Source organism: Corylus avellana, chromosome 7 (assembly GCF_965113065.1).
Source record: "Corylus avellana chromosome 7, dhCorAvel1.hap1.2, whole genome shotgun sequence".
Classification (NCBI taxonomy): Eukaryota; Viridiplantae; Streptophyta; class Magnoliopsida; order Fagales; family Betulaceae; genus Corylus; species Corylus avellana.
Window position 1 is genome coordinate 18229339 of NC_142496.1, and position 72089 is coordinate 18301427.

General features: G+C 36.9%; 1 protein-coding gene, 1 long non-coding RNA gene and 1 pseudogene across 3 annotated transcripts; all 3 read left to right on the plus strand.

The window, feature by feature from the left end:
* The first annotated feature begins 8041 nt into the window (after nt 1-8041).
* Nucleotides 8042-45773, plus strand: LOC132185170 (glutamate receptor 2.8-like; annotated as a pseudogene).
* LOC148584609 (uncharacterized) lies at nt 20878-30487 on the plus strand. Of its 2 annotated transcripts, none has more exons than XR_015912906.1 (2): nt 20878-21035; nt 30184-30487. It is a non-coding gene; the product is annotated as an uncharacterized LOC148584609 (long non-coding RNA). The 2 variants fall into 2 exon arrangements; XR_015912907.1 differs by lacking the exon at nt 20878-21035 and adding an exon at nt 29888-29983.
* Nucleotides 45774-54668: 8895 nt separating the features above from the next.
* Nucleotides 54669-64675, plus strand: LOC132185169 (glutamate receptor 2.8-like). Its single transcript, XM_088518351.1, has 5 exons — nt 54669-54936; nt 58297-59633; nt 59774-60086; nt 63516-63922; nt 64040-64675. Exons 1-5 carry the CDS (start codon nt 54669-54671, stop codon nt 64673-64675), a joined length of 2961 nt encoding a protein of 986 aa, XP_088374477.1.
* Nucleotides 64676-72089: the final 7414 nt, after the last annotated feature.

A 72089-nucleotide genomic window follows, 5' to 3' on the forward strand; every position in this document is an offset into this window, starting at 1 on the left:
TCTTGAGACACATCAAGACCCCAAAGGTTCATCGCCTGAATGTCTCAAAGAGCCATCTTATGTCAAGATACTCAAAGATTTGTGCACACAAGCACACAAATCTAGGAAGTATGTTGTTATGATTCGGTGAGTGTGAATTCCCAAACCTTTGTACCTTTATCTCTATATTTAGTTTATGTTTTCTTTTCAATTTCAAAAACCTCAAAATCAAACTCTTTTTGGAACTAGGTTAGGGTAAAATTAGTTTAGATTTAAATTTGCTTTTCAAAAACACAATTCCTTGTGGGTTCAACCTTGCACTTGCAATCCATTAAACTACAAACGATTTGTGCACTTGCGAGTTAAATAAATTTGCACAACAACAGACACACCACACAAGTATGAGTTGAATGGAACATTTTTCTTTGCTTGGGTTAAGCAATATGAGTTTCTAATCTCATGTATATTTTGCATATTTGGAGCATGTTTTAGATATTCATTGTGAAATACATGAGTCGTTGATGTGTGTATTATGTGTGTTCATTTGACATTTTGAGGGGGAGAAACATGTGTGTTCTTTTCCAGTTTCTTGTTGATAAATGAGTCACACATTGGGGGGAAGTTTTTGGTTGTGTCTTCATGATCTTGCCGCATACTTCATGTATTTTCGTTTATTCCTGTTCCACATATGCCTTGATGTTTTCTTGTGAGTGTTTCAGGAACCATGTAGACCTTTTGTCATTCCGTGAGAAAAAAAGGGGAGTAAATATGGGGAGATGATGAGATGGCTCGACATATTGTTTTTGTCACTGAATTGCCAAATGGAGAGTTTGTTAGTTCTTGTTGTTTGGCGAATTCGGTGATAAAAGGAAGTCTGAAAGCATCAAGTTCGAGCCCCTGCCTAGGCTATTCGGACAGGTTCTCTCTCTGTTGGGACAGCATTTCCAGAATGCTATTTTTTTCCTTTGCAGTCCCTGTTCGGACAGCCTCTCACCCTGTCGAGACAGCATTTCTCGAAAGTGCCGAAATGCGTCTTAAAAGCTTGTTGTCCGGACATGCACTAACCTTTTCCGGACACCCCGTAGAAATTATGCCCAAAACGTCTGTTTTATGTGGGCCCAAGTTTAAGGTTTTGTAGATGTTATAAATACAACTTGACAGAGGAGATAGGCACGGATTTTAGAACCCTAGAGTTCGTGAGAGGTTGTGCTTGAGTGATCAATTGTTGTGAGCCTTATTATTCCTCGCAGAGGATTTTGTGTTAGATTCATTGTGTTTAATTGAAGTCTATCGAAAGGGTCTGGTAAAGGAGGATCACGTTGAAAAAGTTTGTGAGTGAGGAGACGAGTTGGAGGCTTGTCGATTTTACAGAGTCAAGGTCTTGCATTGGTTTGTAAGTGTTCCTAATGTTTGTAATCTCTAAACATCTTTTGATAGTGATTTTCTGGGTTGGACTGCATTGAAGATGTTTTACTTTTAGATTGTTTTCTAGAAGGTTTCCTCTTCGTCACCAAAAATCCTTGTGTGTGATTTTTCATATTTTGGTGATTGTATGCGTATATTTAAATATCTGTTAATCCCGCATAAACTGTGATATTTATATGTCAAGAGTTTTTCAATTTTAATAATGGTAGTGCATCAAATACAATATCCTTCAAAATGCACTAAATGGAAGAAATGAAGAGTATTTAAAATAGAGAGAATTCTTTTCCCGTCTTTTGATAAAAACCCTCTCTCATTTCAGTGAAAACCTTGGACATCAATGCTGTTTTGTGAAAGTTTGGATAAAATTTTTTCTTTTTACACATTTTATGATTTTCATAAATATAAGAGAAACACAATAAAATTAATTCTATTGAAGCAACCACCAATGCGGCCGTTTTCCTTGGTCCTAGGGAGTAGAGAGATACTTTGCTTATATATATAATTAGTCTTCCTATTTTCATGCATAAAACATAATATTATAGTAGATAACAATATTAATAATTAAATAATAAGAACATTCTTAAGTCTAAAAGATGCTTTGACTTCTCAAACCATGCATGCGGAAAGTGTGGGGAAATTTTCACATGACTATTGATAGCTGTTGTCATGTGAGAATCGGTTAGACGCTTTGACTTCTTAAAACATGCATGGGGAAAGTGTGGGGAAATTTTCACATGACTGTTGATAGCTGTTGTCATGTGAGAATCGGTCACTCACTTATGATCGTTTATTTTACATAATTTTTAATAATAGTTTTTTTTTTTTAAAAAAAAAAAAATTTAACAAAAGGTTATCTTAATTGATATAAAATCAATTTAGAGCAAAATGCTCTATCATACAATGCTAAAGATACAAGTTGAAAACTTTATGACCTTAACACTATCTATGACATATATTCCCAATAGCCTCTAGGACTATTACTGTTGCAAAACAATACCTTAGAAATATCACCATTACAATCGGTATATAGATTTGCAGCATAAACCGACAAATCATGTCTCTGATCATTGTCTCTCTCATCAGTGACAATTTTTCTATAAACTTGATAACTCTTCCGTCATCAATCAATATATAGTTTGCTCCTAGAAAATAACCAGAAGAAAATTAAAAACCTGCCAGAAATCATTTTGTTATTCTTAAACAAAACCTAAGAAAAAAATAAATTCAAGACCTGCTGTAGCCAGAGCAACAGTAGACTTGGTCTTAAGAAATTCCTGATCATCTCGATTCTATGTTAGTGAAGCACATATGGTCATTGTATACAAAATTTTCCATAATGGTAAATAAGGTTGTCTTTATTGCACCGTTACTCTAATTTTAAGGGGTAAAGATCGATATTTGAAACCTTGCATAATGCAATCTCAGCAGCTGATTTTGGAGCATTAAGATATTTCCCACCGCCCCCAGAATGCTTAGGCTTTTGAACCTTTCAACTCAGTCTTCTCTTCTATATAACACAGGCGAAAGTATTTTTATTTTTTCTTAGGTTGCTTGCCTATTGAAGATATTTCAGGACTGTCACCATCGAGCATTGATAATGATCCCCAATATCGAAAAAAAAGAAAAAAATCATTAGACTTCAAATTTTGTTGAGACTTGTTATTTTTTTAAAGTCTTGTTCATTTTTATCCAAATTCTTTTTTAAATTTACCATTAGATGTTTAAGACCTGAAGTGAGTTTTACAAATTTAATAAAAATTTGAAAAAAATATAGATGAAGTTGGACGAGAGTTGGACAGGAGAAGAAAATGTTAAAATATTGATTATGGATTAAATTTTCCTCTTAGGAACAACTAGTAATTTAACATAGTATCAGAACCAAATGTTTGACTTTATCAATTTACCTCATTTAAATTAAATATTTCACGTATTAGACCTCATCTATTAAGGCTCCGTTTACTTCGACGTAAAATGGTTTCCAGAAAATGATTTATGTATTTTATGGTATTTACTTCGACGTAAAATAGTGGTCAACGAAAAATATTTTCCTTTTGACCGAAAATTCTTCTTTAATTTTCGGAAAATAGTTTACAGTTTTCAAAACCGTAAATCATTTTCCGACTATAAGCATCTCATTCTTAAATTGATGGACCTTGCTAAGACCCGCTCAGAACTTTGCCGGGACCCGGCCGGGACCTAACCGGGACTTGCCCAGGACCTGCCCGGGACTTGACCGGGACCTGCCTGAGACCTGCCCGAGACTTGACTGGGACCTGACTGGGACCCGCCCGGGACCCCGGCAGGACCTGCTTGAGACCCACCCGGGACTTGACCGGGACCTGGCCGGGACTTGACCGAGACCCGCCCGAGACTTGCCCGGGACCTCGGCGAGACTTGTCCGGGACTTGACCGGGACCCGTCCGGGACCTGCCTAGGACTTGACCGGGACCCGCCCGGGACCTGTCCGAGACTTGACTGGGACCCGCCTGGGACTTGCCCGGGACCCGCCCAGGACTTGACTGGGACCTAGGCGAGTCTCGGTCGGGTCTCAGTCAAGTCCCGGGCAGGTCCCGGGCGGGTCGCGGGCAAGTCCCAGTTAGATCTCGAGCAGGTCCCAGGCAAGTGCCGGTCAAGTCCTGGTCAAGTCCCGGGTAGGTCCCGTCAGGGTCCCGGGCGGGTCTCGGGCAAGTCTCGGTCAAGTCTTGGGCGGGTCTCAGACAAGTCTTGGGCGGGTCCCTGCGGGGTCTCGAACAAGTCCCGTGCAGGTCCCGACGAGGACCTTATTGGAAAAAAATATATATAAAAAAAGATATTAAAAAAAAAAAAAAATTTCCGTGTGCAAAGTAAACGCCGTAAAATGTTTTCGACGGAAAATATTTTTGGCGAAAATGACTTTCCCTAAAATATTTTATGAAGGAAACCATTTTACGTCGAAGTAAACGGAGCCTAAATGATTAAATTTATCTCTTCCTGTTAGCTTAAGCTTTCAAGATAAGTGATAATTTAATAAAGAAAAAAATAACATTTGTTTGTAATTATATCACTTGGTTGACCCAAATAACTGTGGGCCATTGAAATAATGACGAAATTGTGGGCTAAGAAGGAAGACCCTCGCGGTTTCTATTGGGCTTCAAAAGGCCCAATAAACTTTCTAGAAGTTGGGAAAGGAAGACTTTCCCGGTTGATCACTCTTTCTCGAGATTGGTATCTCCTAAAGATACCGAATTCCTTCCCGACAATTAGAATCGCCCGGGCGTCCCCTTACTCCCTGTCAAAACCATATTACAAGCCAACCCCTAATTTACAATGGTTGACTCCCGCACAATCCAGGTATCTCTCTCATCAAACTCTGATATGACAGGGAAAAAGTCAGAGTCCGTATACAACTACGAATCCCAATCCAAATTAAGCTCTAAGACTTGAACTGCATAACAAGATAGAAGATCGAGTCCACATTGGAGATCAAGACCAATCATCCTATAAATAGGTCAAGCACCTAGTATAATACTAGACTGAAATATTTAGAGAATACACACACTTCTCTTAGAAGAACTAACTTGAACTTCAGACGGGCATTTTCTCTTCCTGTTGTTTGTTTGTTCTTTCAAGTTCAATCTAAAATACCGAAAACTGTAGAAACAACATTATCAATTTTATTGCAAGTAAGTTTGTCAAATAAAAAAAAACCACTGATTTTGATGCAAGTCACTTTAGTGAAAATTTTAAATGCGAGGATGGATGAGTTTCACCCTTTTTTTTTTTTTTTTTTTTTTTTTGACTTGGTATTTAGTTACTTCATCCCCAGTTGCAACTTCACCAACAGTATTATGGTGTGAGTGTATTACGTACAGTAGAAGTAATTTGATGGTTAATTCCCCAACAAGGTAGTTGTCATAATTAACGACTTTTAAGTAGTTTGATTTGGTCAAGGTAAACGAATTAAGGTGCAGACAAATGGCATATCTTTTTGGATTGTGTTAGGTTCGTCCTTGATACGAGGAAGGATTAGAATTAATTAAGTTGCGTTAACAGGTCACCTACGTTATCAAAAGTTCCATGCTACCGCTATTTGGGTACTTTCCTGGATACTCACTATTTATTGTTTCTTAAAGAATAAAAAAAATAACACTATACAAATATACACCCGATTGTCATGCATGTAACTTGTAAGACATTCACCTTCGCTAACTCTACCACAAGCGGGTACATAAGTTTACATTTTGAATTCTTTTAAGAGTAAGGGTGCAAACTTGGTTCTGGTTAATGGTTATTGGCTAAAATCGTTAACCGAAATCTAGGTAGCCGATTGATCAATTTTAAAAACCGAAACCGGTAACTGGCTACTGATTATATGTTTATGTAATAATCACCAGTTATCGGTTGGTAGCTAGTTAGCCGAACCGGTAACCGAATCTTTAAAAAATTGGGTATTTTGGGCTTATTTTGGGTATTTGACCTACTTTTTGGACTTAATTTAGCCATTTTTTTAAAAAAAATTAGAACTTTTTTGGCTTAATAAGCTAGGTTGTTTACAAGAAAAAAATAAAAAAACTAAAGTAAACAAAGTCATTTTACAATCTAAAAAAATAAATATATTAGTTTATATACACCCGGTTACCGGTTATAACCGAGTGTATATAATTGTAAAAACTGGTAACCGGATTGGTAAGGCCAGTTATGAGGAGAAGGATCCTCTCCATTTCAAATGAAATGGATGTGATCCATTTAGTTAAAACAAGAGGGCATTTTTGTCCAAAATTTGTCTAAAATATTTGTTTTGGACAAAAATACCATCTTGTTTCTAACCGCTTTTAAAAGGGGTTGGCTAGTTAGCCAATTACTGATTGTTAGCTGGTAAACCGGTTGGTGGTCAGTTATAAGCGGCTGGATTTACACCCCTACTCAAAAGGAGAAAGACTTTTAAGATGGTGGAAGAGATTCGCCAATATTAGGCAATTGGAGGGCACCACAAAAAAAACGAGGATTTAGTGACATTTCTACAATGATTTTTTTTTTTTTTTTTTTTTTTTTTTTTTTTTTCACGACGTGTTAGATATTAACACGTTACCAATTTAAAAATAATTTAGAAAGAGAAATGTTAGAATCTAATAAAACTTCCATATTTTGCCCATCAAAATTTTAGGTGCAGTTTATGGCGAATGACACTTTGCCACGTACCTAGGATTTTGATGAGCAAAATGTGGGGGTTTTATTAAATTTTAAGATATCTCATGAAAAAAATTTCGAAAAAGGAAAAAATAAAACAAAACAATTGAAATGAATATAAATTGGTGAGGTGCCACACTGGCACGTCACCAGACTAGTCACATGCCAATATTACACACGTCACCAAAGTTAGTGATGTGGTAAGCTGACACGTCACCAAAGTTGGTGCGGGTCAACAATGGCATGTCACCAAAGTTAGTGACGTGCCAAACTTGCACACGTCACCTTTTGGAGAGTGACATGTGCAATTCCACAAGTCACCAATTGGTGAGGTGTGCCAACTCGACACGTCACCAAATCTAATTCTTGATCGGTGGACTAGTGACCCGCAACCCACGTCACCATCCAATTGGTGACATGTTTGGCCATTGACCAGTCACCAAACCATAGTCACTAAAAACCTTTTTGTTTGTTTGTTTGTTTATTTGTAGTGGGGCATGGGCAACAATAAAGGAATACCTTCCAAAATGAAGTGAGATAAGCCAAAAAAGCCCGCTAGCTTGGGGACCAATAGTGCAGCCAAAGCTTCCCTAGGGAGGGAAATGGATTCCCTAAATTTCAAATGAAATGGAATTGAGCCATTTAGGTAAAAAGTTATAAAAATTGGGACAAAATTGTCCTCAACTTTTAAAATTGAGAAACTTTTATCCCATCCGTTTCCATAGGGAGGACTAATGTGAGTCATTCATTTAAGATAAATGATAAAATTCATTCTTTTAACCATCTTTAAATTATCTCTATACAGTGAATGGATTAATTCATTACTGAATTTGTATGAGACTCACTTGGGTTTACAAATTTAATATTTGATTCCTTAAATTTACAAAAAAAAAAAATAATAATAATAATTAAAAGATGATTTTATAGCATATCTTTTATTTTATAACATATCTTTGATTAACGTGTCTAAATTAATGTTGCGAGAGGGGCAGCAGGAAGCTGCCTCTATTAATTATTTATAAAACCATTTGTATCAACTGAAATTCTTAGAATTGAATCTTCTGACGCCATTTTGATTATTTCTTCTATTTTGAACAAATTTGTGAACCCCAAACTCATGATGTCAGAATCAACCTACGACACCAGAGCCCATGTCGTTATTAAAGAGAGCGTGTCAACTAGCATATATTGTTGTTTATTGCACTCTGATATTCTTGGTAATCGCATAAAGTTTCTCTACAACCATTCTCATTGTACCAATCTTCTTCTAGTGTTGAAAATGGCACTGGTTTAGTTGTTTTCTTTTTTTAAAAATTTTTTTATTTGCTTGCTTTCATTACAGTTCATCCTTTCCAAGTCCTAGCTATCTCGAAGAAATTCCCCTATCCTCTCTTCATCGTACCATATATGTCCTATAAATAGGAGTAGTTGTGCGTTAAGCCCATTCAAGCTTCCAAGATATTCAAACATAATGAATAGTACCAGATTTGGTTTTTCTCTTTTCATCTTCATTATTGTTTCTGCAAGCATGTTTTTGGGCAATGCACAAAACACGACAGCCCCAGTTGATGTGGGTGTGGTTCTTGACATGGATACATGGAATGGGAAGATGGGGTGGAGTTGCATAAATATGGCTCTTTCTGACTTCTATGCTTCTCATACTTACTACAAAACTAGGCTGAAGCTTAACACCAGGGACTCCAAACGTGATGTTGTTGGAGCAGCAGCCGCAGGTTCTCTCTCTCTCTCACAATTTTTTATTTTTTAATCCTCCACCAACATGTTCTTCTTAAGGGATTAAAACTCTTAGATGTATGAGAATATTAATAAAATGATTAAATTTATTATTTTCTTATTAACTTAAACTTTCGGTTCAAGTACAATACTGATGATTTAAACATGACATTAAAATTAAAGGTTATGAGTTTGAACCGCAACTCTATAATTCATCAAGCATCTATTTAGTTTAATATCTCACTTCTTAGGTCTCTCTTATTAAGGGGGAGTTTGGTCCCAAACATAAGGTTATAATATTTAATTAAATGATTAAATTTACTATTTCTTATCAGCTGAAACTTTTGGGATAACTGATGATTTAACACGGCATGAAAGTAAAAGTTTTGAGCTTGAACATTGTCGTTGTCGTCATTCACTTCCCAATTTTATTAAATATTTTTTGAGTTGGGTTTCACTTAGTTTGGACCTACATGTGGTTCCAGTGAGTGTTAGAATATTAATTAAATGATTAAATTAATTATTTTTTATTAGCTTAAGCTTTTGAGATAAACGATAATTCAACATAGCTTTAAAGTAAAGGTCGAAAATTTGAACTTCGTTTCTATTAATTTACTAGTTATTTCAGTTAAATATTTTACGTGTTAGATTTCACTTATTAAAGAGAAGTTTGAGTTCACACATAATGTAAGAGGAGGAAGTATTAGAATATAAATCAAATTAGTAAATTAACTATTTCCTATTTTCTATTAGCTTAAGCTTTTGAGATAAGTGATAAAAGTTTAATTTAGTGCAATTCATTAGATATTCCTTTTGAAATGGACCTAGCTAGTTAGAATTTTTATTATGTACGTAGACGCAATAGGGAACATCTGGTTTGGTTTTTGCTAATATTGAAAGAAAGACCGAAGTATGATTAATCACCGGCCGGGGATGGTTCATTCGAGTGCACCCAGTAGTTAATCCAGTCATGGTTTATTCTACGAAAAAATTTATTAAATAATTCTTTTTGACAAAATGCAAAAGAAAAGGTTTTTAAAAACATTTTTAGTTGTTTGATTGTATTTGCTCATTCAGTTTTTATATTACCCTCGTCTACTTATTGTGATTGTATTTTACACTCCATATGGTAGATTTTAATTCGAGTCGAGGTAAATAAGTGCTAGCTACCCATCTTCGTCAAAATTAACCATTGAAGCTTCACTGCTTTTCTCTCGTTCTGAGAGAGAAGATTTTCCTTTTGTCTTAGTAGAAGCCAACCACCTCCTTGTGAGGTTCTCCTCCTCCTTTTCCTCTACCTCACCTCTCTCTTTCCCTTTTACACCTTTTCTCACGGATTAGCAGGTCCACCAGCTCCTCCTCCACCACCGGCATGTCTCCATACGGCCAACATGCGCCAACCCGTGTCTCACACACGCCTGCGAGTGGATCTCACTCGCTAGTGCGTGTCCCCCACATGTCGGCCACTCGCGGGCACGTGTCCCACACGTGCCAATGCGTGAACAACCTTACACTGTGCATGACACCTCCATTCCCCTCATACGCTACATCCCTTCGCTGCTACCGGTTTCTTGTGGTGGTCTCTTGCCTCCCGGCCTCCACTACCGGTGAGTGGCTTACATGCGCTGTTTTTTAACTTTTTCATGGGTTTTTCTATTCTCTGTGTTTTTCTGGCTAGTTGTTTCCCTGGTTGTGTTTGGGTTATTCCTATGCTAGAGACTTTTCCTTTCGGCGTTAGTTTGTTGGTTTTGTTTGCTATGGTGTGGCTTCTCTTCGGTCACTTTGACCAGCCTTTTTGGGTCCATGTGCTATTGTTGTGCTCCTTGTGAGGGTCCGGGAAGAGTTGAGGAACCTTTTGAAGTTCGATCATGTGATGTAGGACAACAAGGAGTTAAGAAGAAAGCTTAGGAAAGGAAATAAATCCAAAGAGGGGAAGAAGCCCAGAGAAAAGCTTTAGAAAGGGGCCGGGGGAGAAAACAGAAGAAATTTGAGAAAGGGGAAGACAAATCCATGTCTAACAAAATCTCAATTCATCATAAATTAAACTATTGATTACAATTGAAAAAGACGCTTAAATAGACTAAGACTTAAATCCTAACCCTAACCCTAACCCTAGGGCAACGCCCATTTAATGCTTACCTAATTTATGACAACCGTAATAAAATAAAATAGACTATATTAACCTGGTACAATTAAAACCTAAATCAAAGATCTTACTAACTAAAATTTAAAGACCCAAAATTAAAAACTCAATAAATTCTTGCTCTTGCTTATCTACATCATTGTGCCTCTTCTTGAGCCCTTTGCTTTGCCTCTACTAGTAGCCTTTTTGCGGCCGCTTCTGTCCTGTGAATGGGCCGGATAATTTATTTGACCAATTCCCACTGATTTCTTTGTTCCTTGTTCTATGTACTGATTTTTGATTCTTTAGGGCATATTGTTTGAGTTGCCTACCCCTTTTGTATTTTCTTATGTTGTAATTCCCCTTTTCCCTCCCCACATTGAATAGAAAATAAAAAAAAGACAACGGTTGAAATCTTAAAGCTACGCATACTATAAACCATGGTAACATTCCACCTTTTATTTATTTTTATTTTTAATAAAGAGTAAATAAATGGATTAATTTATATTATATATATAGAGTAAATCAAGTGATTAATTATTATCATGAAGAGTAAATCAAGGGAGTAATTCATGATTTCCTATTTTTCAAATTGTGTAGATCCCGTTGTAAATGGAACTTCACTGCAGTATATTACCTGTCAAAGTGAATGTAAGAAAGATGTAGTGTCCTTTAAGTTTTTGTACAACATTAGGGTTGAACCAAGTTAATCTCTTATGGTCTTCCTTCTCTATATCTCTTCCTTTCATTTAGCATAATATTTCAATTTTTTAACACAGTAACAAAGAGGGTTAATGGAGACTTGCTTGAATCTCTTGACTCGTTTCCATTTCCCTTTCTAGTGATTTTTATTTTGACCTTGATAATCAACTATTGTTCTTTGCCTTCTTTTTCTTTCTTTAGTATTCAATAAGAAATATTGCAACTTTCTTTATGTGTATTGGTAATTTTACTTATGTATTTTTTGCTCATAACAACTTGCATTAAGAGTAAAGGATTTAACAGACTAATGGCATTTTTAGGGAGCATCTCTAGCTTGCAAATTAATAGTTGAGATAGAGGTGTCATTTTAATTGCACTGTTCTTTTTATGTGCCTTTGACGTTGGCCTGTCATGATGCATATTAAACACTAATCACTAAAAATCTGTCAAGAATTAGTAAGATATCCATAAATAAATCCAAATTAGACTTTAGTTATCAAAAGTATACTTCTACATAAAAATCATTCTTAATTTATGACCAAATACAGTCTAAGATATTTTTCCCCGGCCAGTAGCAAAATCTAGATCCATCACACTAGAGTTTACAAAACAAGACAATAATTAACATCCATATAAATAAATGGTCCAAATCCAAATGCCTTTAACCAGATCCAAGGAATTGCTCTAAGACTAATTATTCTCAAATGATTTGCAAGTTATAAACCTTTTTGAAAAAAAGTACTAAACACCTGGTTTAGCACCTGGTAAGCATCATATGTAATGAGGTTAAGGGAACTACAAGTTTATGAAAAGTAAGATATCTCATACAAGAATCATTGTAAATTAAACAACTTTATCCAAAGGGCCAATATTTTAAATACTAACTTTATCCAAAGTCACAATACAATAATCACCATTATGCATGCCGCATAGGGGTAACAATATGCCACAATGACATCAACTATGCTACAAAGAAATATTAAATATGCCAAGAAGAAGACAATCAAGTCACGATGATATCAATTATGCCATATAGACATGAGTTGTAGTACCATAAAGACATTAGTTATTTCATAAAGACATTCAAGCATCAAATGTAAATTAAATAAGATTTTAGCTTAAATTTCTATTCTTTTCGATTGCCTATCAAGACCACTGAACTTGGGTAGTTATGCATTGATGTAATGATGGTTACTAGATTTTAGCTTAGATTTAAAGGATTGATGACCGATCATTTTGAGTTCGATTGGACATTTAATCAGATTTCTCTTTGTTTTCAAATCACAGCTCTATACCTTATAAAAAATGTAGAAGTGCATGCCATCATAGGGCCACAAAACTCGATGCAGGCCAACTTTGTCATCGACCTGGGGGAAAAAGTGCAGGTGCCCATTATATCATTCTCAGCAACAAGCCCTTCTCTTACTTCCCTTCGGAGTCCATACTTTTTCAAGTCTCTCAAAATGACTCATCCCAAGTGAAAGCTATAAGTGCAATTATTGAAGCTTTTGGATGGAGAGAAGCTTTTTGATTGATGCCTTGCAAGGGATTGATACTCGTATTCCCTACCGAAGTGTCATTCCTCCATTGGCGACCGATGACCAAATTCGTCAATGTTAGTTCTTGTGTTGGCTTAATTCAGTTCCAAAATGCAGATGCTACTGTTCACGGCTCAAACACTGATATAGAATGCTCAGAATCCAATCTCCACCGTTCATAATGTAGATTCATGTGTTATGAACGTCCCTGCAAAATTTCAGCTCAATCGGACCACAAACGCCCATCGATCGGAGTTGTTGATGAAGACTGGACAGTCCGGGTCCGGACCTCCAGAAGCCGGGTCCGGACCCCATTTCCAGAAACTTGATTTTTCAAGCAGGGTCCGGACCTCAATTCCCCGGGTCCGGACCCCAGTTCCCGAAAGTGCATTTTATGAGGCATGTCCGGACCTCAGATCTGTAGGGTCCGGACCTGGGTGACTTATTAGGGTTATTTTCTATTTAAACACGATTTTGCTACATTTACAAGTACGTATTTTATTGAGCAAATATCTGGGTGCTTAGAGAGAGATATTGTTCTAGCTTATTTGAGAAGGGATTAAATACGTGAAGCCAATCGGAGTTCCGGTGAAAGGAAATCTTATAGAAGAATTGTGCCAGATGTTCTGGAAAGGGCTACTGCGGTAGAAGTCAAGTGGGTCGCTTGTCGTGTACAAGGAAGAGTAAATTGCAAAGGTTTTGTAATTCTTCTTGTATTCCTTATTCTTCTTATAGTGGATTGATTTCCTGGGTTTGGCTGCCCCGGAGAGGTTTTACATTTAGAGAGTTCTCTAAATGGTTTCCTCTTCGTAACCAAATATCTGTGTTCTTGATTTTCATTACATATCTGTATTTGGTTGATTATTGATTGTTAGGTCAGATCTTATTCCGCTTAATATTTGTGAATCACCTAGACATTTGAATAGGTGTCGTTTGGAGTCGTTTTAGAATTTTCAGTCAAGAACTTTACAAGTTGATGACAATGCAAACAAGAGTGTTCATTGTGCACATGTCACATGGTCTTAGTTCTCGGCTTTTCACCAAGGCAAAAGAGATTGGAATGATGAGAGAAGGCTATGTTTGGATAGTTACCAATGGGACAGCCAATTCGTTTAGTTCGATAGAACCTTTAATCCTTGAATCTATGCAAGGGGTATTAGGTATGACGACTTATGTTTCGAAGACAGAAGAGCTTGAAAATTTTACGATTCAATGGAAAAGGAAATTCCAACAGGACAATCCAAACATTACCAATGCTGAACTAAGTGTTGTTGGCCTATGGGCTTATGATGCTGCTTCCGCACTAGCCAAGGCAGTTGAGAAAGTTGGGATCACAAATCTTGGGCTCGAGAAGACAAATGTTTCAAGTAACTTAATTGATCTTGAAACAATTAGGGTCTCTCAAAATGGCCCGAAACTTCATGAAGCTATATTGGGTGTACGATTTACAGGACTTTCTGGAGAGTTCAATCTTGTTAATGGTCAACTACAATCATCAAGTTTTGAAATTATTAATGTGAATGGCAATGGAGAAAGGGGGATTGCATTCTAGACTCCAGAAAATGGACTCGTAAGGAAATTGAATTCAGCAAACACAAGCACATATTCCACCTCGAAGAACAATCTAGGACCTATTATTTGGCCAGGCGATTCTAGCTTTGCCCCTAAAGGTTGGGAGATTCCAACAAATGGGAATAAGCTGCGTATAGGAGTTCCAGTGAAAGATGGTTTTAGTGAATTTGTTAAGGTGACACGTGATCCTATTACTAATACAACACAAGTCACTGGGTATTGTATAGATGTCTTCAATGCTGTAATGGAAAAATTGCCATACACCTTTAGCTACGAGTTTATTCCCTTTGCAATGCTTGATGGTGGAAGTGCTGGTAATTATAATGATTTGGTCTACGAAGTATTTCTTGGGGTCGGTAAAAGTCTTCTTACTATTTTTAGTAACTAAGATAACATTACTTTCCTTTGTTCTCTTTTCCTAATGCACTTTATCCGAAAAAGGATATATATATATATATATATATATATATATATATATAAAATTGATGGAAATAAACAATTTTTCTTGACAGAAATTTGACGCTATGGTAGGAGATACTACAATCGTAGCGAACAGGTCAGCCAAAAAATGCATGGGTGTTCTTGAAGCCTTTAACTTGGGACCTTTGGATGATAAGCGGTTGTTTCTTTGTCTTCATAGGCTTCGTGGTGTATGGGTTCTTGAACACCGAATAAATGATGATTTTCGTGGGCCTTGCTTGCATCAGATTGGGACAAGCTTGTGGTACGCCTTCTCTACCACGGCTTTTTTAAATCGTAAGTTTCCTTTACTATGTTCTAATTTATTTTTATATATTACAGCAAGCGATTAAAATACTTAATACAAGGGCCCATGTGCAATATACCAACTTTAGACACTTGTATGTCGATTGCAGCTTTAAAAAATTATTTCATAGAAACCATAAAGTATGAAATTTCCATTTTTCGAGAACAATTTACTACTTATCCAGCTTGCTTAACTTCCTACCACTGGGTTAAAGTGTGTATATATATATATATATATATATATATTGCTTTCATTCTCTATTATCATCTGTCAAAGAAAATAATAGTTTTATAATAGTCAACATGTTTTTGTGATATAAGATTGAGTCAAAGAGGATTATAACTAGCAAAATGGGTTGGCGGGTTGGGTTCGGGTTGACCCGCACACCAACCCCATACGTAGGGGCAGAACTACGATTTGAGGTATGGGGGATGAAATTTTTTTTGTTTTTTTTGGGAGATTGATGGACTTATATAAATACAAAAGTATATAAATGCACATAATCTCGTTATATGCCTGTTTGTGTGTGTTTATATAAAATAAAAGCATAGAAGTCTTACATCTAATTTCATGGCATCACAAATACACAACAATATAAATAACTAGCAAAATAGCTTAGAAAAAAAAAAAAAAAAAAAAACTAGCAAAATAAACTAAACATGATTTATAGGGCTTAAGAGAAACAGTAACTTTGAGCGTGAACTCTTTTTCCTAACAATCCCCATAAGCCCCAAATAACAATAAGAGAAATGCTAAGAGTCGAGTCCAACAATGGTACAATCATAAATGTTCAAACCATCTAATTTGTGATGTCAAAACAAATATTGTAAACTTAAATGATGACAAAATAACCGTTTAAAAAACTGATTGTTGGTTAGAAGCTACTCAAAGCACTCAAACCATTTAACTTTTTTCTTTCACATATTCAATCAAAGTCCTAAATCAAATTGAGTTTTTAGTTAGAAGCGAACTAGAATATAGAGGGAAACTAAATGAATTGGGTATTTTAGGTTTTTTATTATGAAAGAGGGGGAAAAGTTAAAAAAAATAATAATAATAAAATTAAAAGTGAACAAACATATATATTTTTTTTTGTGGGGGAGCAAAACTATAAAAAATAATTAAAATGGGCACATTATTTTGGGGGGAGCAAAACTAAAAAAAAAAAAAAAAAAAAAAAAAATTAAGGGGACACAAATATTATTTTGAGGGGAGAAAAATATCATTTTGGGAGGACAAATTTATAAAATGGGTAGATTTTTAAGGCAATTTAAGAAAATTTGTAAATATTTTTGGGGGACATTCATTCCCCCACCCCAAGCTACAGGTCTGCCCTTGCCGATAAGGGTAAACCTAAATACGATCCATTTAGCTAAACGAATCTTATTTGTAAACTTGAACACGACTTGCTTACCTGTTTTATAAATGGATCAGAAACTTGTTGATACGTTTGACTCGTTTAGACCCAAACGCGACCTATTTAACTTGTTTAACCAAACTTAACATGACCCTTTTGACACGTTTGACATGCTTCAACATGTATTTATTATATAAAAATATATATAATTTCATAAATGGGTCAAGCGGGTCAAACTATTTGTGACCCAACCTGTTTATGCCAAACCCAAACCCTATAATTTCATGTTGGGTTCGCTAGTCGTGTAAAAAATTGCCACCTCTAATTTTAAGTAAATAAAATATGATTAATTAGGATATTAGAGTTATTAATATAAATTCCTAGGGTATAGGGAATAAAAAGTCAATTAGTGGTTTAATAGTATTGAATCAAACCTGGAAAGACCCAAAAAGGATAACACATGATAAAATAAGAAATTTCTATTCAGAACTCACTAGTACACGAGAATCTTACAAGTGTATCACATTCACACCAAACGCAAAAAACTTCTCAATTACTAATACAAACCTTTTCTCTTAGGATATGACACACACAACACCCTTTCTCTCTTGATTTTTGACACACAATACTCATGACCAACACACAACAGACACTTTCTCTCGTACGATAATTCCACTCATGCATTAATGGCATCACACTATTTCTTGAATTGTGTTTTTGACACACACGTTAACATACATAGCCCGTGCCTCCTTATACATTTGATGTTAGCTGACGTTTATGTACTTTCCGACTGGTCCTTTAGTCGACTTAGTGAGCTATCCATGACCTATTAGGAAGAAACGTGAGAAAGAGATTGGGTAAGACAAGTGGTGGAAGACGGCAAGAGGTGAAGAAAATGAGTGGAAGAATAATGTGGAGAAAGAAGAGCAAGACAGAGAGGGAAATAAAACTCATTGGAGGGGAATGTAGTGTTGGGCTATGAGGTGTGGTTGTTGGAGAAGGCATGTAGTGGAGGGAAAATTCTAGAGAGAATGAGGTCATGCTGCTGTTGTTCAACACTCCCCCTAATCACTCAATGACTCTGCTTGATCTTCATACAAGAAATCATTCTTCATATCCATTTTTTATACCTTCTATAATTTACTGGTTGCCAATACTATCAAAGCAACCTAAAGTATTCTTAACTACAAGACTAAAGGTTTTATCAAAATCCAATCCACACTATTGAGAGAATCCTAAAGCCACTCGCAACACCTTATACCTTTTACTCAATCCCTGTCGACAAGTCTTCACTTTATCAACTCATTGGCATGAAATAGGTGTAACATTCTTTGATTTTGGAAGTATGATTATCTTTAATGCAAATACTTTTTCATTCATTACTTTTCTCCATGCTGTGCTTTTAGCTTTTTGTTCAATGCAACACTCTTTCCATTTTTTTTTTTTTTCAAAACTATAAACACTACAAAAAATCAATTTTTTGCTGACACAAGTTTCCTGACATGTTAGACCATCTAACACGTCAGGAAATCCTCCTGACGGGGCATTTTTGACGTGTTTCATGCGTGAAAAATATGGGTGTCAGGAAATGAAAATTCCTGACGTGCCAATTTTAACACATCAGAATTTTTTGACGTGTTAAAACACTACAAGAAACTGACTCATCAGGGGCGACTTATTAGGGGCGACTACTAATACTCAACTATTAGGGGCGACTTTTAAAAGTCGCCCCTAATAGTTAATTATTAGCGTCCATATAAAAGTGGACGCTAATAATGGGTCGAAAGGTTGACTATTAGCGTCCACTTTATAGTGGAGGCTAGAAAGTCGACCCTAATATACACGCGGGAATTATTAAAGGGGCGCGAAAAAATTAAGGGGCCAAAAAAACACTTTTAGCGTCCACATTAGTCGACCCTGATAGTACACCAATAGCGTCCACTTCAGTGGACGCTAAAAGCTAAAAAAAAAAAAAAAAAAAAAAGGGATCAATAGGGTCGACACAAGTCGACCCTAAAGGGTACGTAGAAAAAATAAAAAATAAAAAATTAAAATTGATGAGCAATAGCGTCCACTAAAAGTGGATGCTGAAGATGCATCATTAGGGTCGACTCTGAAAGTCGACCCTAATGCTTAACTATTAGGGGCGATAAAATCGCCCCTAAAGAGTAGGTAAAAAAAAATTAAAAAAATTAAAAATTAAAATTGATGAGCAATAGCGTCCACTAAAAGTGGACGCTCAAGATGCATCATTAGGGTCAACTCTGAAAGTCGACCTTAATGCTTAACTATTAGGGGCGACTTTATCGCCCCTAAAGAGTAGGTAAAAAAAAAATAAAAAAAATAAAAAATTAAAATTGATGAGCAATAGCGTCCACTAAAAGTGGACGCTGAAGATGCATCATTAGGGTCGACTCTGAAAGTCGACCCTAATGCTTAACTATTAGGGGCGACTTTATCGCCCCTAAAGAGTAGGTAAAAAAAAATTAAAAAAAAAATTAAAAATTAAAATTGATGAGCAATAGCGTCCACTAAAAGTGGACGCTGAAGATGCATCATTAGGGTCGACTTTGAAAGTCGACCCTAATGCTTAACTATTAGGGGCGACTTTATCGGCCCTAAAGAGTAGGTAAAAAAAAATAAAAAAAAATAAAAAATTAAAATTGATTAGCAATAGCGTCCACTAAAAGTGGACGCTGAAGATGCATCATTAGGGTCGACTTTCAAAGTCGACCCTAATGCTTAACTATTAGGGGCGATAAACTCGACCCTAAAGAGTATGTAGAAAAATAAAAATAAAAATAAAAAAATAAAATTGGTGGGCAATAGCGTCCACTAAAAGTGGACGCTAATACTGAAGTATTAGGGTCGACTTTGAAAGTCGCCCCTAATAGTTAAGTATTAGGGTCGACTTTGTGGACGCTAAAGAGTATGTAGAAAAATAAAAATAAAATAAAATTAATGGTCTAGAAAAAATGAAATTATAAATTATAAATTATAAATTTTATAAAATTTATAAAATTATAAAATTATAAATTATAAATTTTCTAAAAAATAAAAATAAACTTTTATAAAATTATAAATTCTCTCTTAATTTGAAATTAAAACTTTTATAAAATTAAACTCTAATAAAAAATGAAAAATTAGTTCGATCGAACATTCAGTTCAACTCTAAGTATTTTATATTATATTAGTGTATTAGTTATAAAATGTTATTTCCCAAAAATTTACCTCCGATAATATGTCATTATTTATTTTATATAAATTATCAGATATTTGATCGATCGTGATAGGATCAAATGATTGATCAAACTTCAAACAAATTAAAGGTTCGTTCAAACATCCGTTTGGTCCTAGTGCATTTGTTCGATCGATCATGATAGAATGAATGATCGATCAAACTTGAAACAATTTAAATTGAAGGATTGATTGAATATCTGATCAATCATAATGAATTAGTTCGATTGATTGTGATAAGATCAAATGATTGAAACAATTGAAATTGAAATTGAATTAATTCGATTGATCGTGATAGGATTAAATGATCGATCAAACATCCGATCGATCCCAATGAATTAGTTCGATTGATCGTGATAAGATCAAATGTTTGATCGAACATCCGATCGATCCTAGTGAATTAGTTCGATTGATTGTGATAAGATCAAATGATCGATCAAACATCTGATCGATCATAGTGAATTAGTTCGATTGATTGTGATAGGATCAAACATCTGATCAAAAATCCGATCAATTCAAGTGAATTAGTTCGATTGATCGTGATAGAATCAAATGATCAATCAAATGTTCGATCGAAAATCCGATCGATCAAACATCCAATCGATCCTAGTGAATTAGTTTGATTGATCGTGATAAGATCAAGCATCTGATCGAAAATCCAATCGATCCTAGTGAATTAGTTCGATTGATCGTAATAGAATCAATTGATCGATCAAAGATCCGATTGATCCTAATGAATTAGTTAGATTGATCATGATAAGATCAATTGATCGATCAAACTGAATACAATTGAAGGTTCAATCGAACATTCAATTGAACTATAAGCTTTTTATATTATCTTAGTGCATTAGTTATATTATCTTTGGATTTTGTATTGATCTTATAATTAATTATAAGATAAATATCAACTTAATGATCTTTATTATAAAAATTTATTAAACGGAAATTATTAGTTAATATTATAATAATAAAAACATATTACAGGAGAAAATAAAGAAAAACAAAAATAAATAAAATAAATAAAAATTAAAAAATTATAAGTATAATTTTTTTTTTTAAAAAAAAAATAAATTTGAGGCTCATTAGTCGCCCCTATTGAGTGCGAAAAATAAGCGCCATCCAGTGGCGGGTATCTGAAATTTTCGGATCAAAAATTTCATAAACCGCGTCTTTTTTTTCCCCAAACCTTCAAAACACCAGAATCCTCCTAACACCCCTCTCACTCACCTCCCTCATCACTCTCACTCTCAATCTCTCTACCACTGCTCTCCCAAACTTTAACCGACGAAAGCTTTCATACAAGGCTTTGCTGAGAAGCTGAAAGAGGGAGAGAGAGAGAGGGGGAGAGAGAAAGAAAGAGAGAGGGGAGAGAGGGTGGATCGTTCGGGGAAACCAGAGTAGAAAAAGAAAAAGAAGGGGAGAAAAATCCTCGAGGTAACCTCTTTAAACTTTAAATTTTTGCAATTTTTGTGGCCGGTGTTCTTGTTGTTGTAGAAGATTTGGATTAGTTTTTGATAATATTGAATTTGCTTGAGGTGGATTTCGGTTGCTGAGAAGAGTGGTGTGACCTTGATTTTTATTATTTCTCATTTTTGTTGGGTTAGATTTTGTAGTTGACTTTGATTTGTGTTTGGAGATTTATGTTGAGTATCTCAAATCTGAATTGGGTAATTCTAATTTGGCGTTGGGAACCCACGGATTTCATTGCGGCATTCAGTCATATATGTAGTTTCAGGCTTTAATCACCAATGTGCACGTTCTTATTTGCTCTTAAGCATTTCTCTGACTTTATTTTGTCAAGAGTTTGCAATGCAGTGTGGGTTACTCTCTGTTTGGTTTCTGAGAAAGTGGTTGATGTTCCTTGTTCCGAACGAGGAGATGTTTATTGACCAACCAAATAATTGTATTAGAAATGGGTGCCAAGTTATTCATCAAAAGGAAAAAGGGTTATTAATTGCATTGATAATGGTGATGATAATGTGGCAATGATATTAGTTCTTGTGTCCATCATTGTTATATAATAATTTTTGGAATGGTAGATTGTGTTGGTTGTGGAGAATATGATTGTGAAATCTTTGTAATTATCACATTTTGATGTAATTCAACCATTTTTCTTCCAAATGGAACTATCTGGCAGATGATGGAGGCGAACGAAATCTTGAACCCTGTGAAAAGAATTGGTGATGTTCCAGGTTTGTTGCTTTTTCTTACATTGCTTTTCTGGTTATATGTGTTTTAGTAGCAGTTTGCTTGTTTATCATCCTATAATATTTGATTTTGACTTTTGCACTATCAATGTGAAAACCATTTATTAAGAGGTGTTAATAAGTGCTCTTGATGACAGGAATTAAGGTTGGGCATCAGTTCTATGCACGGGCTGAAATGGTTGCTGTTGGTTTTTTTTTTTTTTTTTTTGATAAGTAAGTAGCTGGTTTTATTAAAAGCGTGAGGGGCCCCTAAGTACACTGGATGTATACAAGGAGGAACACCTAACTAGAAAGGGAAAAACGTACAAGGAAGTCGTCATAGCTAACCGAAATCGGGAAAACAAACGCTACAGTCCAAAGATACAGAGTATGGAAACAAAAGGATAAAAAGTCCTCGAAGGACCTCTCCACATCCTCGAAGCACCTATTATTCCTCTCTCTCCAAAGACACCAAAAAAAACAAATAGGCACCATCTTCCAAACTGCAGCACTCCCCCCTCTTCCTGCAGACCACCAACAGGCTAGCAACTCAAAAACCCGACCAGGCATCACCCAAGATAACCCAAAACGGCCAAAAAAGGCACTCCACAAAGCAGACGCCACCTCACAATGGATAAGAAGATGATCAACTGTCTCCTCACTCTTCTTACACATCCAACATCTGTTTACTACAATCACATTTCTCTTTCTGAGGTTATCTAGGGTCAGAATTTTCCCCCAAGCCGCCGACCACGCAAAAAAAGCTGCCCTAGGAGGAGCCTGAGTCCGCCACACACTCTTCCAGGGGAACCTCCTCCCCCCTTCTGAGCATGCCAAGGAGAGAAAGAGAGACTTGACCTTGAACGTACCTCTTTTGGAGGGGTTCCACCATAATCTATCTTCCAACCCTCTTCTCGCTCCTGTAGAATGTAACACTTGGAAAAAAGAGGCAAAGGCCTCCACCTCCCAATCATGAGCCTCCCTCGAGAAGCTCACGTTCCACTGGTTGGACCCCCCTAGCATCTCCACATTATCCGCAACTGAGGCTTCCTTCGCACAAGCAATGCTATAAAGGATCGGGAAAGCTATCTTGAGAGCTGAATCTCCACACCACCAATCATGCCAAAAGCTAATCCTGGACCCATCCCCCACTGCATATCTCGTAAAGCCTTTGAAAGTTTCCCACCCTTTCCTAATATTCTTCCATAACCCTACCCCAGAAGCTCCTCCAGGCTCAACCGGACACCACCCTCCCCATAAGCTTCCAAACTTCGCATCTATCACAACTCTCCACCAAGCTTCTCTTTCCACCCCATAGCGCCACAACCATTTCCCCAAAAGAGCGCGATTGAAGACCAATAAGTTCCTAATCCCCAACCCTCCTTCCTTCATCGGAGTGCAAACCTGCGACCACTTCACCAAGTGGTATTTGAACTCTTCGCCTATCCCTCCCCAAAGAAAATGGCGTTGAAGCTTTTCAATACGCTTAGCAACACTCACCGGAATAGGAAAAAGAGACAAGTAATAAGTGGGCATGTTAGCAAGAGTGCTCTTAATAAGGGTGACCCTACCCCCTTTCGACAAATACAACCTTTTCCAGCTGGCCAACCGATATTCAATCTTCTCAATCACTCCATCCCAAATATGCTTGGACTTATAAGAGCCTCCCAATGGGAGACCAAGGTACTTCACTGGCAAAGGAACTGCCTCACACCCTAAAATACCGGCTAGCGAAGCCACTTGCTCCACATTCCCCATCGGAATAATCATTGATTTAGCCAAATTAACCTTCAACCCGGAAGCAGCTTCAAACAACAAGAACAAACTCCGCAAGTAGCGTATCTGGGCAGGCCTAGCATTGCAGAAAATCAAGGTGTCGTCGGCAAATAAAAGATGAGAGACTGTAGTGTTGCCGATTTTGAAACCTTCTAACAACCCCCCATGAACCGCCGCTGAAATCATCCTACTCAGAACCTCCATCATAAACACAAAAAGCAAAGGAGAGAGTGGATCCCCTTGTCTCAACCCCTTGGAGCTACTAAAAAAACCTTTAGGAGACCCATTTACCATAATCGAGAACCGCACCGAGGAAATGCAATGTTGAATCCAAGAACACCAAACCCCTCCAAAACCACACCTTCTTAGCAAATACATCAAGAAGCCCCAATTCACATGATCGTAGGCTTTTTCCAAATCCATTTTGCAAATGACCCCTGGCTCCCTAGATCTCAATCTACTACCAAGGCATTCATTAGCAATCAAGATAGGATCTAGAATCTGTCTACCTTTTATGAAAGCATTTTGCGACTTGGAGATGATCTTGTCCAACACAACCTTCAATCTATTTGCTAAAACCTTGGCCATAATTTTGTACATACCTCCCACAAGGCTAATCGGGCGAAAGTCTTTAAGATTGATGGCACCGGGAATCTTCGGAATAAGCGAAATGAATGAAGCATTGAGGCTCTTAACAAACATCCCGCCAGCATGGAAAGCACTAAAGACCCTCATAATGTCCTCCCTCACCACATCCCAACAAGCTTGGAAGAATGCCATAGAAAACCCATCGGGGCCCAAAGCCTTGTTGCCATTCATCTTAAACACGACCTTTCTAACCTCTTCCTCGTCAAAATCTCTCTCCAACCAGCTGGCCTCTCCCTCCGAGATGGAATCCAAGGAGATACCATCTACCAAAGGCCTCCAACTATGTTGTTCAGCGAAGAGCTTTTGGTAGAAATCCACAATGTGCTCACTAATCTCATCCTGATTTGAGGAAAGATTATCCCCAATCATAAGATTTTCTATCGAATTATACCTTCTATTAGAGTTGGCTATGGAATGAAAGAATTTAGTGCACTTGTCCCCTTCCTTTAACCAAGACACCCTCGATTTCTGTCTCCAACTTATCTCCTCCATAAGAGTACACTTCTCTAATTCTTGAATAACCTCGGCCTTCCTCGCTAATTCCTCCACATTCAAAGCCCTACTTTCTTCGTGCTCATCAAACACCCGAAGATCTTCAAGAAGAGTCCTCTTATTCCTCTCAATGTTACCAAACACCTCCTCATTCCACGTCTTCAAATTCAGCTTCAAGGCCTTGAGTTTGCTAGCAAGAACAAAACTCGGCGTACCTTGGAACTCGTAAGAGTCCCACCATTGTTTCACTAAGGCAACAAACCCTTCCTCTTTAAGCCACATATTCTCAAACCTGAAAGGCCTTTTCCCCTGGGGAATCTCCCCTAACTCAAGCATAATTGGGAAATGATCCGAGCAAAGACGTGGGAGCCTTTTCTGCCTCACCCCTGGAAACCAGGCTTCCAACTTTGGAGAAACAAGAAACCGATCAATCCTAGACCATAACGGAGGGTCTTGAGAGACCGACCAAGTACAAACACCCCCTACAAGGGGAAGGTCCATAAGCCCTTGTTCAGAAATAAAATCTGAGAAACCCATCATAGTAGAATCCAGACGAGCTCCATCCGATCTTTCACTAGGGAAACGTGTAACATTGAAATCTCCCCCAATACACCATGGCAAATTCCACCAACTAATAACGCCAGCCAACTCATCCCAAAGGAGCCTTTTATCCCTATCAATATTCGGACCATACACCCCTGCAAACGCCCACACAGAGAGATTTGCCACATTCCTGAAAGACAAAGCCAGGGTAAAATCCCCTATACAGACGTCAATCTTCTCCACCACCCTAGTATCCCACATGATTAAAATACCTCCCGAGGCCCCATTAGAATCCAAACAGCACCAATCCACATGATTTCGCCTCCATAAACTGCGAACAATGCTTCTAGACATATCTTGAATCTTGGTTTCTTGCAGACACACAACATCTGCATTCCAATCCCTAAGTAAATTACTCACCCTCAAGCGCTTATCCCTCTTATTCAACCCTCTCACATTCCAAGAGATAATGTTTATCTTCATAACACAACTACATTCCCCCTCCCTTTCCTGCTTCCCCGAATCGAGCTCCCACTTCTGGCATCATAATTCACCGAACACTCCAAATTTCTTATCTCTCTTTTACCCTTAGTGCCGCTACTAGAAGTAGATACCATCCCATTATTTCGGCGCTCCTCTTCTAGAGAGTTTAACAATGCTAACAACTGCAGCTTATGACCGGCGAACGAAATCCCCAAGATCGGATATATCTCATTGGCACACTGGATAACCCAATCTGAAAAGCCTGCTGCATCCCCTAAATTAGGACCATAGCTGTTCAAAGGCGAAGGCCCCTCTGTTCCACACACCTCTGCCCTCCCGTCTTCCTTACTCCTATCATTAACAATGACTTCACCCCCACAACTCTTAGCTACCACCTCCTGCCCAGCCTCTCTATACTCAACCAAGCCTGAACACCGGACTCCAATAATTGAAGGATCAACATCCCAAATATGCAGCCCACCAGAAATCCTAAGTTCCTGCTCTTGACCCATTCCCCCACTCTCCTGACCGCCACACCAAGGAACCACCTCACTGCCCTCACCTACTGTACCATTCATCACCAGCAACTTCTGGTGCGAAACAGTCTCCCCCCCCGCCCAAAACCACCATCCCCGGTACTCCAACAGCTCCAGAAGTCTCCCCAGACTCGGCCCACTCAACTACCTCGCCGGCAGCGACCAAACATGGCCTCTCCGGCCTTGTCTGGCTCGACCGAGACTCCCCCTTGTCCGAAATCACGACCACCGGAGCACTGAAGCACTCGCCGGCCATCTCTCACTCGCCGGCGACAACCTCCGACAGCCTCTCCGGCTTTGTCTGGCACAGAAGCACTCTCGCCGGCGTACAGCAGCTACTTCCGGCCAGACTCGCCGCTTCTCTGCCACCCTGAATCTCACCGGGACTATCACCAACAGCTCCAGATGTCTCCCCAGACTCGTCCCACTCAACTACCTCACCGGCAGCGACCAGACATGGCCCCTCCGGCCTTGTCTGGCTCGACCGAGACTCCCCCTTGTCCGAAATCACGACCACCGGAGCACTGAAGCGCTCGCCGGCCATCTCTGACTCGCCGACGACAACCTCCGACAGCCTCTCCGGCTCTGTCTGGCACAGAAGCACTCTCGCCGGCGTGCAGCAGCTCCTTCCAGTCAGACTCGCCGCTTCTCTGCCACCCGGAATCTCACCGGGACTATCACTAGGACTGTCCACTGTAGCCGGCGGTCTCTCCTCTGACCGCGTCCCTCCTGCCGCCGCCGACGACGCACCTGGGTCACCTGCCGGAGACCTTCGGCATCCCTCCTGCACGCCGATCGTGTAACACACCTCCGGCGCTCCCTTGGGTCTTGCCCCTTCTGGACCAGACTTACTTGGGCTGGACTGACCAAGACTCAGGCCCATCTTCCTGCGCCTATACACAGCCACCACCTTCTTCTTTCCCTTAAACTTTCTCTTGGGCCATTGTTCTTTCCCCTTAGACCCATCCACCCCCTCCAACTCCCTAACCTCCAAGTTAATCTTCTTGGGCTGGGCCACCCCTTGCTTGAGAGAACCCCCTCCTGCCATACCGCACACGCACGTCCCGCCAGCCCTTGTATGCCCACTCCCTTCCTCCAAATTTTTTATTAAAAAATCAAACCTCTATAGACCCACGTCGATCTCTCCCCTTAACCTGTTCAACGACTCTTTCGCATTAATGAGTTCAGATTTTACACGAAACCAGGCCTGCGCTTCGAGCCTACCTACCCCCTCCCATCCCTTCACGTGATCATCTCCAACTTCCGAAGCTGTCATCATTGCCGAGGCATTCAACATACTCGCCGGAAACTGATTTCTGCTCTCCGGCAACCTATTAACAACACCCCGAGACCCCCCTGCCTTCAGGTTGCACATTCCTTCCTGGCCAGAGAATTGGTTCCTCTTCGGTTCCTCCACGCAACCGCCATCATTCCTCACCTGAAACCTCTCCTTGTATGAACCCACCACCTGAACCGTGGGAGCAAGGTATTGTTTATTCTTCTCTGCAGCAGCCTTGGCTATCGGCTCGGAATAAGCATCAAAACAGTCGTCTGCCGGTTGCAACGACGACCCCAGCACTTCCGCGAAACTCCTCCTTCCCACCCCCTCAACCTTCTTCTTATCCATCGTGGCCTCCCTGACTTCGCACAGTGCAGACTTAGCCAAACTCACCTCCGAGATGAATCGTTCCCAACCTTGACCAGCTCGCCCTTCTGGTATAATAATCGATCCTCTTCTTTGCCTTCCATCATATTCTTCTACCGTCAGAAAACGTCCATTCCTGTTGGAGCATTTTTGCGCAATAATCCGAGGAAACCCTGCTCTGGATTGGTCCCAAAAAACCTCTGTGGTTTCCACTGCCACCAAGTCCTTCACAATGCGCCCCAACCACCTCAGCTCATCTTTCTTCAAGAAAATGGTTTTTTGTATCGTATTGCTTCTTTCAAAAATCCTCACCCCTGAGCTTTTAACCAGTAACTCAAACTTCTTGGACTCCACTGACCACTTCCTCGATTCAGCCATGACACTAACCAAACAGCTAACAAGCTAGACACCCCAACAGGTCACACGCGCCACCCACACGCCTGCCCTCAGGCGTGGGTGGATGAGAGAGAAGAGAGAGAAGTATGCATGAGAGTCTTAAATGGACTTCACTGTTGGTTTTCACAGTCACTGGCTGAACGGGATTGATTATATGGGGCAGAGTTACAGTAAAGGGGTAATTTAATCATGTTGCTCTTTGATTAGGGATGTCTAAGAATGCAATCAATTGGCAGCCAATAAATTTTCTTCCTGTAAATTTTCATTTTTGATTTGAGTTGGAGTTCTGTTCATTTTGATTGAATACATGATTGATATAAGCCAATAAGGCCTTCTCATATTAAATACTCTTCTGAAATTTATCAGTCAATGCGTGGACGAATAAGTAGTTGATTACTTTTTGTTTACTTGTTTGGTAGTCACAGAGGTGGTACTGGAATGTCTTTTATGTTTTTCAAAGCCTTGTGAAATGATATTGCTCAAGCTAATTTGCAGCTCATGATCCTTACACTTCTCAATAGCTTATGGTTTATGTACCTAAAGCTTTTAGTGCCTCTTAGGACCATTCTATCTAGGGATGCTAAGCCATTTACCACCCGCAAACATAGCATAGTTAGTTGAGGCTCTGCCTTGGGAACTAGAGATCTTAGTTTCGACTGTTCCACAGTACTAGTGCTAGTGATTTGCAACTTGATTGTATGCATATAACAATCAAAAGAAAACAAGGCCAACCTATTTACAGTTTTCTTGGTGTATAAGCTTTTCTTGTTCTAGCCTAATGTGTGTCATGTTATCTATTGTGTTAATGCTGCTTTTCTGTAAACCAAGGATTGAATAATTAAAGGCTATTCCTGACTGAGTAGTCTTTCTTCTTGTTGATGTAGTTAGAAATTTAATGTTCTTCCACTTAGTAATCAGAATTAAACTAGAATTGATGAGGAAATTTTTTTTTTCCTAAATAGGAGTATAGGAACTACACGTTCCCAGTTGCAGTTGCCATTGTTTTGTCCGGGATGTATGAAGATGACCTTGATAATGCTGATGATGTTGTGTATACTGGTCAAGGTGGACATAATTTAACTGACAATAAGAATCAGATCCAAGACCAAAAGATGGAGCGTGGAAATTTGGCGCTCAAGGTGTGTATTTTATAGCTCTCCTAAGTCCTTTGTCTATTGTTACTTGTAAAAAAAAGTGATTTTCTATTGTTACCTGCAATGGTACTTTCTGATCTGTTCTCCTTTTAACCAGAAGCTCAAAGTGATATTGTTGTCATGTTGACCAGTGAGAGTGTGTGGATCAGATCAACACACTCTCACTAGTTGTTGATCCATTCTGCTTTTATTTTTAATTTTGTTGGGTAAGTCATTCTGCTTTTAGCCCAGAAGCTCTAAGTGATATTATGAGCAAGAATCAGTTTAGCACAAGAATCAGTGAGTGTGTTGAATGCCTTCTGAATTTGAAATCATATTAGTTGACTTGTACCTGCTATGTGCTCAATGGCAGAACTGTGTGGAGCAACATGTGCCTGTTAGAGTCATTCGTGGCCATGAATCTAAAAGCAGTTACACCAGTAAAGTTTACACATACGATGGATTGTACAAGGAGAAGAGCTGAGTAGCACCGGTTGACTTGACACCCATTTCCTTTTGATGAATAACTTGACACCCATTTCCGGTAAAGTTATAAAATGTATTAAAAATTACATTTTATAGGAGTCCAAGAAGTGGAGCACAACTTGCTCTGACCTTTAGTTACTTATTTTTATGCTTTGAATGATTTGTCCATTGAAGCTAAATATTCTCCATTCTTTTAATGGTTATATTGTTTCTTGGTTGCTGTCTGAGTATTCGTCTTGTTCTCTCTGATCTCTGCAGCCAGCAGCTGGAACTCCAATAACAGGGAAAGGTGTTGTTATCTGCAAGAACCCCTCTGATCCAACTGTCGTTTTGGGGTATTTGTCTGTAGCATTTCTCATTGCTACTACTGTGGCTGGGTTTTTGTCTCTGTTTTACCCTTACAAATGAAAATCTGTTCCACAAAGTGCCTTATTTAGAAGCGCCAGTTTTGTTGTTTTCTTCAACATTGCTATGTAAGCATTCTGTTCTCAGTTCTCACTCTCCCATATTTTTTGATATTCTTATTCTGATATCTTGAAGAGACAAGCACTATTCATGCTCATTTTTCATCCTTTAACACACATGCATGCACTAAATTATTATGGGAGAGTGAATTATTAAGGAAAAGCTGCTCTTCATCTGAATCATTATCACTTTTGAATGTCAAAAGGAGGTGCAGTGCCAGAAATTATTTATAATTGAAGTTGACCAAATACCCAGAAACTGGGGTATATTTTCCAGTAGATACATGTGTGTGTGGTCGTTTAATCTTGGCGGTCCATAGGGATTGTGGTGCCAGTTTCAACAAACAATGATAGTAGGTTTTTGTTATAATATAGGCAAATGTGGGTTAAGAAAGTTTATATTGTAGCTGTTTTAATGTCTCTTTGCTGCCTGTAACTGTCAAAATCTACAGGGAAGGCACCCTTCCCCCTACTCACCAAAAATTATATAAAAGAGATGATTTGAAACCTGCCCAACGCTAGGTTGGATGAGAGGACCACCTTTTTTTATTGCTTGCCAATTTAGTTTGGTGGCAATCTTCTTGCGGGAAATCTACATTTATATGAAAAGCAGACGCTTATCTTTCATCTTTGGAGATAATTATTTCATTAATATAAACGAAAAATATACAATAGAAAAGTAAAAGGTACTGCCATTGAATTCGCTGTAATGACAACAGAACCTGACAAGGTGCTTGGACTGATGAACATGTCTCCCAGCTGATCCGCTTTTTGGATCAAACCATTGGAAAAACTAAACTTCCTAGCCTTGTTAACTGTCTTTTTCATATGTGAAATGAATTGTTTTTTACATCAATTATACCTTGAAGCCATTGAACCTATTAGCTTAACATTCCCTTTGCTCCCCATTTTACTATTAATTATTATTGAGTTATTGATTACCAATATTATTATGCATATTTACATCAAATGTTTGTGCAATAATTCTCTACTTTCTGATGGTCCGACTTGTTTCCTACCAACTAAATTAGTGTCCTGTAGACCCAACTCTTGACCAGCTCACTATTTTGGCTGTGACTGGGATTTTGACTTGATAGCCTTTGTAAGAGTCATGTTTAATGGGGGCTGGCGGGCATTTTTTCAATGATTGTCTTGGGACTGTAGATGTCTCACTTTGTTACTTCATTATATTGGAGTTAACATGTATTAGTGGGACTGTTATTGATATATGTTAGAAGTATTGTGGTTAGGAGTTAGCCGATGTATGTTACTCATACCAGTGTTCCCTGGTTCTGCGATCGATCGCACTTTGAGTGCGATCGATCGCAGTACCAGAGGGTTTTCAAGCAGGTTTTTTATATTTTGCGATCGATCGCACTCCTACTGCAATCGATCGCAAAATGTCGAAAACCTACTGGTACTGCGATCGATCGCACTCCAAGTGCGATCGATCGCAGATTATTTTTTTTAAAATTTTTTAGGACCATTAGGGTCCACTTTGTGGACGCTAATGGTTAACTATTAGCGTCCACTTTGGTTTGGACGCTAATAGTTAATTTTTAATTTTTTATTTTTTTTATTTTTTATTTTTTATTTATTTTTTTAATTTTTGAGGACCATTAGGGTCCACTTTGTGGACGCTAATGGTTAACTATCAGCGTCCACTTTAGTTTGGACGCTGATAGTTATTATTATTGTTTTTTTTTAAGGACCATTAGGGTCGACAAAGTGGACCCTAATGGTTAACTAAAAGTGGACGCTAATGCTTGCCTATTAGGGTCGACTTTCTCTTCCGTGTACATCATCTTTAGGGTCAAAACATTGTGACTTTTAGGGTCGATAAAGTGGACGCTAAAAGTGATCATTAGGGTCGACTTTTAAGTGGACCCTGATAATCAAACATTTTATCATTAGGGTCGGACTATTAGCGTCGACACCTTTAGGGTCGAAAAGTCGACGTTGTTGGCAACAGCGTCCACTTTAGGACCTTTAGGGGCGACTTTGAGTCGCCCCTAAAGACCTAATTTCTTGTAGTGAAATTGGCACGTCAGAAATTTTCCTGGCGTGTCACTTTCTGACACGTCAATAATTATTGACGTGTCAAATTTTGACACGTCAGGAAATTTAAAATTATTAAAAAATAATAATTTTTCTTTTTTTAATTTTTTCCTGGAATTTTTTTTAATTAAAAATATTTTTTTAATTCTGGAACAGTACGTCTTCTCCACTAGCTCTCCCTGATCTCTTCTTTCCTCCATTTTCACTCTCTCTCTCTCTTCTTTCCTTCATTTTCAAAAACCCAAACCCAAAAAATCAATAAAAAATCAAAAACCCAAATCAAAAAATAAACCTTATCCTTCTTCGATCTTCTTCTCTTCAAATCAAAAATCAAAAATCTCTCAAATCAAATCAAAATAAACTAAATCAGAGCTTCTTCAAATCAAAAATCTCTCTTCTTCGATCCTCTTCTCTTCTTGTTTTTTTTTGCTGCTTCGATCTCTAGCTTCTCCTTTTTTTTTTTTTTTTTTTTTTTTCTTTTCTTTTCTGCTGCTTCTCTGGATCTTCTGATCTTCTCCCATTTTTTTTCTTTTTCTTCTTCTTCCTCGATCTTCTTTTTCTCCTTTTCTTCTTCCCTCTAGAGGAGCTGGTGGCTGGCTGGATGTGCAGAGAGAAGAGCCTAGGGAGATTGAGAGAGGAGAGAGAGAGCTGAGTTTGGAAATAAAAGAAAAGGGATTAAAGAAGATGAATATATAATAGAATTATAAAGAGAAAAGAAGAGGGAAAGAAGATAGGGAAAAAGTTGAAAATCCCGCTTGTTTTTTGATATCAGGTTTCTGACGTGCTAAAATTAACACGTCAGTAATTTTTGACGTGCTAAAAATAGCACGTCAGGAATCTGACATTAAAAAAAAAAGGTGAATATATATAATATAAATAAACCTAATATAAAAAATATATATTTATTTATTTATTTCTGAAACATATAATATATATATATATATATTTAAAAGAATTCCTAACGTGCCATATTTGGCACGTCAGGAATTCCTGACGTGCTATATTTAGGGTGCACACACCGTAGTGTGCATGTACAGTATCCTACAATTTTTTTTTTCCTTCTCTCTCTGTACGCTAGCTTCTAGCTATCTTCTTCATTTTAATTTTTTTTTTTAATTCCTGTCGTGCTAGTTCAGCATGTCAGGAAGCTGTAAAAAAAAAAATTGAAATATATATAATATAAACATATTTTTTATAAATTGCTGACGTGTTAAAAATGGCACGTCAGTAATTTCTGACGTGCCATTTTTAGCATGTCAGAAATCTAACATAAAAAAAAAGGTGAATATATATAATATAAATAAACCTAATATAAAAAATATATATTTATTTATTTATTTCTGAAACATATAATATATATATTTAAAAGAATTTCTGACGTGCCATATTGCTTTCTTTTTTTTTTTATTCTTTTTTTTTTCTCTCTCTTTGCACGTAGGCTTCTATTCTTCTAATTTTTTTTTTCCTTTTCTTTTTCCTCCCCCAAGTTCCGACACACCGTAGTGTGCACGTACAATACCCTGCAATTTTTTTTTTCCTTCTCTCTCTGCACGCTAGCTTCTAGCTATCTCCTTCATTTTAATTTTTTTTAATTCCTGACGTGCTGAAACTAGCACGTCATAAATTTAATACGTGCTAGTTTCAGCACGTCAGGAAGCTGTAAAAAAAAAATTGAAATATATATAATATAAATATATTTTTTATAGATTGCTAACATGCTAAAAATGGCACGTCAGTAATTTCTGACGTGCCATTTTTAGCACGTCAGAAACCTGATATATTAAAAAAAAAAAAAATTGAATTTAAATTTCCTGACGTGTTGAATGTAACACGTCAATAAATATTGACGTGTCAAAGTGAACACGTCAAAAAAAAATTTGTTGACGTGCCAGTTTTGGCACGTCAACATTTACTGACGTGGCAAAAAAATGGTACTGTTTGCCACGTCAAAAAATGGCATTTTTTTTGTAGTGAAAGTACATCTAGTATTCTATGCACACCAATCTTTCATAGGCTATTCTCTTTTTATTTTTTATTTTATTTTTTATCTTTGACTCTTGCTCCATTTCACGAATTAATGATATATGTCTTTCTAGGGTTTTAAGTCATGGTTGCATGTTATTCTTTGGTTCCCCAATTTAGTTTTACTCATGTGATTGGAGTTCACCTCAAACCCAATGATATAATATTCATCATAACTGATTACTTGGTTTTGGTCACTGCCAATGGTGTTTCCTCTAACTTAACTACAACAAAACTTTGTGCTATTTTATCGATAATAAATTGTTATTTGATAGCTTTCTAGTTGAAATCAACTTTTTCTGTGAGAAACTTTATCCTCAAAATTCGTTATGACTAAGGGCGCTTGAAAATCCCGTTAAGCTTCATTATAATTCATGTTTTGGTGCTAATTTGATGTCACCAAATTTCCTTATGCTATTTTTTTTTCCAGCTGATAGTCTCAAGGATAGTGTCCTTTTCGACCATAGTTAAAGCATTTAATAATTTGATTCAGACATTTAGTTTTCATTGAATGTTGACCATCTTTTTGCCAACTATTTTTAGTTCCCCCTGCTTGAGAACTCACTTGCTAACCTTTTTCCACATCTTTTTATTTCTTAATATGGCGCAACTCCTTTCTCTATCTTGTCCGATCTTGGTACCGCCAAAAAGTCTCTTCCTCATTCTTCAGTGAGACCCAACCAACTGCTTGGCCAATGTTTTTTGGTTGGCTAATAAATTTTTCATCTCCTCAAGAGAACGGTTGGCCAACCTTGAACAACTGTTATAAGTCGATATTTGGGACAACCCATGGATGATAATCATTCTAATACCTTTTCATTAATGTTAATAATTGATAAGTGCTAAAATATTCATATTTTCAACCTTTAACTTGCATATTTTATTCCTTTGGTTTTACTTAATTAGGCCGTTTTAATTCCTTTTTGTGTTTTTCATACTTTTACAGGATTTCGGAAGAAAATGAAGTAAAACTAGGTGATTTGGGCTCAAAAAGAGAAGATGGAGAAATTGGAGCTCCTTGACACTGCGATCAATCGCAAGGTACTTGTGATCGAGCGCAGTACCAGAGAAGGCACCACATGAACCAAGCCAGGAGCGATCGAGCGCATGACAGAAGAAGGCTCGATCGCAGACTTGCGATCGAGCGCACACGGGCTGCGATCGAGCGCACCCATCCGCAGGAGACTTATCAAGTGGCGGCTGGATTGTCAATATTTCCATATTAGGGTTTTCCAATTCCTATTTGTAATAGGTCTCAAAACCCTACGAATTTCCTAGGTTTACTACTTTGTCTAAGACTTCTGAAGCTTATAAATAGATCATTAAGCCTCTAGAATAGATACGCTTAGAGGAGAAGAATAGGAGCTTTTTAAGTTCAAGTCTTGGGTTTATTCTTTTCCTTTATTTTATTTTATTTTATGAAGATGTTTAACTTCAACTTTATGTGTAGCTAATTTAATTAGTAGGGCTTGATTGAAGCCCTAGTTATGTTTTATTACTATTTTAATATTGGCGCCTTTGTGATGATCTTGTTGTGCTATTTAACTTGATTAATACCTTCTTGCATGAATTTCTCATATGTGTGTGCCTGATCAACATATGCGTGTAGTATGGACTAGTTAGTTAAATCAATTTGGATGACCGAGTCCTGGGTTTAACATAAGTAACAAAAGAAATCCACGCCGGGTTCTTGGGTTAATCAACATGGGGAATCAGAAGTATATGCCATACCCTAAGCCTCGTGTGTTTGTCGATTTCCATAGAACATATGCTTTCCTAAGGAACAACTTAGTATAAATCATGGTAAATCCCTTAGGAATGAAAAGAGTTAGAGTAGATGCCATGCCTAACTTGTTGCTTAAGAGAATCTTTAGCTTTAGGAGTATACGCCATGCCCTAAGGTTGACAAATATTCGATATGCATAACCTGATCAAAGCATTGACATATTGTTATATTAGCTAAATATAATTAGTGGTGGATATCAAAGCCCTACCCTTTAGTATCATCACTTCAAAAATTAATCTTTGTTTACTTTTGCTTAAGGAATTTATTTTTAAATATAAATTCAGCAATCCTCGTGGGAATGATCCTGTACTTGCACCATATACTACTATGTTGACTTTGTGCACTTGCAGGTAAAACGTACAATTATTCACATATTAATTTAGGTAGATTTTTGCAAAACAAGTTTTTGGCGCCGTTGTCGGGGATTGCAGCGAATTTTGTTTAAAAATTATTTTCCTTTAGTTTTGTTATTTTTATCTTTCAAATTTTAATTCAGTGTTAAAAAAGAAAAAAAAAATCAATCAAAAAGAATTTCTTGTTTTCCCTAACTCTTCTGTTTTCTATTTCAAGTTGCGGATTGGCATTCTATGATTGCGATCAATCGTTAGCCAAGTACGATCAAGCGCAGTGCGATCGAGCGCACCAACCTATGATCGAGCGCAGTTCCAGGGAGCATTCGGACCAGGCAGTACTGAAGCTGCCTTACTGAAGAAGTAATCCAGTTCATGCAAGGTCGTTGATCTCAAGCCTCAACCGTTCTTCCTCTCGATCTTGAAATTGAGCAGACAATTCGACAACGACCTAGAGACAAAGAAGAAGAAGAAGTTGAAATGGAAGATTTGCAAGAAAATCCAAATGGGCCATGACCCTTAGAAGCAAATCCACCACGGGTGAGGAGACCAATGTAGCAGGCATATGAGCCAACAAACCTCCATCAACCCTCTTGCATAGCATATCAACCAGAGGTGGATGGCAGCTATTATATCTCTCCCCAAATCCTAAACGCATTGACTCATTTAAGAGGCACAGCTACTGAGGATCCCAACTTGCATCTTAAGGAATTCTTTGACTTATGCAAGTTGCAGCATGTTCAAGGCCTAACTCCAGAGAGACTCAGGTTAGTCCTCTTTCCCTTTTCCTTGAAAGATAATGTTAAACTGTGGTACAATTCCTTGCCTGCAGAATCCATTCATACTTGGGAAGAATTGACCACCAAGTTTCTGAAGAGGTTTTTTCCAGCCCAGAAGACAAAAGAACTTAAAAGGGAACTTCAATTGTTCCAACAGCGAGATGGAGATTTGTTCTTTGAGGCCTGGGACCACTTCAATTCCTTACTTTTAAAGTGCCCACACCACAACATCCCTCATGATGAGCAGGTACAAATTTTCTATGAAGGATTAGATGATACTAACAAAGGGATGGTTGATTCAGCTTGTGGAGAAACACTTATGGAGAAGAGTAGTGAGGAAGCGGTGAAACTTTTTGAGACGTTGAGTGAGCATTCATAGCAATTCTGTTCAAGAGGAAGGAGGGGAATCAAAAGCAAAGGCATGTATGAAGTAAACCTCAGTGGGGGATCAACCAATCAGTTGGCTGGGGTAGAAAAGAAATTGGATATGCTCGTCAAGGCCATGACTGTTCAGAAAATCTCACCTCAGCAACAGGACACACCAATCCAGGTATGTGCTATTTGTTCCCATCTAGATCACACCACTTAGAAGTGTCCTTTATCTTTTTTTACAGAGCAAGAAGAGGTGAATTTTGTGGGACAAAACAATTATCCCCACAAGAACAACCCATACTCCAATACTTACAATCCCAGATGGCGCAACCATCTAAATTTCTCCTGGAGCAATAATCAAGGACAGCAAAAAGGGCCTCAACAAGCAAGCCAACCAACTCAAGAGCCAAAGATGAACCAATTGGAGAATCTGATACACAACCTGGTGACTTCACAATAGTAGTTCATGGCTGATCAAAAACATGTCAATACAAAGATTGAACAAGCCATACAAAAGTTGGAAGTGCAAATGGCTCAAATGGGAAAAGAGCTGAGTGAGAGGAAGCAGGGAGAATTTCCAGCTCAAACAGTACCTAACCCTGAAAATCACTAGCAGCTGAAGGCCACCACAGTTCTGAGAGGTCCTACTCCTACAAGAGCACTTGAGCCAGATTCTGAGCTCATGTGCAGCTCTTCACACTAGGAGCATTACAATCACAAGTAGACGCGGTTGAGCAGGCACAACCCTCAAGCGCATCTACTCAACACAGTGGTACTGAAGCCACTGAGTGCAGTAACATTTTCACTCTTATCTTCTTCATCTCACTTTCTTTACTTCACATATATTTCAATTATCCTTGATGCTTCATTTTTTTTAACCCTTGCTTTACTTTTATTTAATATTTCAAAAAAAAAAAAAAAAAAAAATTGTCATCCTGTTACTACGATCGATCGCAACAGGTATGCAATCGAGTGCAGTAACCGAAAGGTGGCTCGACACATTCTGTTAGTGCGATCGAGCGCACTATAGGTGCGATCGAGTGCACATGACCCACACACACACATCGCTGGCCGAATGCGATCGAGCGCACCAAGAGTGCGATCGAGCGCACTCGGATAAGAGGGCATACGACCTATTTAGGTCACTTTTTCCCCATGGCCCACAACTTCTCTCCCGGCGCCGTACAGCTTCTCTCTAACCCCCACCTCCGGCAACTCATCCTCCTCCCATTTTTCACTTAGTTTTCACCAAATCGACTACACCACCACCATCTAAGACCCTTCTTCGGCCACCTACCATCATCTTTCACCAAAAAACCACTTCATACATCCCATTCTCACCCAACCCTCAATATCTCTAAACACTCATCCAACCTCCAAATTTTTTTCAATTTTTCTTGCAATTGTGGGTGCTTATCCACCCACATTGCCTCTGTGTTGGATTGTTGTGTATTTGCAGGGAGTTTGGAGCATCCTTGGCCGTAGTTGTCTTGGTGGTCATCAGAAGTGCACACCACCTGTACGACAAAAGTCCCCAGTCGAGCTCACAATGCCTAGAGCCCGTGCTTCATCATCCAGGGGATCCAAGGCCCAAGCCATTTCTCCTCCACCCACTTTTGAGGTGCGAGAGCTGCTGTTTGAAACAACCTTCGCCATCCAAGAAGACTTTCAACACAATGAGGCGACTCAATGGGCGGTCGCCGAGTTTAAGCGAAGGGGTCTCAAGAAGCTCTTTAAACCGGTCACCTCTACCACCTACCGAAAGCTGGTCGTTGAATTCTACGCCAAGGTTTCCCATGACTGTGACAACTCGACCGCTCTCTCCTCAAAAGTACGAGTGCAAATTGTTCATGGGACGAGAGTCGACATAGTCACAGCCTTGCAGTGCAATGATGAGCATCCTCCAGAAATTGTAAATCTTACAGAGCAACCCCCCGATATTTTGTGGTGGAAATCATTGAAGATATGTGTCAAGGACTTTATGCGGATGTCCACCGCAATGTTGGCAGCCGGTCCAAGCTACCTCGAAGGTTGTGGTTTGTGGATTCCATCCTACACCGAAATGCTTTCCCCTTGGGACACAAAACTCAAAGGCGTGATCAATTGCTTCAAACTCTCAACGCCTTTCACAAGGATGCATGGTACTCCATTCCCAACATCATTTGGAACCAAATCCATAAATTTTGGAATGGAGTGCACATTGGGGGAGCCGAGCCCACACATTCATGGGGATTGCCTTTCCCCTATTTGATCACATACATTCTGCGAAAAAAGGGCATTAAGGGCACCGCAGCTGATGAGCCAGTCACCACTACTCCATTATTTGGCATTCGCCAATGGAACAAGTGCTGCTCCCATATGCCCTGGGCACCTTTAGAGGAAGAGGAAGAGGCAGATGAGGTCGAGCCAATGACTGAAGATGAACCGACAGCTGAGCCAGTAGATGAAGATGAGTAGGAGACCTCAATTAACGTTTGAGCCATCCAACACCGATCCCCTTGTGAACAAATGGACGGTCTTCAGAGAGAGCTAGCTGATCAAAGAATGGAGGCTAGGGAAGATAAGGTTGCCATGGACAAACGCTTAGCTGCCCTAGAAGAATTGATGCGGTCCATCCTCAACCGATTACCACCACCATCTGGAGCATCCACTTCTAGGCAACACTGAGAGGGGACCATCATCAGGCTGAAGACGCAAAACTTAGCGCTCATGGGAGGCACCCCATAGCATATCCTTTTATTTTATGTTTGCTTTATTTGATTTATATTTTGTTGTGTTAGTAATTTTTGTGTTATGTCGTTTCTTTTCCATTCTGTTACTGCGATCGATCGCACCACACATGCGATCGAGTGCAGGTCTCCATATATTAGACTACCGCACTCTGTTAGTGCGATCGAACGCACAACATGTGCGCTCGTGCGTGCTCGAGCGTACTCGGCAGCATCCCATAGTTATTTTTTTTTTATTTTGTTCTGTTCAAATTTTATTTCGTTTTAAGTTTTGTTCCTTTTTACTTGTTTGTGTGTTTTCTATTTTGTAGGGACAAGTGTGCTTCAAATCAAGTTTGGGGGTATGCTTTGAGCCATGCTTTCCAAAACTATGTCGACCATCTCCCGGGTACATTATTTCCTTTACTTAGACACATTGGGGACAATGTGTCATTTAAGTTTGGGGGTATGGGCACACATGTTTACACACACTTTGTCCCAATTTCATGTTATTTGTTTTGTGAGTTATTTGTTTATGTTTTTTTAAAATAAAAATAAATAAATAAAAAATAATTTTTTTTTTGCATGTTCATGTTGATCCTAAAATTTTAGGTTGATCTGAAGGAATTGTGGCTTGAATTCATCAGTAAGCTTAAAATTTTGAACACATGATCTGATGAGTGAATCTGCTAGTTGATTACTTGTTTAGGATAGTTGAAAAATCACATGTCTGATTTGATCACACAAGCACATTAGCACATAATTTGTGAGGTATGACATGAGGTCTGATATGTGTGTTTCTGCATCTTGGATGAAATTGGATGACTTATTGGATGACACCGTGGCATATATAGTGATAGAAAAAAAAAAAAAGAATAAATAAATGATCATTGAAAGCTTTTCACTGAGTAACTGGGCCTCTTGCCTCAAAGCATTGAGTGTTCACGTGAAAAGGTGAAAAATTTAGATTTGATCAATGTCATGGTTAGTTGGTTTTGTAGCCTTTTTGACTCGAGTTAGTAGGTCCTTAGGGGTGTCTCTACACCTAATGCCCTAAAACCACTTGGTTTGGGAGTCATTGACTTAACACTCGTTACAAGGGTCAATTAGAAAGCTTAAGAGAACCAACATTGCACAACCTGACAAAAAAAAAAAAAAAAAGAGAAGAAAAGAAATATGCCATTGTTGTCATTCTAATAGGAATTTCAGTGAATTCTGAGATAAGGCGACATTGCATATTGGAAAGATTTTGAAGCCTCATAATTTTGTACTAGTTCACTGTACACAATTTTTGAACTTGTGATGATTTAGCATGTCCTTCGTAAGTAATTGCACTTTGAGATTCCAAGTCATTGTGAAGATGGAGTTCATCTTTTTAAGCTTGCTAATGAATGAAAATCATGATCTTGAAGTGATGCTTAAACTTTTGGGAATAACATGAACTCTTGCATAATGTTTGTGGGTAACATTTCTGGAAAACCCTCACGAGACTTCACTCGTCCACTAGGGAAATCCTAGTGGTTTAAAAGGCTTGTTGCATACGTTAAATGCAATCGTACATCCCACGAAAGATGGATTTATCTCTTGTTTTCTGTTTTTCCATTCTTGTTTGTAATTTTGTATTGTTAAGGGACAAGCAATATGTAAGTTTAGGGGTGTGATAAGTGCTAAAATACTCATATTTTTAGCCCTTAACTTGTATATTTTATTCCTTTGGTTTTACTTAATTAGGCCGTTTTAATTCCTTTTTGTGTTTTTCATACTTTTACAGGCTTTTGAAAGAAAATGAAGTAAAACTAGGTGATTTGGGCTCAAAAAGAGAAGATGGAGAAATTGGAGCTCCTTGACACTGCGATCAATCGTAGGGTACCTGCGATCGAGCACAGTACCAGAGAAGACACCGCACGAACCAAGCCAAGAGCGATCGAGCGCATGACAGAAGAAGGCTCGATCGTAGACCTGCGATCGAGCGAACAAGGGCTGCGATCGAGCGCACCCGTGCACAGGAGACTTATCAAGTAGTGGCTGGATTGACAATATTTCCATATTAGGGTTTTCAAATTCCAATTTATAATAGGTCTCAAAACCCTACGAATTCCCTTGGTTTACTACTTTGTTTAGGACTTCTAAAGCCTATAAATAGACCCTTAAGCCTCTAGAATAGATACGCTTAGAGGAGAAGAATAGGAGCTCTTCAAGTTTAAGTCTCGGGTTTATTCTTTTCCTTTCTTTTATTTTATTTTATGAAGATGTTTAACATCAACTTTATGTGTGGCTAATTTAATTGGTAGGGCTTGATTGAAGCCCTAGTTATGTTTTGTTAATATTTTAATATTGGCGCCTTTATGATGATCTAGTTAACTTGATTAATACCTGCTTGCATGAATTCCTCATATGTGTGTGCCTGATCAACATATGCATGTGGTATGGACTAGTTAGTTAAATCAATTTGGATGGCTGAGTTCTGGGTTTAACATAAGTAACAAAAGAAATCCACGCCGGGTTCTTGGGTTAATCAACATGGGGAACCGGGAGTATATGCCATGCCCTAGGCCTCGTGTGTTTGTCGATTTTCATAGAACATATGCTTTCCTAAGGAACAACTTAGTATAAATCATGCTAAATCCCTTAGGAATGAAAAGAGTTAGAGTAGATGCCATGCCTAACTTGTTTCTTAGAGAAATCTATAGCTTTAGGAGTATACGCCATGCCCTAAGGTTGACAAACATTAGATATGGATAACCTGATCAAAGCATTGGCATATTGTTATATTAGCTAAATATAATTAGTGGTGGATATCAAAGCCCTACCCTTTATTATCATCACTTCAAAAATCAATCTTTGTTTGCTTTTGGTTAAGGAATCTATTTTTAAATATAAATTCAGCAATCCTCGTGTGAATGATCCTGTACTTGTACCATATACTACTATGTTGACCTTGTGCATTTGCAGGTAAAACCTACAATTATTCACCTATTAATTTAGGTAGATTTTTGCACAACAATAATAGGATCTAAGTCAAATATTTCACAACAAAGATATTTCATGTTTGTATAATATTAATTAATTGTGAGCTCTTATTGGGCTGTGAATATTAAATCCCTCTTCAGAAGTTGAAGTTGCATATAATTTTTCTTTGAAAAACGAGTGACTTAGTATATCCCATGTTTGTTTATATGTGATCGCTTTTTGAATTTGCATCAACATCTTATTCGTAATTGTTATCTTAATCGTAAGTAGAAATTTACTAGCTTTAATCATTCACTTTTGAAGTCCGTTGACATGATTTGTAGGAGGTGTATAGTGTCACTACAACAAATAATTTCCTAAAGATAGTGCCCCTACAAATATGACTTCATGCATGTTTGCGACATGCTATAATTATAATTATTAAGCTTCTCCATTGTAGCCAAAAATTGGAGATTTGTCATTGTAACTTAGAGTAATCCTATATGGTCCAATGTAAACTTGGTCAAAACGAACAAGATTCACAATCCTAGATTGTGCATGAAAAGCATCTCTTCATGTGGTGCATTTGAATGGTCTGTGATCGCTTGGCTTCACAATCACTAACTATACTATTTGGCCCTAATACCAAATTTTGGAATCAAACATGTAAAGACAAGCAAAGGATAACACAATAAAATATGAAATTTATGTTAAAAGTTCATTAGTACAAAAGGATGATACAAGTGTATCACAAAAAACATATTAACGAGCACACATTTTTTCTTTCTTAAGCTATAACACAAAACCCTTTCCCTGTTGAGTAATGATGTACACAATACTCACAGTTGACACACAACACACACTTTCTCTCTCTCTCTCTCTCTCTCTCACTCTCACACACACACCACTCACCCACACATACATACGACACCAATTATGTCCTAGATTTTACACTTTTTCTTGAGCTACGTTTTTCACGCACTAATTTTATGTAAGTTAACAAATGGAATACTCTCATATTTCATGTAGTGCTAGTAAGTTTCTTTATGAACTCACTTTCAGCAATGATGTAATATATCAGAACTTTTAAGTGGAATAACATTATACATACATATAAAACTTAATGCCATTATATAACTTATCTTAACATTGGTTTACAAAACTCAAAAGATGCTTGGATTGCTTGTGTTTGAAATGCAATTATGTTCTTTCCTAAAACCCTTTTGAGCTTAAATGACAGGGGAGTCAGTGTTAAGCAACTGTGCTAGTTTGTGGTGATTATATGGGTTTTTGTGGTGCTCATACTCACTCAAAGCTATACTGCGAGTTTGATGTCACTCTTAACAGTTCAACAACTGCAACCAACTGTTACTGATTTCAAATAGCTTATTAAGAATCCAGAGTATGTCGGATACCAAGAAGGTTCTTTTGTTGTTGGAATCCTAAAAGAAATGAACTTCGACACAAGTAAACTTTGGCAATATAATTCTACAGATCAATGTGATGAACTTTTATCCATTGGAAGTGCAAATGGCGATATAGCTGCTGCTTTTGATGAAATCCCATACATGAAGCTTTTTTTGGGACAATATTGCTCAAAATATACCATGGTTGCATCAATATACAAAACTGATGGCTTTGGCTTTGTAAGCTCTCATTTCTTATGTTTGTGTGTTTCTGTATATATGTATGCATGCATGTAGTTTATCATGCATATTCTTTTTTATTTATATGACTTGCAGGCCTTCCCAAGAGGTTCCCCTCTTGTTGCTGATGTTTCTAGGGCAATCTTAAATGTGACCGAGGGAGAGAAAATGAAAGAGATTGAAAAGGCATGGCTTGGGATGGAAACCAATTGTCTAGATTCCAACACCCAAGTTTGTTCTAATAGTCTCAGCCTCGCAAGCTTTTGGGGCCTATTCCTCATTGCCGGTGTTGCTTCCTTATTAGCCCTCATCATCTCCTTGGGCATGTTCCTTTACAATGAGAGGTGGCAAATCTTGATGCCTTTGGATAGAAAAGGATCATTAGGGAGAAGAATTCAGCATACATTGAGAATCTTTGACAGAAAAGACCTTAGCTCGCATACTTTTAGAAGGAGAGCTCTTGGAGACAAAAGTGGGATTGACGGTGTTCACGTTATAGGCGCAAGTGAACTCCCACCAAATGCTAACTGCCCACCAATCCCATCAAGCGATTCAACATGTGTCATAGGAGATCCCGAAACGCCTTCTCGAGAATACGCAGATCTCATTAGTCCAAGGGGTCAAGTGTCTGAACCAGCAGGAGATATTGAGCAAATTGTCCACCCAAATCAAGAGGGACCATGAATCCCAGAAATAGATCACAAAATCAATTAATATATCTGCATTTTCCGTCTAACATGGCAATGACAAAGCCATATGATGTTATTATTATTATTGTTATAAATGTAGTTTTTAAATGTATTGTATGTAAATAGTTGTAGCTCTCCAAATAAATCTTTTTATACAACATTTGTTTGGAATAAAACGTTGATAAATCTTTTTACAAATAAATCTTCTTTACAAAGAATTGTAAATCCTGACATTAATTTAGCTGGCACATTTATAAAATACCAACAAAATTTAAATTTTCTGACGAAAGTAAGTGTGCCAGGAAAAATCCTGCCACATGGGTGTTTTGTACAAACTCTCCCTTTTACACGTCAGAAATTTGTATTACCTCTTAGTTTTTTCTCTTTTCTAAGGACTTAGATTTTAGACTTCGATCTTTAGAATATTGTAGAGTTCATTTTAGACTTTCATCTTCTTACTCTTCTCTTCTCAGTAATGTGTAACTCTCTCATCAGCTATCTCTGAAATTCACAGGATTTTCTTTTTTTCTTACTTAGTTTAGAAATGTAATTTTTAGTAGTTAAATTATGCTTTTTATTTTAAATAATTTGTCTTTGATTTTGTGACCCTCCGGAGAGTCACAAAGTGACCCACTATGACCCACCGGCGGGTCACTTAGGGTCACAATGACCCATCACTAGGTCACAAGCCACCGTAGGGTCACCAAGTGACCCACAATAGGTCACAAAGTGACGCACTGGAGGGTCGGTGGGTCACTGGTGGCCTTTGTGACCCATCACTCGACCCACCGGTTGGTCACAATGGGTCACAAGTGGTCGTGGGTCATTTTAGTTATTAAAAAAAATTTGTTTTTATTTATGCACGTCAAAAGTCTTAGATGATTTCGTCACCACTGCGTCGGTCAGAAACAACCATTGGATCCAAGGCTCATATAACACACCCACACACATTTGACCATAAAATCAAGTATATGTAGTAAGCTTGATGTAGATTGGAAAGCTAAGGTTTCCATGAAGAAGAGCGATGATTAGGGAGAAACTCGCACTTGACGAGTTCTACTAAAAAAGTCATATCTAGAGTTTCAGATCTTGGATTGGAGCAATTTTTATGGTGTTGGAAAGCTAACTCAAAGATCTACAAAGTCATGTGTCACGAGAGTTTGTTAATTTCGATGTTTACTAGATCCAAAAGGACATCCGTTCGCAGCCCGTTTGCAAGCCGTATGCACAACAATATGTTATTTTCAGTTTTTCATTGTTTTATGCACTTTTCTTTCAGTTTTAGGAGGGTCCATTTGAACGGGGATTTATCCCGTCCGGATGGGCATCGTAGGATTACAATTCCGATTCTAATTCGCATTTTTACTAGGTTTGGAGTTTTGGGGCTAAAAATACATGCTTATAGCCTCTAGAAATGTAGATTTGGTTTATATGTGAGTTTTTATCAATAAGAAGTCTCAGAGTTGAGTTTCTACCTTATTTTCCTTCAAACCCTAGATTGGCTCTAGCATTTTGAGAAGATTTGTTAGATCTTTGATAGTCTCAAGGTCTAGAAGTATTTATCTTTTTCCTTAATGTTGTTATTCACTACAGGCCACTAAGTGACGCTACATCAGTTGGTATCAAAACCCAAGTTACTTTCCATGAATAGGAAGGGCAACCATTGTGCAGACATGAACAAAGTGCACGTGCGCACGGAGGCAGCTTGTAAGGAGCAACCGGCGATTCATTTGCGGCACATGGAGGAGAGGTTTGGTGGTCTAACCAAGTGGAAGAAGAAGCGTGCATGCACCCAACACAAGGTCCCTACCGATCATTTTGCTGACATGGATGGTCCGAGCGTTCGTCGTTGTCAACCAAGACCATGGTACACGGGGGTGGGAGACAAATTTATCGTGGAGGGTGAACCTGTAAATCCGTATGCAGGGTGTAGAGTGCAAAAGAAATTTTGAACGGCACAAGCCCATGCTATATCACGGGACGTAGACGTTAAGCTTGATACCCAAAAAGAAAAGATAGAAAAGTCTGACAAAAAGAAGGTGCCTAGGGAGGCGACAGAGATAATGAATCAATCAGCAATTCGTTGGCAATGCATGGAGGATGAGGTGGAGATCTTGTGGAAACAGATAGAGACCATCGCGACCTGATTGAGCAACATGGGTGGTCCTAAAGTTCGTCACCGTCACCCAACTCCACGCTTTGTGGATGAATGTAACGTGGTTATCGTTCATAGGGTGCAATATCAACGACGGAGAGTACGGATGGAGGTGGAGATGCCACGACAGGCCAACTTGATTGTTATTCACGACCTCAAATTCATCAACCAAACCCATATTCGGTGGAGGAGGAAAGGGAATCTGTGGATGAAGAGTTTTAGGAATCTGAGTTCCTTAATGAAGAGTTCAAGCATGAATATGCTGAAGATCCTTCACAAGGATTCGTGGATTGGGATTTCCCACCAACCTATGATGATGATGTCAGTGAGGTAGATCCGAATGAAAGACCTTTGCCATTAGACCTAGAAGAAGAGTACGAAGAAGATGGGTTTTCTCCCATGTCTAGCGGCCTTTACCCCGAGGAAGATGACACATTGGAAGAGGAAGAACCCACAGATGTTATCACAGATTATGAAGAGGTTGATGAAGACCTTACAGGTGAAGTGCCTAATTTTAGTGATGAAAAAGTAGGTTATGTTGATTTCCTTGGTGTAGACAAAATATTATCGGATTTTCATCACCATGACTCTAATGAGTTTTATGTGGATGAGCAAAATTACATATTCACAAGGGAAATAACGGCTGACCCATTCTTGAGTATCTTCATGGCACGTGGAAGGGAAAAGGAACGAGAGAAATACGACAAGCCTGAAATATTACCACATGGTGTGTGGAGCCTTCATGACAATCATCAAGGTATGTCGATGATGAAGAGCATCACGTTTATTGTGGGGTATTGCCTTGTCTTGATTTTGAGGAAGGGCGAATGGAATGAGTTGACAGGGCACCTGAATGACCGTGGTAAGAACTAGCCGAATTTGAGGATGAATTCTCCCCAATAGGGAGAAAATGATGTAGGGTGGACATTAATCCCTACGAACTTTAATGTTGAGGATGCGAATTCGAAGATGAATTCTCGTCAACCTGAGGAGGATGATGTAGACTGGAAAGCTAAGGATTCCATAAAGAAGAGCGATGATTAGGGAGAAACTCACACCTGACAAGTTATACTCAAAATTCCATATCTATAGTTTCAAACCTCATAATGGAGAAATCTTTACGGCGTTGGCAAGCTAACTCAAAGAACTACAAAGTCATGTTTCATGAGAGTTTGCTAATTCTGATGTTTACTAGGTCAAAAGGATGTCCATTCGTAGCCCATTCGCAAGCAGTTCGAACGGCTATATGTTATTTTCAGTTTTCATTGTTTTACGCACTTTCCTTTTAGTTTTAGGAGGGTCCGTCTGAACGGGAGTTTGTCCCATCTGGATGAGAACCATAGGATTACAATTTTGATTCTAATTCATAGTTTTATTAGGTTTAGGAGTCTTGAGGCTATAAATACATGCTTATAGCCTCCAAAAACGTAAATTTGGTTTATATGTGAGTTTTTATCAATAAGAAGTCTCAGAGTTGAGTTTCTTCCTTATTTTCTTTCAAACCCTAGATCAGATCTAGTGTTTTGAGAAGATTTCTTTGATCTTTGATAGTCTTAAGGTCTAGAAGTATTTATCCCGCTCCTTATTATTGTGATTTGTTGTAGCCCACTAAGTTACGCTGCATGAAAGCCCATGGTGGTTATGCCGCACGTATTGGTATACCTTGTCATATGATGCATCTCATTAATCGATTATTAAGAAAATTAACATGTTACAGAAAAGGTAAATATGCTCATATCATACGTGTCCTTAGTCATGTTTTTAAGAAAAACAGTCGTAAGTATTTACTTACCTCGTACGCTCGCTTGAGTTCTCCGACATACCAAATCTCTGCTATAACGAAACATGATTATCGTTATACCCAGTACCACAGGATCTACACATAAGGTCCTAATTGAATACGTCTAACTAAAAGATTCCCTACTTTTACACATTCTGGGCTCTAGTCGAACGTTCTGTCCAAGGAGCGAACATTCGAACTTGGGGGCAAAAGTTCGGCCAGAATAGTAAAAGAACGTTCGAGCAGAAGCCAAAATGCATGCTTGGGTTTCTACCCTCAAGTTACCATGCTACAAACTACACCCTACGCTCTAGGCAAGTTCATGCAAACATAGTGAAACATGATATTATGAAAACTAAAGAAAACAATGAGTATTTCTAAAACATTTGAAAACCCATTTTTTCATCTAAGGAGAAATGGTACACAAGCATAACATGGCATCTTTAAAACTTGAAGAAAAACAAGAACACAACAACATAACATGAATGCTGGGTGAATGGACAAGAGTTTACCTTGAAGGTGGCAACAACCCTTAAAACCTTGTTTGCCTTGAAGGTGGCAACAACCCCCAAAACCTTCTCCTTCCCTCTCAAGAAAATCTACTCTCACTCTAGGGTTGATATGTCAGGTGTAAGGGGAGCCTTAGGGACGAAGGGAAGGTATTTATAGGGGTAGGAATGCGTGCTACCTTCTGCAAAGGTGGACAATAGGTTAAAAATGCTTTTCAGACTGTCACCGAACGTTCGATGTACTATTAAACAATGGTTTTAGGGTTGTAGATAGAACGTTTGGTCAATACCCAGTGGTCAAATTTTGGTCAACGGACGTTCAGTGTGGTCTCCTGCCGAATGTTCGCACTAAGGACGTGGTCGAACGCTCGGTGGTCCCCTACTGAATGTTTGGCCAGAAAGTTATGGTTGGGTTTTTAGGGCTATTTTCCAAATGAAGGTTTGATTAGGGGATAAGAAACTTCTTTGAAGGTTGTAAAAATGTTCTATACGCTCAAGTGAATAGTTGCATTCCAATAAATCATTCTATGGTAATTTGGGGCATCACAAAGGCTGAGTAGATGAGGCTTGTAGAAGAAAAGAATAAGAAAAGAAACCCTATACATTTTTAGGTCTTAAGTGTATATATATATATAATGTAATATAATAAACTGGTTACCGGTTACCTGGTTATTAATGGGGTTCTTAAATTCCTATAATCGGCCAGTAACTACAACTGGCCTAAGCGGTTATGCGTGGTTAGCGATTGTAAGCCATTATTAGTAGTTAGTGGTTAATAATCGGCCTGCTTGTACACCCCTACCTCTAATGAACCACTCCTAGCAAACGAACTCAAAATATGCCTCAACATGGATGCCTTATTCCAATCCTTTGGCCTCTAGAGCCCCAATCCTCCTTCTCTCTTACTAACACAAACGTAATTCTATCCAACCTTTAGTCCAAATTTGACAGACTCAGAAGTAAAACAAAGAAATCTGTGAAGTTTTTGTTCTAAAAGATTGATAATCTGTTTATGGAGAATAAAAGTACAAGACCAATACATCTGCACACTATATAGAACAGATGTGACTAGTTAAAGTCTGCCAGCAAACTTGAGTTTCTTTGAGAACCAGGAGTTTATGGGAGAAGCTACCTTCTCAAGCAACACACCACAATGCTCAGCAGATAGTTTCCTGGAGATTAGGGGACTCCCAAGTATTGAACAAGGAAAGGAGCTTCATTTATTTGCCAACAATCAAGCGGAAGTCACTTCCCCAGTTGTTGCATCCACATTAATATCAGTGGAGCTAACTTCATCTTTTGAATATTGCAACTTACTATGTGGTTGTGGTTGAGTCTGTTGGCCGACAGATGCCTACCTTGAGCGTGTCAAGGAGGATTTTACAAAGAAATTATGGTGGAGGTGAAGTTGCGACAGCAGTTTCCAATAGCCTTAACAAGGAGTTTGGGAGATCTTTTCTTCTAAGTTTTCTTTTTTTTTTTTTTTTTTTTTTGCTTTTAATGTATATTTTATACGCTGTAAAATGGGAAGTTCATTTTGTTATCATAAATTAGTTTAATGCCAAAAATTTGGTCCTGATGATGTAGACCCTAATTGAAGGAGCAGATGCATTATTGTGTAGATCATCTAGAGGACATCAACAAGCTGGCTAAAGTAAAAGCTTAGGTTTCAGAAGTCAAAGGAGTATACTACAAAATCAGGTTTGAGCAGCTGATCTTGTAGTAAAATATCAAAATCAATAAGGAACAAAATATTTCTCTTTATATTTCTTTTTATATTTCTTCTTTAGCCCCCACAGCTTAAAGAAGCAAATATCAATAAGGAACGTTCTTTATATTTCTCTTCCTAGCTTATCAATCAAGGCATTGACTTTTCAAGTCCCTCAGCTCTCAAATTCAACCTTTCAAGTCACTCTTCTGTATTACACTGGCGGAAGTATACATATTTTTTTCATAGGTTGCTTGCCAAGAGAAGATATTTCATGGAGTGTCACCATCGAGCATATTGACAATGAGACACTTCCATTTTGATTTTCCACAGATACAGGGTGGCACACGATATCATGATTCAGATTTTGCTGCCAAGGTAAACGGCGATAATCACGTATATAGTTTGATTTGGTCAAGGTAAACGACAAATATTGGAATATTTTTTTTATGTAATGCTTGTCTTCCATTTTTTTATGTCAAATATTGGTACAATTAAACTAGTCTTTTAGAGATTAGGGGACTCCCAAGTACTATCACCTCTAAAATCTAGTCAATTTATAATTTCTTTAAAATCATTCATAAAGTCTAATTTCACTTAGTACGTAAGTAAACAATGATCACCCACTCTATGTGGACTACTCATCTAGCTTTCCAATATATATAGGATCGGGATATTACTCTTTGCAACGTGTTAGAATGTGAAGGAAGCCTATGTAATTGTGACCAAATTTTCTAAACATAGAGGTAGAAGACAAATCCAACTTTTTGTTGATCTGAATAAAGAAGACTTTGGAAAGCTTTCAGAGTTTGCTAGTTGTTTATGCCAGAGAGAACAAAGTAATAAAATAATCCGGTTTTTGGTTGGACGGTCATCTTCAAGTGAATCCAAATCTTTCTTAATATTCTTTATTAGCAATCGACTTTCTCACATTAAACAAAATTATTAATGGGCATTACTTGTTCACAACAATAATTCTTTATTAATTAGCATGTGCTTAGCAAACATAGTAATAATTCTATAATCATGAGTCCTCATCTGAAGAATGTATCCAAGCTGTAAGCATAATCTCTTCAAATTGCATATGCATTATACTATTGTATAATGCAATATTAAATAAAATTTACCATGCATTAATTGTTTCCGCTATAAAATTTTTAAGTAAAGGATGAAGAAAAATGAGAGGTTTTTTTGTTAATGTTTTGACTTTTTTGAATAGAAAGGAGAAGAAAAATGAGAGGCTTATAAAACAACCCATTTATATTTTATCTTTTATAGTTAGGTCTGAATACTCTAAACCTCTGAAATACCTGAAATAAAAAAAGGAAAAATCAAAAAATCAAAATATAAAAATATAAAAGGAAAAAATCACATTTAATTCTTAAACTGAAATACCTGGCACCGTTTAGCTTATCCTTATTTTTCAGTACTTGTCCATAAAAAAAAATACTCATATTTTTAAAATTATTATTGTTTTGGGAAAAGTCTACATAACCCCCTCAAACGACCACTGAATTGACAATGTCCCTCCAAACTACCAAAAATTGTCAATATTCCCCCCAATGACGAAATTACCCTTAGTAAATTTTTTTTTAAAAAAACTAAAACTAAAACTTCTAGAAAAAAACTAAAACTAACAAAAAAAAAAAAAAATCCAAACGTTGGCCAATTTTTTTTTTTTTTTTTTTTTAAAATCAATTTTATAAGAAAAAAATTAAAAAAAATTTCGATTCTTTTTTTTTTATATATAAAAATTGAAAAATTTCGTTTTTTTTTTAATTTTTATTTTTGTTTTATAATTTTATTTAAATAAAAATTTACGTTTTAAAAAAATAAAATTTTCGTTTAATAAAATGAAATTTTTTGTTTTTTAAAACTAAATAAAAAAATTGTTTTTTTTTTTAAATAAAAATTTCCGTTTTAAAAAAAATTAAGATTTTTGTTTAAAAAAATTGTTTTTTTAAAAAATATTATTTTTAAATTAAAATTTTTTGTTTTTTTTTTTAAAAAAAAATCATTTTTTTTTAATTTATAGGGGTATTTTTGTCATATTTAAAAATCTATAGGGGCATTTTTGTCTTATTGCTAGTCTTGGAGGGATATTGACAATGTTTTGGTAGTTTGGAGGGGACATTGTTACAATTGAAAGTTTGGGAGAGACATTGTCAATTAGGTGGTAGTTTGAGGGAGGTAGATAGACTTTACCCTATTTTTTTTTTTTTTCATTTTTTCTTTCAAAAATCAATACCTTTATATGATCACATCAATACATTTTTATTACTAAATTAAAAAAACTCACTACAAAACCATTTGCTAAAGAAACCAAATATTTGAATCTTCTTATATGCAAAATTTTGAAACCCCCAACGGCCCAACGTCATGATGTCAGAACTCAGAATCAACTTACGACACTTGACTAATTGAGCCCACGACGAAAAAGACAGCAGTGTCGCTTTATTTTATTTATTTATTTTTGAGGTAGACGGTACATATTGTTGTTGGTATTTTTGGTAATCGCTTAAAATTTATCTACAACCTTTGTCATTGTAGATAGCGTTGACAATGATGCAGTAGTACTTGTTTTTTTATGAAGCGACAATAATTATATAAGTACTAGCTGGCTTTCATTTTATTCGCTAACTGCATGTTCTTACTTTTGAACTCCTACCTCTCTAAATATATATATATATATATATATATATATATATATATATAGGAGTTGTTGTGAGTTAAGGCCAATCAAGCTTCCAAGATATTCAAACATAATCATGAAGATGAATAGTACCATATTTGGTTTTTCTCTTTTCTTGTTCATTATTGTTTCAGAAAGGATGTTTTTGGGCAATGCACAAAACACGACAGTCCCAGTTGATGTGGGTGTGGTTCTTGACATGGATACATGGAATGGAAAGATGGGGTGGAGTTGCATAAATATGGCTCTTTCTGACTTCTATTCCTCTCATCCTTACTACAAGACTAGGCTCAGGCTTAACATCAGGGACTCCAAAAGCGATGTTGTGAAAGCAGCTGCTGCAGGTTCTCTCTCTCTCTCTCTCTCTCTCTGTGTTTTATTTATCATTCCGAACAGGAGTTAAGGTCATTATACGTAATAAACGACAGTTCTTGTTTTCATTTTTTCCTTCACTTCCTCCAATACCATATACAAGATTTAACAATTCGTTTTGGTTAAACTTAAGATTGTATATGCGGATGCAATTATTTGCAATATTCACAGCCGCATCGACAAAATGCGGATATTATTTTTAGATATCCACATCCATATCCACACGATTATTATCGGCTATCTATATATTAGTTAATGGGCATATTTTAGTCTTTGGGTCCTAGTTAAGGCATATTTTAAACAATTTTGATAATAATTTGGGCCAATTTTTAGTGTTTTGGGTTTTTTTTAATTTTTTTAAGCTTTCATGTTTTAAAAAGTATATTGATTTCACATTACTTTTTCCTTGTTGCCCAAGTGATCACCGTGAAAGGAAAAAACCTAAAACAATGTAAATATAACCTATATCTAATCTAAAATGACGTCGTTTTAGTGAAATTATTATATATATATAGGGTATGCGGATACAGTTTTTAAGTTCTATTTGCATTTGCATATGTGGATGCAGATAGTGATTTTTGCTAACCACATCTGCATCCACATGTGCAGATATCAGATAACGTACAGTTGGGGGCGGTTAATATTCGCCCTATGTACACCCCTAGTTATACTATCTAGCATTTTATAACGGGAAAGAGCTTAGGTGGTCTACTATATATTATTATAATAACTAGCTAATTTATAAATGTTTGATTCTTGTTGAAATTGATCTAATTAGGAGGCATTGGTACGTGGAATAGCTATTCTATTAGAAAAATAAATAGCTATTCTTAAAAATATGAGAATGTGAAATGAAATAGTTGTTCCTATTTCTCATTTTAGTGACAATTAATGCATATGCTCTCAATGGAACAAACCCAAATTACAAAAATACCAATATTGTTTTTATAAAAAAAATTGAGGCTTTGTTTGTTTAAGAAGTCGGATCCCCAAAATTTTATTCTTCTTGGAAATATAGTCCGTTTCTAAAGGAATTAACTATTCCTCTCATTTTTTTTACAGGAATAGTCATTCCTCAATTTAAGCAATAACATTCTCATAAGAATGGCTATTCCAAGGCTAAAAATCTTACCAAAATATGAAATAACTATTTTATTGCATTAGTTTAATCCTTGGACCAAACATACCCTTAGAATTTTTATTATGTGGACGCAATTGGCAACATCTGACTGGGCTATTGTTAACATAAAGACAAAAGACCAAACTATGAAAAAGGCTTTTGTACTTCTAATTGTGTCAAAATGTATATAGTGGTAAGGCATATTTATAATGCATATATACTAACGGAAAAATATACAATATACAATATAGCTTATTAAAGAATTAAATGCGGGGGAATATTAACTGTTTGCATCCGCTATTCGTAACTATCCGCATGCACATACAGATAAAGATGTAGTTAGCAAAAATTACTATTCACATTTTAGGGTATTCAGATGCATCTGTATACCCTTTATATATAATATATATTTTTTATATATTAAGAAATTCACTAAAACAACGTCATTTTGTATAAGTTATGTTTACATTGTTTTAGGTTTTCTTTTCATAGTTCAATAATTCACTTCACCAGTTCACTGTGACGCTTCCAGAGCCAAAAGCCACCATCTTCTTTCTCTCGCCTCTCATCTCTGATTTTCTCATATCACATTGCAACATTTACTATCCTTTTATGCTCATTAAATTATAGATAAAAAACATACGAGTGTTTATTGTGAGCATTGATTTCTACAAATATTGTAAGGTCATATCCATCATCCCCTTTTTTTCTTAGTTTTACATATTTTCGGTGTTACATTATATTTTCAAAACATTAAGGTTTAAAAGTATTTAAAACAAGCCCAAAACACTAAAAACTTGTCCAAATTATTTTCAAAATCGTTTGAAATTTGCTTTAATAAAGACTCAAAAAACTAAAACAGGCCCAAAAGACCCATTACCTAATATGAGGATAGCAAATAATAACCGCAATAACTACATTGATGTCATTAGTAAAAATATGATGTAGATGTGGATATCTAAAAGTGATATCCACATTTTGCGGATGGATGATGTCGTATGAAATGATAGTTGATCTTGTTGGGAGATAAAGCAGTTATAGTGTTTTTACCAAGAGTACATTAATATATATATAGTTGAACATAACTCCAGCCAAAAAGCCTAAGCTAATAGGCTAAAGTCCACTTAGGTATATTAAGCACTATTTTCTTTTATATTTTCTCAATGTGGGACACAACACATACAAGTACACTCACAACAATTTCCCTCTCACTTGTGAGTTTCTTCACATTGACCCAACTCCCCCTCGCTTGTGAGTCTTTTTACATTTCCAAGAGTGCCTCATGTCAAGAGTTGTGGATGGAGACACAACTCTAAACTCGACGCGTTCAGACACTCGTCCTAGGAAGGTAACCATAGTTCTGATACCATTTGTTGGGAGATAAAGCGGTTATAGAGTTTTTACCAAGAGTACATTAATATACATAGTTGAACACAAGTCTAGCTTAAAAGCCTAAGTTAATGGGCTAAGGTCCACTTAGGTATATTAAGCGCTTTTTTCTTTTATATTTTCTCAATGTGGAACACAACACTCATAAGTGATACCCATGTCATGCAAGAGTGGTAGCAACCAAACAAGTTTTCTAGAGGTGGTGTCAATAAGTGTGTAATAATTAGCTTTAATCCTAGATTTGACAACTAATATAGAATCACTTTTATCTCAACTTTACCAAAATAGAAAGGCCACACATGCTCCCAATTGTACACTCCATGATGTGGGAGTAAAAAAATACTATTAGATTGAAAATACAATAGTGATCCATCCAAAATCAAATATTGATTTTCACTGTCACATCAAGGAGTGTGCACTTGAGAGTGTAAGAGTGAGAGTGTGTGTAGTATTTCTCTAATAAAATATTTATTTGTGATGGTTTCAAAAAACAGCAAAACATCTTCATTTTTTTTTTTGGGTATGAAAATAACTTTTCAGAGACAAGTGCCAACCTTAAGGTGAATACTGAATACATATGAAAACTTTCAATTTCCTAAAAACTAAATTAGAGGGTAGATTGTTATGATGAAGAGTAAATAAAAGATTGAGTTGATGTTTTCTATCACATATCATTACATTAAATTTCTAATCTTTTTGATTGCTTATCATGACCACTGCACTTCACCAATTATGCATTGATGTAATGATGGTTACTAGATGGCCGATCATTTAGAGTTCCATTTGACATTTAATCAAATTTCTCCATGTTTTTGAAACACAGCTCTATACCTGATAAAAAAGGTAGAAGCACAAGCCATCATAGGGCCACAAAACTCAATGCAGGCCAACTTTGTCATTAATCTTGGGAAGAAAGCTCAGGTGCCCATCATATCATTCTCAGCAACAAGCCCTTCTCTTATTTCCCTTCGGAGTCCATACTTTTTTCAAATCGCTCAAAATGACTCATCTCAAGTAAAAGCAATAAGCACAATTATTCAAGCTTTTGGATGGAGAGAAGTTGTGCCAATCTATGTAGACAATACTTATGGGGAAGGTATAATGCCCTACTTGATTGATGCCTTGCAAGAGATTGATGCTCGTGTCCCCTATCGAAGTGTCATTTCTCTATCAACCACGGATGACCAGATTGGTCAAGAACTTTACAAGTTAATGACGATGCAAACAAGAGTCTTCATCGTGCACATGTCACGCAATCTTAGTTCTCGACTCTTCATCAAGGCAAAAGAGATTGGAATGATGAGAGAAGGTTATGTATGGATCATTACCAATGGGATAGCAAATTCAATTAGTTCAATAGATGCTTCAGTCATGGACTCAATGCAAGGGGTATTGGGTATAAAGACTTATGTTCCAAAAACGAAAGAGCTTGAAAATTTTACAATTCAATGGAAAAGGAAATTCCATGAGGACAATCCAAACATTACTAATGTTGAACTTGGTGTTGTCGGCCTATGGGCTTATGATACTGCTTTCGCACTAGCTAGGGCAGTCGAGAAAGTTGGGTTCACAAATATTGGCATTGAAAAGACAAATGTTTCAAGTAACTTAACTGATCTCGAAACTATTAAGGTCTCTCAAAATGGCCTGAAACTTCGTGAAGCATTATTGGGTGTAAGATTTACAGGCCTTGCTGGAGCGTTTAGCCTTGTTAATGGGCAACTACAATCAAAAATGTTTGAGGTAATTAATGTGAATGGTAATGGAGAAAGGGAGATTGCATTATGGACTCCAGAAAACGGATTGGTAAGGAAATTGAACTCAGTGAACACAAGCACATATTCCACTTCGAAGAACAATCTAGGGCCTATTATATGGCCGGGTGATTCAAGCTCTATCCCCAAAGGTTGGGAGATTCCAACAAACGGAAAGAAGCTACGAATAGGAGTTCCAGTGAAGCATGGTTTTAGTGAATTTGTTAAGGTGATGCCTGATCTTAACACTAACACAACAAAGGTCACTGGGTACTGCATAGATGTCTTCAATGCTGTAATGGAAACATTGCCATACAGTGTTAGTTACGAATTCATTCCCTTTGCAAAGCCCGATGGTGGAAGCGCCGGTAGTTATAACGATTTGGTCTACCAAGTATTTCTTGGGGTCGGTAAAAATGATCTTACTATTTTTTTCAACTAAGATAACATTATTTTCTTTGTTCTTTTCCCTCCTAAATGCACTTTTTATCTTAACAAGGCACTTATATTCATATAAATGATGGAAGCAAATACTTTTTTTTACAGAACTTTGATGCTGTGGTAGGAGATACAACAATCATAGCGAATAGGTCTAACTTTGTGGACTTCGCATTGCCATACACAGAATCTGGAGTATCAATGGTCGTGCCAATCAAAGACAGCAGGCCGAAAAATGCATGGGTGTTCTTGAAGCCTTTAACTTGGGACCTTTGGATGACAAGCGGTTGTTTCTTTGTCTTCATCGGCTTTGTGGTATGGGTTCTTGAGCACCGAATAAATGACGATTTTCGTGGGCCTCCTTCACATCAAATTGGGACAAGCTTATGGTATGCCTTCTCCACCATGGTTTTTGCACATCGTAAGTTCCCTTTATCGTATTTAATTTATTCTTATATAATACTCTCGAGCAATTCAAATACATAACTAGTTTCAGAAACTTGTATGCCCATTACAACTTTAACACCTATTTATTGTAGAAACCAGAAAGAATGAAATTTCCATTCTTCTAGAATAATTCACTACTTATATATATATATATATATATATATATATATATATATATATATAAGTATTGCTTTCATTCTCTACTATAATCTCTCTCAAAAAAAAAAAAAGTTTTGTAATGGCCAACTTGTTTATGTGGTATTAGATTGAGTCAAGGAAAATAATAGGTAAATAAAATATGATTAATTAGGATATTGGAGTCATTAATATAAATTCCTAAGGTGAGTATATAGGGGATAAAAAGTCAATTAGTAGTTTAATAGTTGAATCAAACTTGGAGAGGCCCAAAAAGGATAACATGTATGATAAAATAAGAAATTTCTATTAAGAACTCAATAGTACACAAGAATCATACAAGTGTATCACATTCACACCAAACATTAAAAAAAAAAAAAAAATTCTCAATTACCACTACAAAACATTTTCTTTTAGGCTATGACACATGCAACACCCTTTCTCTCTTGATTTGTGACACAATACACACAAACAACACACAACAGACTCTTTCTATCGTACTCTAACACACGCATAGCATAAACACTCACAAAGTACTCTCACACTTACCACACCTCTCAGCACTCATGCATTAATGGCATCACACTCTTTCTTGAGCTATGTTTTTCACACACACACACACTAATATACATAGCCCATGCTTCTTTATATAGTAGTCTATGTTAGCATGCTTTTCTGGACTTTCCAACTACTCCTTGGGTCGACTTTCTAAACTAGCTATGAGCTATTAGGAAGAGACGTGAGAAAAAGACAGGCAGTGGAATGTGGCAAGAGGTGAAGGAAAGGAAAGGGAGAATGATGTGGAGAAAGAAGAGCAATATTGATAAGGAAAGCAAACTCATTGGAAGGGAAGGACGGTGTTGGGCTGTGAGATGCGGTTGTTGGAGTACAGATGAAGTTGAGGGAAAATTTTGGAGAGAGAGATGTGGAGCTGCCATTAATCAACACTCCCCCTCATCGTGCAGTGACTCGTCGATATAATAACTTATGTAGGAAATCGTTCTTCACATCCATTCTCCATAGCTTCTATAATTTACTAGTTGCCAATACTAGCAAAACAAACTAAAGTATTCTTGACTACAAGACTAAAAGATTTTATCAAAATACAATCCATATTGTTGAGAGAATCCCAAAGCCACTCACAACATCTTATACCTCTTACCTAATCCATGTTGACAAGTCTTCACTTTATCAACTCATTGGTATGAAATAGGTGTAACATCCTTTGATTTTGGATGCAAGTACTTCTTCTTCCATCACTTTCCTTGATGTTGGACTTTTAGTTTTTTTTTTTTTTTTTTTTTTGTCAAATTCAATATTGTCTTTCTCTTTTTATTCTTTAATATTATAAAGTACCTCATAAAGTGTTGTATGCACATCAATCTTCCATGTGCTATTTCTTCTTCCTATCTTTGACTTTTGCTCTATTTCACCAATTAATGAAATATGTCCCTCAATGGTTTGAGGACATGATTGCATGATAATTTTTGGTTCCCCCAATTTACTTTTACTTATGTGATTGGAATTCAATTCGAAGGCAATGATCTAGTCTTCTTCATAATTGACTACTTTGGGTTTGGTCATCGGCAATGGTGTTTCCTCCAACTTTACTACAATAGTACTTTTTGCTGTTTCAAAGATGATAAATTGTTGTTTGATACTTTCCTAGTTGAAATCAGCTTCTTCTTATGAGAAAACTCATCCTCAAAATTCGTTATGACAAAGGACGCTTGAAAATCCCATTAAGCTTCATTATAGTACATGTCTTGGTGACCATTCAATGTCACCAAATTTCCTTTCATGAAATATTTCTTAAGTTGATAGTCTCATGCATAGTGTCGTATTCGACCACATTTACAGCAATTAATAATTTGATTCAGACATTTAGTTTACCTTGAATGTTGACAATCTCTTTGCCGATTATTTTGAGTTTCCCCTTATTGATAATTCTTTTGCTGGCCCTTTTACTCGTCTTTTTCTTTTTAAAATATGGTGCATCTCTATCCTCTAGGTCAACCTATCTTGGTACCACTAAAAGGTGTATTCTTTGTTCTTTAGTGCTACCCAAACCCATTGCTTGGCCAAATTTTTTGGTTGGCTAATAAATTTTCCATCTACTCAAGAGAACAACTGGCCAACCTTTGACATTCTTTGTAGAAGGTGATATTACAACCATTAATCTCCCAAGGATCTTGCCCCTGCAAATATGACTTCATGTATGTCTGCGACATGTTATAATTATAAGTATTAAGCTTCTCCATTGCACCAAAAAATTGGAGATTTTTCATAGTAACTTGATGTGATCCTACACACTACCACGTAAACTTGGTCTTAAATTAACATGCTTCACAATCTTTGATTATGCACAAAAAGAATCTCCTCACATGGTGCATTGTAATGGTCCCTAACTACTTAGCTTTACAATCCCTGGCACTTCTTAGACGATCTCACAAATAGAACTTCAATATGGGTCCCGTCCATCTACCTCCCACAATCCAAGACTAAGCCGAAAGAAGAATCTTACGGACATAACTTCCAATCCAGTTCATAGTTTTCTAGCTTCAATACCAAATTGTTGAATCAAATACGGAAAGACCAAAAAGGATAACACAATAAAATAAGATTTTTTTTTTCAAAAAAAAGTAATCAGTACATTAGGATTATACAAGTGTATCACAAAAAACACAAAAAACTTTTTAATTACAAGCACACATTTTCTCTCTCTTAGGATGTAATACAAAATCCTTTCTCTCTTGAGTAATCTCAAACACAACACTCAAAGTTGACACACAACACACACACTTTCTTTCCTCTGTGACGTACACAACACAAATGCTCATACACACACACTCACTCGCCATACCTTTCACCACTCACTGATACATACATACAACATTCATATCTGAAGCTGACATAACAAAAGATGTCAAATGCGACATTCATATCTGAATCTGACATAACAAAAGATGTCAAATGTGACATTCATATTTGAAGCTGACATAACAAAAGCCAGCACATCAAAAGCAGAGGCCTCCTACAGACCTCATAGATTAATGTTGATCTATTATTGTTATTGATTATTGTAGATATTTTTGGTTGTTGAATTATTTCACTTGATTAATTGTTGATTGTATAGTGAGGCCAAAGCTCTATAAGTTAAGGCCTTTCTCACGTGCCTAGCTCATACGGTTGTTTTCATGGCTAGACAAGTATACTTGGATCATGCAACTATGTTCTTTTCTAAAACCCTTTTGAGTTTAATTTACAGGGGAGCCAGTGTTAAGCAACTGCTCTAGGTTTGTGGTGATTGTATGGGTTTTTGTGGTGCTCATACTCACTCAAAGCTACACTGCGAGTTTGACTTCACTCTTAACAGTTCAACAGTTGCAACCAACCGTTACTGATGTCAACAAGCTTATAAAGAATCGGGAGTTTGTCGGATACCAGGAAGGTTCTTTTGTTTTTGGAATCCTAAAAGAAATGAACTTCGACACAAGTAAGCTTCGGCAATATAATTCTACAAATCAATGTGATGAACTTTTGTCCAATGGAAGTGCAAATGGCGGAATTAGTGCTGCTTTTGATGAAATCCCTTACATGAAGCTTTTTCTGGGACAATATTGTTCAAAGTATACCATGGTTGCATCAATATACAAAACTGATGGCTTTGGCTTCGTAAGCTCTCTCATTTCTTACATGTGTGTTTATGTAGGTATGCATGCATGCATGTAGTTTCTCACATAGTTTCTTCTTCTTCTTTATATTTTTATTTTTATTTTTTATGACTTGTAGGTCTTCCCAAGAGGTTCCCCTCTTGTTGGTGATGTTTCAAGGGCAATCTTAAATGTGACCGAAGGAGAGAAAATGAAAAAGATTGAAAATGAATGGCTTGGGATAGAAACCAATTGTCCAGACTCTAACAACCAGGTTTCTTCTAATAGTCTGAGTCTTGCTAGCTTTTGGGGATTATTCCTTATTGTCGGTGTTGCTTCCTCGTTGGCCCTCATTGTCTCCATGGGCATGTTCCTTTATGAAGAGTGGCAGGAAATCTTGAGGCGCTTTTCTGCACAAGTCTCATTAGGGAGAAGAATTCGCCATACATTGAAAATATTTGATGAAAGAAAATTTAGGTCTCATACTTTTAGAAGGAGAGATCTTGAAGACAGAAGTAGCATTAATGTTGTTCGTGGTATAGACGCAAGTGAACCGTCACCAAACATTAATTGCCCACCAACTCCATCAAGCCATTCAACAGGCGTCTTAGGGGATTCAGGAACGCCTTCTCGAGAATACACAGATCTCAATCCAGAGGGTCAAATGCCTCAACCACTAGGTCAAGAATCTCAACCACCACCAGCTATCGAGCTAATTGGCCACCCAAATCGAGAGGAATCAGGAATCCAAGAAGTAGTTCACGAAAGCAGTTAATATATATGTATTTTCAGTCTAACATGGCAATGAAATAACACTTGATGGAATATTTTAACAATTAATCTATTCCTTTTCCATAGCATGTATAAACCAAATATGAGAATCACATACCTCTATTAATTTCGAGACAAGCTTCCAATATCTACTATAGGAATCTCCTATAGATGTCCTAAGATACAAAAGAATACAGTGTTTTGTGTGCTTATGTGTGAGAGACTATTACTCTCAACCATAATTTTTGCATATTGACTGAATGAAGTCTAATGGGACAACTGAACTTATGCATAGGGCGAGAGTAAATGACTTTCTAATGTGTCCACAAAAATTTTCCCATCCGAGTATGGGTCTAAAACTAAACAAATGACTATACTAGTCCAACTAAAAGGTATAAATCCAACAATCTCTCATTTATTTGGACAGTATGAGTCATTTAACCATAAAACAAACACAAATGAGTATTCCAAAGCACAGCCTGATTCAAATATGTTTGCAAGTAACAATTTAAGATAGATCAATAAGATGCATGGCATATAATAATTACTTACACTCATGTGATCTAGGCAAATAAAATGCAAGTATAAGGCACAAATAACACAAATAATGATCACTATATATTCACATGAAGCCCACTTCGAGTAATACTCAATGTATCATCAAGACTATCACACAATGTCTTGTATCATAACACCAATGCCACAGTTAACAAAAATTTGTGCAAAACAATATATTGCAACACAAAATACTCACGTATACGCAAAGGCACATAATTCCCAGTAAATCAATAAAACAAAAGAATCTAACAACCCCATATGAGTCGTATGCACTTGAAACACTATAAGCGGCAAACCCTTGGTTAGTGGGTCCGCCAACATATGTTTTGTTGGAGTATGTACAAAACATATGTAAGATTTAGCTAACTTTCTCTCTAACAACAAATATTTTATGTTAATATGTTTGGATCACAAGGAGCTCCTAGTATTCTAAGAGAAAGAAACTATTGTAGAATTAATACAAAATATCTCCAATAGCATTACAATGACATCTAGAATAACCAACCCAAAGAAACAAACTTTGCAGTCATATATCTTGACACCTAGCCTTACAACAAGCTACACACTTTGTTTCCATAGTTGAGGAAGCTATAGGTGTTTGTATGAAATTTTGCCTCAAAACAGTTCCTCCTACAATCGTAAATAAACAATTTGGATAACCAAAATATTCGACATCACAATATGCAACTACATCAAGAATTTTGATTTATCGATACATTTCCATGAATCCTTGTAGAATAGAGCTATATTGAGGGTGTCGAACCTTAAGGACTGCATTGATGTTGTTATTAAGCTTGTTAGGACTAATTTTAACTTAATTCAAAGAAGATTGATTTGTTTTTGTTTATAAACTAAATTCATAAAAGTAAAAGCAAAAGTAGATTGTGATGAGAGGAAGAATAGGGGATAAACATAACTTATCTTTGGTTAGTACGAATGGTCTACCTAAATTATACTAAACTAGGGTGTAGACCGATTTGTCTACCCTAGCCATTGCCTAACAAACCCTCTTGATCATGTGTTAATTAAAACCATTGTATAACAATCATTCATATAATCACAGAAAATACGAATGATTGAGTTACATTAAGATAAAAAACTTTCTAAGATCAATTTCATAATGATTGAATATAAACTTTAAAATCAATTCTTTAAGTAATACAACCATCATGCGTATAGAAAAATCCTAAATTGAAATACAATCAAACCATTTTTACTTGGAAAGGGTTACATCAACACCCTATTACATAATTAGTTGCTCATGGCAATGCTGGGATGGCCTTCTGCCATGTTCATCTGCTCTTCAACTCTTCAAACCTCTAAGAAGATATTTATATGAATGCTCTCTAAAACTAAGCACACCCTTCTTGAAAGGTTTGGGGCCTATTTACAGGGTTTAAAATAAACCCTAGGAGCCATTGGAGTCCTAGAAATGCTGGATTTCCGCCCCCTAGTCAAAATAGGAGAACTAAACTTGTTTCCATATCAATTCTGCGTCTCTATCCAGCAAGTCAGTGTGAGTGCGCTCGAGCTCACTTTTTCAACATCTCAAAAAGTCATGTTTTAAGCCCAAAATCAATGGAATTTGCTTGCATCTTCATATAAAACCTAAAAACATTAAAACAACATAAAATCAAACACTTAACAACGATAAGGAATTAACATATGCGAGTTAAGAGGCTTGAATGTGCAACATTTGGCGCTTATCATACACCAATAATATAATCATATGACGTTTTGTTAAACTTGAGTACACATCAAGCTACCCACAACTAATGCCAATGGGATTGTTTGGGCCTAGTGAGACTTAGAAGGTATTACCTTTCGTAATATGTACATTTCCAGGAGAGATAAGTGAGAATCATCAAGGACTGAGGATGTCACAATAAATTTATGATGCATGTAAAATAGAAACATGCATTCATTAAAGTCCTCATGCACCTAATGGTAAGATTTTCATCTTACACACATGCTAGAGTATGCAATACACAATGCACTCTTTTGCATAATTTTTATCTCAAATTTATGTTAGAGCCTGCAATACTCAATGGACACTTACGCACTTTTTTTTTTTACTCTCAAATTCATGCTAGAGCCTACAACACTCAATAGACTCTTACGGATGATGAAGCAATAATTAAGTACAAAGACTTAAAATGACAAACTCTTGATAGGATTAGACTGGGCCACCAAGCACAAAGTATCTAACTATATTCTTCATTGTCGAAAGTATCCTACCAAATAATGATTCACCGATAAAGTAAACAAATTATCCATATGGATCTTAGTAAATGTGTTATGGTTCACAAATAAAAACCCAATTTTTTTTGCCATTAATATCCAATAAAACTCGATAATTTATCATGATTAGTCCTACAATATGTGGGTACGTAACCACACAAAATAATCGGTTTTTGGTGGACAACATTATCCGCATTTAACCAAAAGTTAATTTATCTCAAAATGGATATCATAATAAATTTACTTGGTGTTGTACCAAATACCCACCTAAATTAATAGGCAAATACTTAGCACGTTTTAACTCGCAAGTGCATGAAATCCAACCGTAGTATAGTTGGGCAAATACAAGATCATCCCACGAGGATTGTTAATTTTATTTTGATTTGATTTTCCCTAATTAAATTGCCAAATTGTTCCAGATTTGCAATGGTGAAAAGATATAAAGATAATGAAGAGGTTATGGTTTTGATATCCACCACAAATCATGCTAATTAAGAAAATATTAGATCAAAGTTCCAATCACATGGTATTTTAATGTTTGTCAATCTAAGAGTATGGTATCTACACCTTAAATTATTGATCTCCCTAAGCAACGAATTAGGTATGGTATCTACTCTAATTCTTTTCTTCCCTAAAGGATTTAGTATGGTATCTACTAAGTTGTTCTTTAGGGAAACATAATTCTATGGAGATCGACAAACGCATGAATCCTAGGGCATGGTATCTACTCTTAGTTTCCATGTTGATTAAGCCAAGAACCCATGATGAGGTTCTTTTGTCACTTTATTAAGCCCAAGATTCGGTCATCTAAATTCACTTAATTAACGGATTCCAATCACAAGCAAATAATGGTGAGGCACATTCACAATGGGAATTCAAACATAGGCATAATCAATTAAAATAACCACTTATGATTGAAACAAAGACACTAATATTAAACTTAAAAAGACATGATTAGGGTTTCAATCTAGCCCTAACAATTGTTTAGTTACACATAATGAAACTAAAACTAAAAAAAAAAAAAAAAAAAAAAAAAAGGGGAAAGAAGAAATCAGAAAACTCTTCTTGAAGTAGCCTCCAAATTCTCCTCTCTGGAATTCTCTATTTTCTAAGAGGCCTAGAGGTCTATTTATAGGCTTTAGAAAGACCTAAAAACCCTAAAAAACCTAAAAAAAATTGGAGAACGAAACCCTAGTCCAATTAGGGTTGGGAAAACCTAGTCTTAAGTGAAAAATAAGTCTTTCCTCATCTGGGTCGTCCGAGTGTGCTCGATCGCCATGCCTTGGGCTCGATCACAGCTTGCGCTCGATCGCTCCTCTATTGGCGCTCGAGCCTAAGTGTGGTGTGCTCCATTTGAACTTCAAATTTTCCCAAAATTGGCCCTTGGTGCCCAAAACTTCCAAAAATGCTTCCTTTTCCTTCAAACACCTAAAAATAGACAAAAATAGGAAAATGAAGTAAAACAACATAAAATAGCACAATTAAAGGATTAACACACATAAATTAAGGCGGTAAGATATGTATATTTTAGCCCTTATCACTTGGTTCAACTTCAATCAGAAGATAACATAAATAAAAATTTTGACTCCAATCAAAATTGTTAGGTTTTTACTGTTGGCAAATTTAGCGTCAAAACATAGTTGGTATAGGGTTAAGTTGGTGAAAAAGTTGATTCAAGACATGTCTATTAAAGTTTGTGTATATTGTCAATATTGACCTAGTTGGACTAAAATAGTGATAACTTTTGACTCCAAGCTTCGATTGAAGAAAAATAGATGGCGTTGGACAGATGACTCAAAATGCTACAACGTTTTATTTCATGACAATTTTTCAATTCCAAAGTTTACTAGGTCAAAATAGGCTGCGAATAAAAGTCAAAAAATCTGCACGTTTTGGGAACCAACTTTGTGATTTTATGGCTATTTTCTCAAGTCTATTTAAAAGCATTTGGAGCAAGAATTTTGTAAAGATTGGAGGAAATATTTCCAGGGAAAAAGAAGCTATTCCTTCTTGTGCTAAGAGAGAAAACTTATGCTTTTATGCTTTCAATTACTCATCTTTTAGAGTCTTTGTAGTAAACCACAATCATTCATCAACAACAACTGAAACCTATCAAAGTTCCAGTGAAGGAGATCAAGTAGAATAATTTTTTCAGACATTCTGAGATGGGCTACTACTGTAGAAGTCAAGTGGGTCAATTGTCTTATGCATGAGAGTGTTAGCTACAAAGGTTTTGTATGAGTGAGCTTCTTGTAATCCTTATTCTTCTATAGTAGATTGATTTCCTGGGTTTGGCTTCCCCGGAGTGGTTTTACTTCTGAAGAGTTTTTCAAAAGGTTTCTACTTTATCACCAGAATCTCTATGTTGATTGATTTATCACTTTTCATATATTTGGTGATTGTTTGTGTAGTTAATAATTTTTACATTCGACGTTAATTGGTAAACAACTATTCAACCCCCCTTGTAGCTATTATTTAGAGTCTTTTTATATTTTCAATTGGTATTAGAGTAGGTTCACTCCGTTTGGATTAAATTCCTAAGTGAGACTCTTGACTTCTTTTGCTATGAATACTTCTTAGCCCCTTACCATGAATTCTGATGATGAGGATGACCTCCAAATAACCTATAACAAGCTCTTTAAGAAATTTGTTAAATTGACCAAAATCTATAAAATTTCCCTTAAAAAACTTAATGATGTTGAGCATGAAGAATAGTTATTGGTTACTAAATTATCTGAATCACATGCCTTAATTGGCTCTTTGAAATCTGAAAATAGTATGCTTGTCGAAAGAATACATCACTTGAGAATGATTTGAAAGACTTTAAGGAAGTCTCACATAGACTTTCTGGTGATAATCTAGAAAACTTATTTTGTGTTCAACTGTTTATAACAAGCTTAATATGATTATTGATAACTTGGGTACCTCTTCTTCATATACTGCTAATTCTGAAAGAAAGCCTTTGTCTGTTAAGCATGTGAAAGTTGAAGAACTCAAGGCCAATATAATTTGCTTGGATAAGGGCAAAACTTCTTGCATGAATAGCTCTGTGAAGCCTGAATCCAAGGCTCATTCAAGGAAACAAAAAGCTAAATTTGTTCCTATATGCCATCATTGTAGGATTGTTGGCCACATTAGCCCAAATTGTTGTCAGTTGAAATCCCAAGGACCTTGGAATAAGAAGGATGCTCCTACGAAAGAAAAAGGTGGTGTAGAGTTATGTATATTGAGATTTAAGTCTACGTGTTTCCCTCCTCATAGGAGACAAGTTTCTCTGAAATTTGTCTATACCTGCCATCATTGTGGCAAAATTAGTCATACCCAACCTAACTGTTTTAAGTTGAAACCCCGTGAGCATAAAAGTGAGAATTCCTATTATAGGAAAAGTTATAAGGGGCTGAACAACAGGATGAGGGTGGTGTTGACTAGGTTAGAGGAGTTGGACAAGTGTCATAAATATACACCTAGTGTTGTTAGGAAGGTTGATACCATTCGACCTTTGAGGGGGAGTGGTAATGGACTCACCAAGAGTTAGATGGTCATATAACATGCCGAGAATTGGTTGTCTTGCATATCCAGTCATCTTGTAGAGCATGTAGCGTTCATTGCATTGCATTTGTTTTTTAGTTCTTCATATGCATTGAATTGAGTTCGTACAATTTTATTTTTTTAAGAAAAATTAATTTTTTTTTTTTTTCCTTTTTAGGTTCCCCTTTCATGTTTTTGCCCTTGTATAGTGGATGCTAGTATATCATATCGGATCCCCATATAGATAATCCCTAACATATTGGTATACCACCACAAGGCATAGTAACATACCGGCTGCACCATCATACTTGCATCCCATTACAAGGTAACTATAGTTCATACCAAAGATCAATTATCGAGTAACTGTAATGCATACCGACACCCCATTACAAGGTAGCTATAACTTATATCAAAAGAAATGTTACTGAGTAATCTGTAATGCAAACCGACTCCATATTGAGGGTAATCGTAACTCATACCGAAACCCTTAGTCGGTAACCATAAATGTCATACTGTAACACCCTAGTGAAATTAATTAACTGATAATCAATTCCATAGTTGGCCTCATAGCCTTATTCCATAAGGAATAAGACTCAGGCATCTCTTCCTCTCCGAAGAGAGTCTTCACTAGAAGACTTTTCACTTATAAATAGAGATAGCTGTAAATTTAAGTCCACAATCATCGAAAAACCAGAGTGAAACTAAGGCATCAGAACATAAATGGTATCTCTAAGTGTTACGATCAAACAAAAGTCATCAACATAACATAAAGATTACAAACTGAATCTAGGAGTAAATGACAAGAAGTTCAAAGTCTAGATTTAAGAAGGTAAAGGATATAAACAATCTTTTTCATATCCTGATGGGTAGCCCCATCAATGTCCAACATATCCTTCAGCCACACGAAATCCAACTCCTCAAGAATGATCCTAATTATATGCCTCCAGGGATCCATCAACAATTAAACTATTTATAAAATAACATATGTTTCATAGGTGAAAAATAATACAAGTATAGGTCCACAATTAGTGAGTAATATTACATATGATGTACATGTTATTACATGATGAACTCAATATTTATAAATCACA

Excerpts from the sequence above, each read along its gene's own strand:
- LOC132185169 (XM_088518351.1), top strand. The coding sequence starts at position 54,669 with ATGAAGATGAATAGTACCATATTTGGTTTTTCTCTTTTCTTGTTCATT. Across the intron at positions 54,937-58,296 it reads TGTGAAAGCAGCTGCTGCAG|CTCTATACCTGATAAAAAAG; the intron begins GTTCTCTCTCTC and ends TTTGAAACACAG. Across the intron at positions 60,087-63,515 it reads CACCATGGTTTTTGCACATC|GGGAGCCAGTGTTAAGCAAC; the intron begins GTAAGTTCCCTT and ends TTTAATTTACAG.